At 48.3% G+C, this 72,089-nt stretch overlaps 2 protein-coding genes and 1 pseudogene across 2 annotated transcripts; 2 read left to right on the top strand and 1 right to left on the bottom strand.

Annotated features, from left to right (window-relative positions):
• Positions 1-20,274: 20,274 nt before the first annotated feature.
• LOC129601231 (uncharacterized) lies at positions 20,275-23,879 on the top strand. The gene is made up of 4 exons (XM_055499985.1): positions 20,275-20,479; positions 20,598-20,692; positions 20,753-21,203; positions 21,308-23,879. Exons 2-4 carry the CDS (start codon positions 20,612-20,614, stop codon positions 21,769-21,771), a joined length of 996 nt encoding a protein of 331 aa, XP_055355960.1. The 5' UTR covers positions 20,275-20,479; positions 20,598-20,611; the 3' UTR covers positions 21,772-23,879.
• LOC129601229 (tigger transposable element-derived protein 4-like) lies at positions 22,039-22,926 on the bottom strand (annotated as a pseudogene).
• A 2,350-nt stretch (positions 23,880-26,229) lies between the features above and the next one.
• On the top strand, positions 26,230-67,223 carry LOC129601233 (caldesmon-like). Its single transcript, XM_055499987.1, has 4 exons — positions 26,230-26,559; positions 44,479-45,026; positions 64,569-65,694; positions 66,676-67,223. Exons 3-4 carry the CDS (start codon positions 64,581-64,583, stop codon positions 67,221-67,223), a joined length of 1,662 nt encoding a protein of 553 aa, XP_055355962.1. The 5' UTR covers positions 26,230-26,559; positions 44,479-45,026; positions 64,569-64,580.
• Positions 67,224-72,089: the final 4,866 nt, after the last annotated feature.

Below are 72,089 nucleotides of genomic sequence, written 5' to 3'. Positions count from 1 at the left end.
TTTCTTCCTGCTATTTTATATGTCAATAAAGGCATCCCGTGAGCTCCCTGCGCTTGCTTGTTACATGGTAAGCAGATCGTTTGGTTTTTCGATCCCACGAACCGTCTGAGGAGACGGTAAAGGCTTCAATTCGGAGAACTTTCGGAAAACCTGACAGTCTCTACAGATTGACCGCTGAAGCAGCCTCTGGATTGACTGTAGATCACACAGATCTTGCCGTCTTACAGCTGCTGATCGGGTTGATGGGGTTGATCGCTGAAGCGATCCCTGCCACAGCTGGTGAGCACAGTTTTCGTCTCTACAAAAGAAGAATAGACCGCATTCCCAGACGCACGGAATTCCCAAACCAATTGACGGACGCCAGGCTCGACCGAGAGCCTGCAACGCGAAAGGATTAATCCTATACTACGGGGACCTTCGCCTTGAACGGCGACCCGCAACTTTAACGGCGGATTTCGACACAGAAACAACGGATTTCCGACCTCGGACAGAGGCAGCCGACCGTAACCGACACCGACACCGACACCGGAAAAGTAGCGGTTCTAGGTCGACTTTGGTCGTTTATAGGTCGGAACTCGACTTCTTAACGGATAAAATTAACTTCTCACTACTAAATTTAAAATTCTAACGGTGAGAAAGTAAATTATGGCGGAGAAACCGACCTAAAACTTTACTTTTGGCGGAGAAACCGACCCGTTAGGTCAACGTACCCAGTCTAACAAAGGCTAACCGACAAGAGGTTGGAAATTCAATTTCTTTTCATTTTCTAACAAACTTTCAACCATCAGAAATAGGTTTTCGGATTTCTAGAATATTTCTAACGAATTAGAAATTGAAAATTCGACCAAATAAACTTTTTGGCCGACCAAAAATAATTTGTTTTTCTTCCGGAAAATAGCGCGAAAATTAGCGAATTCCCTTGTGACGTCAGAACGACCGCTTTTCAGTAGTTAGAGGGCAGCCAGTCAGCGTGCAGGGGAAACTTCCCATAGCTTAACATAGGCGTGATTCATCGTTTTTTGTAACTTTTGCAAGCGGCTTGCTCTCTGTGACGTAGGCAGATAAGTGCAAGACCGTCTGTTCAGTGGTCATACTGGTCTGTTCAGTGGTATAGGACGTACTACACCGTACTACTATATCATACTGTACTGTACTATAGTACTGTATAATAATACCTGTGTACTGAGTCATCAACAGACACAACAACATCAATAACAACATCAAGTAGGACGATCCTGACCCACGGAAGTTCCTGAACAAAAATAAGTTCCTAATTTCATGGAACACCAGGGGATTTTTCAATTTAACGGTTATAAACAACAGAATTTTAAGGTTCTACCGGAACCGACCTCACTCGTAAGTGACTCGATAACAATGTCGAATCCGAGAAAAAACGACTACGCCAAGGTTTACAAAACGGATTACTCCCGGCGTGCAACGTCGACCGCGCCGTATTCACTGCGGCATGCCGGTCAGGAAAGAAGTCAGCCGTCCTCAACGTACTCAACTAAGTCGGCTGAGGCAAGGGAGAAGCGCAACGAGCGGATCCTCCTCGCCGACACGAACCCAACTTCGGACGATAGTTTTGAGGACGCCAGGGATAAAACTTTTCTGGAACCCAATGCTGACTTGGCAGCCCCGTCCCACCCAACCGGGGGGATGCGGTACAGCTGCAGGCTGGGATAACAATGTCTCATGCCGGTCAGGAGCGCCCACAAGGCGCACCGACCATCCCAAGCCCAACCGAAGGAAACCAGTCGAGCTCACATGAAGCTCAGGACTACGACAGCCACCGAAGTCGGAAGGAAATCACCCAACAGGACGGATGAACCTCAGAAGTCGACCTCGCCCCACGTGGGCACGGCGACTAAAGAGGTCGGTCAACAGCAACCGACCACAGAGGTCGGTCGGAAACCGACGACCTCCGAAGGCGGACAACAGAAGCCGACCTCCGAAGTCGGTCAACTCCAACCGACCACGGAAGTCGACCAACAAAAGGTTGACCAACCACCAGCCAAGAAAGTCGGACAACAACAGCCGACCAAGACTGAACAGGAAAAACCGACAACAGAAGTCGGTAAAGTCCAACCGACTACAGAAGTCGGAAGGACTTCGCCAACTTCGAAGGTCGGTCAACAGCAGCAGACCACGGAGGTCGGTCAGAAGGAGGTCGGTCAAACCCAACCGATCAGCCTGGAACAGAAACCAACCGTCAACAGGTCGGAAAACGGAGTCCAGCCGACCAAACTGACGGTCAGAACGGATGATACTGAGGCACCGCCACGAAGCGGCCATCACCCAGCTGGATCACCGACCAACCTGCCAGCGCCTAACGAACGGGCTATTTCACCGCCAAGTCGACCTTCGCCAACAGAAGGCAAATCGACTCGAGCTACAGAGGCTCAGGCAACGGTGAAGTCGACCAAGTCGTCAAATAGTCGACCTGTCGACCAAACATCCTTACGTTCGACGTCGGAGACACAGGTAGCGAAACACCGCCACCAACCGACGACGTCTTCGACCCAACAGAATCAGCCCAACAGCGCGGATGGATCCTTCCGAACGCCAACAAAGTCCCACGAGGACAAGTACCAAGCTAGTACACTTGAGTACACGGCACGGAAGTGGATCTCGGCAACACCGCCGGAGAAACTTCGAGTAAACGCTGTCACCAGATGTAAACAAACTTCGAGAACGATGTCACCAACTGATCACACAGATCGTGTTGGCTGACAAGATCGTGAACGCAACGGAAACAACATATGCCCAGTCGGAAGAAACTCACCGCCTCGAACGGAAGAGGTGAGAGAGAGACACGGCAGCCTTCAACAAGGCGATAGCCGACCAACAGCGGGAAATCGACCGACTGAAAGCCATACTCAAACGAGTTGACGGACCATGTCGATACGATATCGACGAAGTAGCTAACCTCAACGGCAAGTTGGAGCGGTCAACATAATCCGTCCGCCAATAGACGGCATTGGTCGCCTCAGAACAGGCAGCCGGACACTTTCACGAAATGTTGAACCAGGCCAACGAAGAAGCCGAAGTATACCGAAACGAAGTGAATCGGTACATAGTCGAACTGCAGCAGCCCGACAACGAGGTCGACCGGCTCCGACTATTGACCGACCGACTCGAAACAGAGTTGGAAATCCTCACAGCCCGGAGTGGACAGCAAAAGCCGACTAACTCTGGTCGACAGCCGACCTCCACGGAGCAAAGGAACCACATCGCCGACTAGGAGGTAGCTAACACACAGTTAGCCGACCAAGTCTACGGACTGAACGAGTACCTCAAAGAAGAGGAGAAACTCCGAGCTCAGTTGGAGTACAGCCTGGCTGGGGCTCATAAAGTAAACGAGGCGCAACGAAGTCGCATCGCTTACATGGAGGCACGCGAAAACGAACTGTTTGACTACGGTTCAACTGCGGCAAACAAGATCACCGGAATGATGGGCCAGATGGACGAAATGGAGACCGAAATTCGGTGTCTCCAGGAGGAAAAGAAGCACCTGGAACAGACCAGGGCCGAACCCCCATCATATAAGACATCAATGGCACAGGAATATTACCCGTCACAGGTAATACACGATATCCTGTGGAGTACGGATCCGGAGAAGAAGGAGACCAACACCTCCTACTTCGTGGGAATGGTTACGAACGATCCGAACACCGGAACGCCACCACAACCGAATCCGATACCGAGTCAGCCCGAACCGGAGCGCAGTATGTCGACCGCGGCACCACATGTGCCAACACCGAACGCGCCGACTACGACGGTAGCTACGGCCGGTGCATACACAAGCACCTCATTTTCGACGCGTACAACAACGCACGCGCCAATTCCCACTGCATCTCACCCGGACAACAGCGAAGGAGTGGATCAGCCAAGGGGATTCCCTTTCAACCGCCAACCAGGACGGTTTATGGAACGAACAGGTTCCCACCCGGACATGGGAGATCCGAGTCGTCTAAACCCACGAGGATTCGACTTCGGACGAACAAAAACTCGGTCGTACAATACGGCCGACCAAGGCGGATACTACGACCAACAAGAGTCGGCCCGCTATCCGGCAGGCTACCCCGAACAACAAGGTCGGGCACCGCTATATCGGCCACCAGAAAGTCGACTGCCTCCGAGAACACAACTTGGCTTTTGCGGCAGAGTCAACGAACAACCGAGCGCATTTTATCCACCCCCACTGAGAACGGCACCGCCGCCACAAGTGCGACCGGACTTGTATGAAGGCCACTCGGAACATTTGCGACAACGGCAGCCGACGCCACATACTCGAACTCCCCCGCCACAACAGAATCACGTCCGAACGCCACCACCAAGGTCGGATAGCTCAGGCGAACCCACCGTCCGCCCTGGAAGCACAACCAGTTGCACCAGTGGCTGCGCCAGTGCCACCCCAAAATCCAGCGGGATTGGACGCCGATCACGTGGCTATGGCACGAGCGATGGCTCGAGGACGTCGGCAACCCATGCCAGACTTCGACGGAGATTATACAAAACTCAATGAGTGGCTCAAGCAAATCCGCCAACTGTACCTGCAGGCCCAGGAATGGTATGAAACTGATCAGACCTTCATGGCCGACCTTGTGGCCAAACTAAAAGGCCAGGCAGAGGAGTTCCATCGCCTGACAAAAGTCGATGAACCCCTTGGCGGATAGCCAGTCAACTTGTGGCTGACCAAGTTTGAAGAACGGTTTACGGACAAAAACAGGGAAATTAACACCATGAAACGGATGGCCAAACGAACGTTCCGTTTCGAACAAGTGACGCCGGAACATTACTACGACGCCATGATGTACATGAAGTCCCAAGTCCGTACAATCACCGACAACGTCGCATTCTACTACTTGAAGGAAAATATCCATGAACCCAAACTAAGGGAAGCCCTGGATATCAAGATGCCGACAACTGGTCGAATTCCGCGACTTCCTCAGGGACTCCGTCAGCGGCAAGAAGATGTACGAGGTGCAGAAGGGATCACGTGACACTGATTATATTCGAGTGCGGGCAACAACGCCGGTGCCGAATCAAACCCCACCACCTCAAGCTCCGCAACAAACTGCGTATCAGCCGCACATGATGCCGGGATGCCAAACCCCACCGGCACAGTACGGACAACCGACTCCGGGGGCGACACCACCCGTGCAACAAGCACCCGTCCAGCAACCAACCTGGGCCGGAACGGTGGCAAACTCGAACATGCCCCCACCCATGCAGCAGCCCCGGCTAACAATTACGGAGGCGCTGGTTATAGCTCGGGAGGCAACCAAAACAACGGAAGTTTTGGTTACAGCCAGAACCCCAACCAGGGATACTCCGTATACGGCCAGGTTCCCACACAGGGATACGGCGGCGGAGGTTATGGTCGCGGAAGAGGACGCGGCTTCGGGAACCGCGGCGGAGGCGGAGGCCCACAAGGCAACCGACCTCCCCAAGCACAACAGAGTGCTCGACAGGCCACAACTTATGTGGACATGTTGGAAGCAGCGTTCTTCCAGTGGACGAAGGACAGAACCTTCTCATGCAAACACTGTATGTTTAACAACCATGATGGAGCGCGCTGCGGATATGCTGGCAACCGACCAGCAGACAAACCAAACCTTCGTTGGTACAATGACTGGACATCCCAGCAAACCACTATACAAGGATAACCCAACTAACCAACCGCATTTTTCACGGAACGACCCGACCTTTACTCCGCTACAGAACCGGATAATAGCAGTCCTGAACGCACTAAGACTCGATCAGGACAGCACGGAGTATAAATTCCTCAGAGCGCTGTCAGCACCACAAAGAAGGCAGAAGCCGCCAGAATCATGGCGGCAGAACTCGGAATATTCGCTAACAATGGCGAAATCGAGATCCGACCCGGAACGCAGGAATTGCCCGGATCGGCCGACCCAGCGCCTCAACTTGGCGCTGGAACGTCAGAGGTCGGAACGCAGGAATTGCCCGACCTACGCGGAGCTAACATTGCATCCGCGCCGCCAGCCGCAGAAAGCAACGCTGAGCGGACCGGCCATAGAACCTGGACCGGATTGCCGGTGAGCAGAACCTCAACCGAGCCGCCTAGACGAGGACCAAGACGCGGAGGACCGGGACGCCGACTCGCGCAACGGGGCAACAGAAACTACCCCAATGTATCATCCGTACGCGCAACGGATAGATACGCTGCAACGTTAGCAGCCATCGACCTCACCGAAGAACCGGGAGGATTTGAAGAATGGGAAACCGTCCCATTGGAAGTACAAGTTCCTGTCGACTCTCGGCCGGAGGAAACAGGCTTCTTCCAACCCCAGCCACGAACCGTAACTGGCTCTCGAACGTTCCAAAACATCGACTGCATGTTGTCAACTGTGAAACCGACGGACGTCTCCATGGAGGAACGGATACTCGAACAAGCACGACGGTTCGAAACTACCGACGCACGGAAGGACGGAGTAGCTAACCGACCTGAAGTACGGAAAGTGGTTACAGCCGGAGTGGAACCAACAGAAGATTTACAACCGACCAACACCGACTTCATCCGTGTACTGGGCGAACCAACAATAGCCGACCACGGACCAGTGTCGCTGATTCCCGTCAGACCGACAGTACGGGAAGTTACCTTTGAAAAAGGTACCCATAAGAAACCAAAGACGGTCAGAGCCTGGACACACGCAATCCAGATCGGACCCACATCCACAATGGCGATGATCGACACCAGAGCGGAAACATCGCTCATCGAGAAACAATTCTGCGAGAGGAACGGCCTGACGATGCAACCTCTTGGACACTACACTAAAATACTTGGTGTGGGCAGACAAGTCGCCTTCGTAGTGTCTCACAGCTGTACGGCGCCTGTAACAATGCAGGGCTTTACTAGCCACCACACTTTCCACGACCAGCCGACCGACGCGGACGCCCCTGTGTTACTTGGATGCGGCTACCTGCATTCCAAGTTTACCTTTATTCTAACACCGATTCCTACTCCGGAACAACCAGAAGGAATGACGGTAGTGCAGTCTATCCCGATACCAGAAGCATCGGACACGGTAGGAAACGAGGTTCGGATTAGTCAACTTGATCACCTGGCGAAATACACACGTAACATCTGCCGCGATTGCCGGGATACGAACCGCACTCTGCTGGAGAAACTAGCACTACACAATGTGATAGAACACTATCAGGGACGGATACGCAACGGTACATTACGACCGGCAAAGCGGATACTAAAGTCTATCCCAACAGCAGAGGCATCCGCCACGGAAGCGGATGCTCTGGACAAAAATCTGAGGGAAGTACAACAGAAGTACTGAACTTGGTTTAGGGGAGTTCAGCACTTTCTCGACCGACGGACGTTAGAGTTAGTGGCTACTCTGCGAGAGAACGGAGCGATAACACCCGACCAAATCCGCAGAGCAGGACAGGAATGCGAACCGGTCATGGCTTTGGAACAAATCATCGAAGAGGAAGCCGACGAGTGGGAGGAAGACAGATTTCCAATCCACCGAAAGTACATGTACATGGAATATAAACTTCCAGTACCAAGGGCTTTGGAGGTATGCTGCCAGGAATTGGCTAGAGCACTCTTCTACTACTTGGAACGCATAAAACAGTACGGATCCGCCGGAACAACGGCATTTTGGGAACGGTACGACGAAAACACGTCCATAACTCGGAACTTCCCGACCCGTTACCTCCAGTCCAGGAACACTACCCCACAGAGGTAAATTTCGCGACGACTCGAAGTCCACCGAGTGAAAACGTACAGCTGGATGAAACGGACAGACCGTACCGATGTGTTATCTGCAACGATATCATCGACTGAGTGATACGGGCGATACAGACCCGCCGTAGCGTAACTTGGCTAGACGGCAGACCGTCGTCACCGGCACCTCCGCAACCAGACCGGAAGGTAGACCGCTTTCGGAAGACTCAACCGACAGTCATCCGATGGCTGAGCAACATAGGCTCACAGCCAACCGACCTCGAGAATTAGGACGGAGCAAATCGACCGACCGAACCGACGGATACGGCCGACCAAACTGAACCGACCACAGTGGTCGGATACGGTAACATGCCGCAGGTCGACATCGACGAGGAAGGATCGGCCATAGAATACGAAGACTATGAGTCGGTCGGCTCGGACGTACAAAGTACGAGCGATTCAGCGGACACATACTCCAATAACCGACTTTCGGAAGAATCCGCGGAAGACGATGACGACGAAGAATTCGACCCGTCTGTTCGACATTGCAGGTCGGATAAACCGCAGAAAAACGACTCGGACGACGAGTCGTCGGAGGACAAAGAACAGAACTTCGACGTAAGGCTAACAACGGCACTGCGGTCGATCGTCCACACGGAACTCATAGTCGACAACGAATCCGAACAAACTAAACCAGTTGACCCCGAGCAACAAGCCGAACAGGATCAGCTAGCGGCCTTATTCGAGTGGGCAGGAGGACAGCTGGAGGAAACCGACCTCCGACCCCCAACATTAGTAGTCCAGCAATTGTCAACCGAACAACCGATCGCGGCCAACTTGACCGACCAACAAAAACTGGGACCGCCGAACCCACGGAAAATTCGAATCGCAAAAGCAACGATTGAAGAGTTAAATCTGGATAACAAAAGTCCGGAAGTTTATCACCTAAAGCTGGATTCATCCATCGACGCTAGGCCATTAGACCGACAAGTGGTCTTTAACGGCGAACGAGTATCACTCCCATCCCATTCAACGTGTTCTATTAAGGTACGGACGGCCAAACAAATGGACCCGAGGAGACGGATACACTTCGTAAAATTGCAAAGAAAAATCCGACCAATCCGGCCGATCGAAGCCGAGATCAACATCCGACCTCAGATAGACACGGCCTGGATAAACATCCAAAATACGACTTCTCAACCGAAGGTACTGAAGAAGGGCATAAAACTTGGCCACATGCAATACAGCGATATCTACGAACCGGATATCAACAATGAACACGTCATTTGGGAACTCCCACTGGGAGTAGCGAAAACATGGCCGGCGGGACCGGAACCGAGGCCATCTCCCAAGTTAGACATTTTTGAGACAACAAGAGTTAGAGCTCAACGGAAAGTTAAACTCCTACCTCGGACGGTAACTGATTTACAAGTCGTCCTAGACGTCGCGGTATCCCCCTTACAGAACCTCATGTATTTGGGCGGATCCGACCCTAAAAAGGATGGAATCGATGGGATGGACGGAGCAACGAGCATGACGGAAAAACATTTACCGTCTTGGTGGCAAATCACACCAACCATCCGATCACCTTACGAAATGGTGCACCGATCACCGATGGGTCGAGTCGAGCCGTTCAACATGATGACGGACGACCAGAGAATGCAAGAAGCACGAGTAAACACAACTCAAGTAGAAGGAGAAGACGCGGAATCCCAGGAGGAGCGACGAAGAATCATCGACTCTATAAACTTCGGAAAAAACTTAACCGACGAGCAACTCGCCATACTGCGGTTGTATGGGATTACCGGACCGTCTTTCCGACCTCGAAAAAGCCATATGGAGCTGTCAAGGACGTAACACACGTTATTGATGTCCAAGGAGCACAGCCGATCAAGATGCACCCCACCAGGACAAGCTGGAAAGGACGGGAATTCATCCAAAACCATGTGCAGGAGATGCTTGAACAAGGAGTCATCGAACCCTCATCGACTGCATGGAGCTTCCCGGTCGTCTTAGCTGCAAAACGAACTGGAGACGGTACAGTGGGAACTCGTTTCTGTATCAACTACATCAAATTGAACTCAGTGACGAAGAAAAACAACTACCCACTACCGAACCCGGACGAACTACTGGACCGGTGCGCCGGAATGGAGTACTACGGCAAAGTAGATTGTCAGTCCGGCTTTTGGCAAATCCCAACGGACGAAACTTCAAAGGATTACACCACCTTCGTAACACCAGAGGGGATGTATCGCTTTAAGCGTATTCCATTTGGAGTCTGCAACGGACGAGCAACTTTCCAGATGCATATGGATAAAATAACGGCATCGGCCAGGAAGAAAGGTGTCTTCGCTTACATTGACGAGGTCATCTTCTTCGGCAAAACTTTCGAAGACTTCGTCGAGGCTTTCCGAGCGAATCTCGAGTGCCTCAATGATGCCGGATTCACGGTCAAACCCTCGAAATATGAGGTCGGAACGGACAGACTGCTGTTCCTGGGACATGTCCTCAGTAAGGACGGAATCCATACCCAAGGTAGCAGCCATAGCCGAACATAGCTATCCGAGGACGGAACGCCAACTGAGGTTGTTCTTGGGACTGGCCAACTACTACCGAAAATTCATCCGAGGATACGCTCAGAAAACTTCGAAAATGTACGAGCTCCTGCGGAAGGATAAAACATTAAGCTCGATTGGACGGAAGCCCACACGGCCGAGTTCAGCGATATCAAAAAGGCGCTAACAGAAGCGCCCGTATTGGCGAAGTTCGACCCGACAAAAGAAACCGTCATCGAATGCGACGCAAGCGGAGCCGGACTCGGCGCAGTGCTCTCACAAGACAGCCACCCTCTACGGCAGCAGAGTCCTGCATGGACCGGAACTGAACTACGGAATTACCGAATGGGAATGTTTAGCCGTGGTATGGGCGGTGCAGAAGTTTAAACACTACATCGGCGGTGCAGAAGTTTAAACACTACCACGGACCATTCACCGTACGAACGCATCACCGAGCTTTGCAGAACCTGCTCCGATGCGAGTCAAACCGACCCGGCATCAATCCTCGACCAAAACGTTGGGTACTGGCTTTACAGGGACGGGACATAACCATCCAGTACAAGCCAGGAGTATTCTGTGACAATGCAGATGCTCTATCGAGATGGCCACTCGAGCGTAGTAACGACAAAGATCCACATGAAGAGTTGGACCAAGTCCCCAACTTCAAGGACTTTAAGGACGAAATCAAAACTTGTACCATTCGGACCATCAGACGTCTGAAGGACAACGCATGGAAGAAGAAACGGAAAGACGAGGAGGAACCACCAGAAATTCCACCTCCACCGGCTCTTCCTGGATGCAACGTCATCTCCGACTGGCATGACTTAATTACCACAGAGGTACGAGTCATAAACATACCAGCACCGGAGACACCGGAACCGATCATTCGGACCGTCAACACGGCGGAGGAGTGGGACAATAACGACCCCAACGGGGAAACATTACCACCGCCGGCGAGACCGAATGAAGAACTTCGGAAGGCACAGCTGCAAGACCCGCGACTCCGCAAATTATCGACGAGCTGGAGAATCCGGAAAAACTCGACCACAAGTCAAACCATCTGGAACACTACCAGATGGCCCAAGGAGTCTTGTACAGACTCAAGACGATTAACCTGAAGTTGGAACGATGCTTCGTCGTACCGCTATTCATGCGAAATAACATTATCCGATCACTCCACGACGGAAAAACCGGAAACCATTTCGGAAGGGAGAAAACGATCGAAGCGGTGAAGCTACGATATCATCGAATACATCGACAAATGCCGACAGTGCATTATGACAAACAAGCCCCGATGTCCACCACCCGGTAATCTCCAAAAGACGGAGGTTGGTGAAGCATGGTATCGCATATACGCGGACTTTAAGGGACCCTTACCTCAAACGGAGACGAAGGGATTAAAGTACATCGCAGTGGTAACATCGCAGTGGCGAAGTTCACCATCGCCCGGGCAACGAAAACTAACACCGCGAGGGACTTCGAAAAATTCTTCGTGGAAGACCTCCTACTGAGATACGGAATGCCGACCTTGATCCACTCGGACAGAGGGACCCACTTTACGGCGAAAACGTTCGCCAAGGTCGCACGGATCTTCGGCATCCAACACACGCTTGGAACTGCCTATCATCCGGAAGGACAAGGACAAGTCGAACGGCAAATGCAGATGATATGGGACGGTATAAGAAAGTTCTGTGACGTAAAGGACGGACACCGTTGGCACAAAGCCTTACTTTACGTCGTCTGCGGGATGAACAGTCCATGCCTCGACGACGTTTTCACCATTCTACTTGCTCTATGGTCGAAAGATGCCTGTGCCACAAGACATAGTGGCAGGGACGAATGCACCGGAAACCTTCACCGACAAGGAAAATTATATCCGGCGGACCAAGGAACGACTCCAGCGATCACACGAGATCGCCCGCATCAACATTGATGATGCCTTCGAGCGGAACGCCGAACATTACAACAAAAAGAAGTCGGCACCGACCTTCAACCCGAGGGATAAAGTGACGGCGGAATTTCCGACCAAGGATCCAGCCAGGATGGAACGCTACGACGGAGTCTGGACGGCCATCAACTATGTTGGCCCAAACAACTTACTCCTTCGTTGCGAAGACGGACGCGAAGACACGATAGCCATCGATCGGGTAAAACATTACCGAGCCGAGACAAGTCGGCCGGTAACTCGGTCATCCGGCCCGGTAGCCGACCCCACAGAATGGAAGGTAGCCGGAAACCCAAAGGAGAAACCGGAAGAAACCGTCGAAAAAGTATCGGATCCGACCAACGCCACGTATAAAACCGAGCCGACGGCGAAGAAGAACGAGGTCGACCTCGGAAGAAGCCACCGACAGACTTCGAAACACCAGCACTGCAGGAACTGCAGAAACAAGATGTCATAGCTAGTGAACCAACCGATGACACGGTTCAACCAACCACGGAGAAACCGAAGAAGTCGGATAAAAAGTCGGAAACATAGGTTCAACCGGCTACCCAACCTACGGATGAAACGAAGAAGTCGGAAAAACCGGCCAAGAAGAAGTCGGTTAAACCAACCGACTCATCGGCGTCAACTACAGAGGTCAAGACAGCCAATCAGGAGTTCGAACCGACCAAGCCGAAAAGGAAATATACGAAAAAGACGGTTAAAACGACCGACCCGGCGGCACCAACCACAGAGGTTACGGTAGCCGACCAGGTAGTCAAACCGACTAACCGGCCAAGAAGCCGAAGCATGGAACGGCACAACAGATGCTGGAGGAGACTGAAGGCACTGAAGACGAAGCTCATAAGGAAATCCTTGAGAGAATCTCAGAAGGACGAGCTGATTCGGAGAAACCGACCAAACCAGTTAAACCAAAGACACCTAAAACAGCAGTCACAACAGAACTGACTCAGTCGTAGGGCCATAGGCGTAATTTAACATAGGGCATAGGTAGCTTAGTAGTAGCTAGGTATAGATGGACCTTTGGTGTCGAAATTGGAACCTCTTCAGTTGACCGGAACATCTTCAGTTAAATGTACGGGAGTTGGTAGAATTCTAACGCGCCGTATTTCCTCTTTTTAACAGCGACAACAATGTCAAACCGACAACGCAACGACACACCTTCCGGCGGATCTAACAGCGGACGTAGCGGATCTAGTCATAGGTCGCACCCTTATCCGACACACCATCGCTCGACCTCGCGATCGGATAATTCGCGGTCGGCCGCACAGACGCCGGCGCAGCAGCCCCAAACGGAAGCATACACCAGAAACTGCCAACGGTGCAGCGAGAACTCGATGTCGCAGGGCAAGAGACTCCCATGCGCGCATTGTATTATTTCCTTTACGAACGAGCGGACTCCGGACACCGGAAGACAATTATACGCCCAAGCCCAAGCTCTTTATTTGAATGTCGTCGCCAACCTTAGCGCATACGCATATGTCGTCGGAAACCTTAGCGCATACAGATACTTGGCCGGCCGAGAGAACCTCTTCGACCAACTGCGGGCGTACGAACAGGATAATTTGGCCGTCATCCAACGCTAACGGTACGATGATAAAGGTTGGAAAGGCACTCGACCTCCGCTACTGACTGACCGACTCTTCCAGTGGCGCCAGCAACAGGACCTGGTGCGTCAAGAGGAAGAAACGAAAAAACTTAAAGAGGTCAACGAGAAAATCGCTAAAATGGAAGTGTACCCGCCACCGACCTGTCGTGAACCGGAAATAACGGTTCGGCTACCAGCACCAGACAAGGTCGCTCGGAACCAGAACAGTTGGTTAAGGAAATACGGGCAGTCTTCGTCGGAGACCCTAACCGACCACTCCAGAACGTGGAGATGAAGATGATGATGATGAACATGCCGGACGGAACCCGACAGCTGGTTACCTTCACCCCGGCTACAGCTGAACAGTTGGCGGCAATCCCACAAAGGGCTACGCCGGTCATTACACAAGCTCAACGGACCGTGTCCCAACAGATTCCACAACCAGGATCATCGACACAACCAATGGCTCCGCTGTCGACGACTCAACACCAACAGCGCCGACCGGCTAGAAATTTGGCTGAACACGACCTCCGACATCGAATCGGCCATGATGCTCGACGTAGAATCGAGCAACAACGGGCCATTATTAGAGGAGCTGGAAAAGAACCGACCAGACCTTCACCCGGCAAACGAACCGGATCGGACAAAATCGGAATCGGACTGGTCGTCGACTCAACTAGTAAGTCAAAACCGAACTTTGTCCCACCAGAACCGCAGCCGGACGCAGACATGGCGGCACTGGCAGCGCAACCCGAAGCTCAACCGGAGCAAATGGATGTGGATGTAGAAGACCAGATGGCAAATCTCCCACAAGTGGAGGTGCCAGCTCGAGAAGACCCTCGCTATGACGTCGCCCGCCAACAGGGAATTGAAATCGTCATGCCACATCCGAACGAACGGACGAACTACATCATGAACACCATGGATTATGAGGAACGACATCGCCCACAAGTTTGGCGTATGGTCGAAAACTTACGACAGTTCCTCGTCCGATCCGGATATCAGACATTGATTGAACGACATCGGTGGTTACCGACTTTCCACATGACCACCCATACCAACCGGAATATGGAACACCCATACGACCGAGCAAATGCCTTGCCGTCGATGACCGACCCACCCTGCTGAACATACCATTACACAGTCCGGACGGACCGCGTTTAAGTCAGCTCGGCCCGCGCGAATACCAACACGACGAGTTGGAAAGCGTTGCTCAGTTCGTCATCACCGACGCACCTCCGGCTTTCGTCATCACAGCGGCTCGGGCAGCTCTGGACTTGCTGCAATATCTCCCACAAGAGGAGATCGAACTCGAACAGAACAGCACGGCAGCGGTACTACGCTACCTCTTTGCGGCACGACTCGGCAATTACCACTGCCATTTCACACTGTACGGACTTTACCGGAACCAGAGGATCCCATCAGCGCTAGCAACTATCGTAGCCCAACTCGGCTCGCCGATGCGAAGTATCATCCTCGCCGTCTGGTTACGGGATCTCCTTTTCGCGCACGAACGACATGCCGGACGATACGCTATCCGGACTCAGAACAAATCGACACGTACGACGACGCGCCCCGATTTGTGAGCTGGTATCGGGAGAAGAAGCATTTACCGGCCGGATTCACCTCGCACCCCTACGAAGAAGGGATGTCGGACGACTTGGCACCGGGTGCACGACCCTTAGCACAAAAGCTGCGAAAACAGATAGCCAAGGCGAAAAAGTCTCAAGCGGAACCCCCGGGACAAGAGACGGAAGACGATAGTGCGTCCCAACGAAGCGGTTCCGTCAGCTGCAAACCGAAGGAGTCTACACTACGACTTCATCAACGACCAAAACCGGACGAAGAGGAAGAAGATTACTTCGGCGGCGAACCGCCGGTCGATATGAACTTGGGACAGGGGCAGGTTTCCACAAAGAAAACCTAGTCATCAGTCGTAATACCCAAGAGGACTTGGAGCCGAGAAACGGCACGGTCGAGAAACGACCCTACTGAGAACCAGCTTAGCTGAGAAACAGCACTGTCGAGAAACGACATGGAATTCGGAATGGACACTTTTCTTATGTTTTTTCACAGATACACCATGAACGTAACAGACGTCGACCACGATTATGCCAAAAGCCGACCACAAAGGTCGGTCGGATTCTCCGGTCGGACCCGGAAACGAGTGGTCAGACCTGGGTATTTCGGTTCTTTCACCGTACCGGTACGTCCTCCGAGGAATCCCCTGGATAGAACTGAGCAACCGACTTCAGTTCCAAAGCAGGGCATGAGCAGACGGCGAGAACCACATGTGCTACGGTTGGAGCCAACAAACGCGCCGACCATCTAACAAAGCTAATCGTGGAACTACATCCAACCGTCTGTTACATGGTAAGCATGAAGATTGCTCCGGCCAACCGACTCTGGAGTATAGACCGAGAGGGTAACGCTAACATGGCGCGGAACACGTCGCTGCGCGTTCAGCACCATGTTTACCGTGCACGCGTGGCCGACTCGAGAACCGAGCAGCCGACCAGTAACCCTCGTCACCAAAGACAGTCGAACATTTTTTCACACGGATAAGCCGACCACAAAGGTCGACTGTGTCCAGGGAAGGCGCAGACCGTACCACGGAAATACATAGCGGAAGCGAACGAACGGATTCCCAGTGCCCAGAGATTTAGCGACAACAAATCGAGTCAACCGCGATTTACTACCTTGGCCGACCACAAAGGTCGAACATGCTTTAGGTAGACGGAAAGCAAACGGTAGACCGAGGCGACAACTGCGATCGCCACCCTTTAGAAGTCGTACCGGATTCTCCGTTGAACCCAGACATACAGACTCTGTACCTGGAGCCCCACCGACGTCTCCCCTGGAGGATATCGGAACTAACCGACTCACCGGTGAACACGACCACGCACGCTCTGACCGTGCTGGCTTTCCCTGAAGGGGCCACCGACGGTTTAGCCGGCTACGGGTGTATCAACGACTCCGCCGACCCGCTTCCCCATGATCTTAAATGAAACATCCTAGGCAGACCGTACTAGCAGTTACGACCTGCACCCCCTTAACGAGTCCGCTGACGGAGATCAACTGCCCGCAACAGCACCGGTCAGCTGTTCTGCGTCATCGGAAAGGAACGAAACCCTCCCGTGGACAAGAGTCGTCTACCCCCATCAGAAGTGGCTAGGCGTCTCTGGTTCGCGATGGAAAAACGATGAATAGAATCTCATATTACCTTAGGATCCTTGCACGTGCATGAAGATGGATCTCTGCCGGCAACTAGTTCCGGCAATGCTTAAACCAAAGAGCTTGTTCTGTGAACTGGGACCACAAAGGCCCCTTTTCACCACAAGCGTGCATGACTGCCTGATGGAGTTACCCGGCCAATAGACGCCATTGCAACGACCCATAACTCGATAAGGACGCCGGAACTCGGACTCGTCCAGAGGTCGACCATGAAGTAGGATGCATGACTGACTACTAGTCGGCCGAATAGCACGACCGAACGGAAGTCGGAAATGTACGATAACAAGCCGGGAGAAGCAACTACTAGTCGGACATCGACGTCCTAACGGAAAAATACATCTTTTGGACGGATGAAAACATGTTTCAACTGACCAGTGGAAGCCGATAGCCGACCACCGACCTTCAACAGGGATAACTAACCAAGGTCGGATACGTATGGTGACCGACAACAGGTCAGCTAAAGTGGTCAGAATGAAAGCAGAAGTCGGAATGAAGAACGCGAACATCGCAGGTTACCTTGGTCGACCATCGAGGAACGAAATGTCCGAGTACCCGTCGTATACCATTACGACCGACCACTCGCCTTATATCATTGCAACCGACCAATGGCTGGATAGCCGACCACAGGTCGGCTCGACACACCGGGATGCCGACCAAGAAGTTATAGGATGGAAATACTACTGCTAGCCACAAAGGCATAAGGTAGTAGTCAACCGACCATTTCCACCGTGGGAACACAAAAATTTCCGACCGGACCTTCGAGCCAGTTCGTCTCGGACGAAACCATAACCAGGCTCGTGGTAGCAGATTGACCGATTTTAACCGATCACTTATGAACGGAACTGCCGCGCTCAGCAACCACAAAAGTTGCATGACTTGAGTATCGGTTTTTCCGACCTTACTCATGGAATTCGGAACTTAGCCGGATTTCCATGCCGCCGGTCGACTTACCGGTAGGCCAACCTTGGTCAACCGACCTCGGTCCAACTCCCCCACTTAGAGAGGATGCCTCGGCATTTGCAACTGCGACAGTGCCTCTCCATTCGCAACGGACGGATGCAAGTTGGAAGTAAGTGTTTCACCGTGCTTACCCGACTCAGGTGAATTTTACCGGTCACGACGGATAACCCGAGAACTGACGCCTCGGATCCAGTTTACCGGACAACGTTGGACAGGAGACCCCGTGGACTTAATGCCCCCGTGGTTTTTTAAGACTTAATTCTTTTTTTTTCGCGCTGCATAAATCTTCATTACATTTCATTTTTACATTAATCTCCGAAGCCAACTGAAGCAAGAAGCCAGCCAACAGACGCATTACCGGTCCAACGAAACGCTCGAGCGACCTACGGATTCTCGGCCGTGAGCTGCTTGCCTCTCATGGGTCTGGAAGGAAAAGATGGGACGGTCAACCGGACACCGGACTCCGACGGGTAGAGGACGCGTACCGGCGACCCCACATGGGTCCAACCGGAGAGTTGTGCGGTACACTGGTGCGGTACCGAGTCAGAGCATCCTTCGCAGGAGCTCGGATTCCCGCCCAGAGGCATATCAGGCATAAGAGCCTGTGCGTGGTGCTACGTCCACAAATGGCGTACTTGCACTCACACTCATGCCGCATCGCCTCTCTCTCTTGTACGTACGTGTGACGCTGCACTGCACTCATCCACTGAAGTGGATATACCGCGTGCGCACACACTGAGCATACTTGCTCTCTCGTCCCTCTCTCACCGTATGACTCAGCGCTTATACGCTCACGTTGGATAGAGTCCAGTCTGCGCAGCTTCACACAGCTGATACGTATGGCCTGCATCACGCACGTGCTTGCCGCCAGCATTCCTTTCACGTCGAGACCAGACGCTCAAGAACACTCTAGCAACACGTTTCTAGATTTGGCCATACTGGCATTGTTCTTTCTTCCTGCTATTACGCAGCATTGTTCAGCCTTTATATGTCAAAAAAGACATCCCGTGAGCTCCCTGCGCTTGCCTGTTACAATGAACAAAAACATAATACAGCGACCACAGCAAAAAACACATTTTCCATTTCCGATTCGGGTACTGTAACTAAAACGCGTAGTGCGCTCACCCCTTCTATATATGGAACGTTTCGTACCAAAGAAAAAAACTGGAACGTGTTTTTCCTTCTTGTAGTCACTGTAGTCATCTGTAGACAACCTGTAGATACCCTGTAGACAACCTGCATACATCCTAAGAAAACCTAAGAAACCAGGTGACTACAGTATGTCTACAGTGGTGTCTACGGGCTGTCTACAGGTGACTACCGGTGTACAAGCATACAGGCAGAGTATCGAGCTGAACCTAAGAAGGGCTGCCTGTATACAGCGGTAGACATCTGTAGACAACCTGTAGACACCGTTGTAGACACGCTGTATACATCCTAAGAAACCAGGTGACTACCGATAGGTCTACAGGGTGTCTACAGCATGTATACAGATGTCTACTGTGACTACAAGGAGCGAAAAAACGATTCACTTTTTTTCTTTGGTACGAACCGTGCCACAGGTGCCCCTTCGAAGTTGGATGGATATTCTTCAAAGATTTAATGTGCAACGATTATCAAAGAATTCTGCGACCTGATCTTTTTGCTCTGATTATGAATTATCTCTGATTCTTTGTATTATGTGGCTAGTAACGCTTTGCTTCCAGGAAGAATGAAGAAAAGTGCTGCAAAGTTTTCGGATTTTTTTATCCATTTTAATAGCACAAAGTTAACATAAATTATTTAATTTAAGAAGAGTGTATTAACTATACTTTGAAAATTGTTTTGCACCTGTCCAGCGGTACCGGCATCTAAGAACGGCTTTGCAATTGATTCTTTTAAAACAAAATGCAAGTAAAACGGTTTTCCGCCATGCTAAATCTAATGGCAGTGTGAGCTTTTGTTTTATCCATTCATAGCGGATTCTGTGTACAAAGATTACGGGGAAGTTGGCTGCACTACAGATCCTTTTCCTTGATAGCAGAATAGGTATAATTCGTCGCCAATTAGAACACTTTTTCGCTTTTTATTAACTACTGTAATCGAGTTGTTTGTACAGGAAAACAGACAAAAGACCAGTACTGTATATACGAGAACTGCGATACGGACGATACGGCCGATACGTATGTACGGTACCCTTTTTGCACTAAGCGCTCGCCATAAGGAACTGTGCTACAGCGCACGTATAAATAAGTAGCATATATTATAACGCCAGCAAGCTACGTGATTATTTAAGAGCAAAGTTTCGAAAGTAGTTCCGCTAATCCACGTCGTTTTGTCGAAAGCGCCAAAGGGTAATTACTGCTTTTGCTAGTTCTTTACCCTTATAGAGTTTGACGCTTTGATAGAAGTTCGTTTAGTCTTCGCACAGTCTCTTTGACCCCGAATGCCTCGAACCAGTTTGACTGGGACGCCGCTTCCAGACTTATTCACAATATGACTTCCAGGTAGTGCTAAACGTGTTGCTAATACTTCTGTACGATCAATCGAGTGAAATCTAGACGGATTTTGGAAAAGCAGTCTTTTTCTTCTTTAAAGTCAGTCGGTGAATAGGCTGCTTTCCAGAATATCATTGGGAAATGTCGATAATGAGAACATCAAGTTATGCACTAGCCATTATTTTGGTTTGCCTTGTTTTTTATTTTGGCACTGTCCTCAGAGTAAGAAATTCATTGAATACCCTTAATGTCAACAATAAACTAAACAAGACAGCATTGCAGGATATATGCCTTCGCAGTACATGGACAAAGAGCTCGGACTGCATAATGAAGTTTGAGAGATACGAAAGTAGTACTTTCGAAAAGCTTTGGTTAGATAATGTTAAAAGTTGGCAAGATGATCCGTGTGCAAAACTTCCGGAGCAAGCGCTACAAGCCGAAATATGGTCTACGTACGCGACCAAAAATCAGGATAAACCACAATCGAACCCCCCTTCTGACGAAGTTTTCAGTCGATACATCTTCAGGAATACATGCAGTGGAAGTGAAATGAAGGTATACATTGAGCCTCTGGCCCTTACAAACCGGCACCCGCATTTTTGCTCCGGGGGAAGGAATGATGCGTTGTTGTTAGACAAAAGTTATATGGTTCTTGACTGGCAGTTAAGAACACTGGCTACCGGAAACGTATACTACTTCGATTTGGGAGCAAGCACTTACGATCAAGGTTTAGGTAATGCTGCAGGCTTTAGTTGTTCAGTTCAACTTTGTTCGGCTCGTGTTATACGTGTATTATTGATACTTTCCAAGCATGGCATCACACCTCGGGTTTATTAGGTGGCAACAGCCAAAAGTGGATTGTCGAAAACTATGCAAAACGTGGAATAAACTTTAGTGGAATTTTTGCATGGGAAGCTTATCCACTAAACGCTGCCGACGTTTTCCGTGTTTTGCCACCAGAGCTCCATTCGAAGTACCGCTGGTACAATTTTCCAGTGAATGCAACGGAAGGTTCCCCCAGTAATCCCTGGACTATGCTTGCGGAGGTGGTCAAGCCGTCGGATTTTACAGTGGTTAAGCTGGATATTGACTCTCCCAGTATTGAAACACCACTTGCTCAGCAACTTATTGACAATCCAAGTCTTTTGCAACTTGTTGATGAATTTTATTTCGAACATCACGTTAACCTAACGCCCCTAGCGCCTTGGTGGGGACCAGTCACAGGCATATATCTAGAGGATACTCAAAAAACATTTTTGGCTCTACGGAAGGCTGGCATTCGTGCTCATTCATGGGTGTGAAAAGGACTGCCAATGATAGCCAACGCTACTTCAATAAATCCAATTAAGTTCAAAGCACAACTGTGCAGTGAACTGTAGCGATTACGAATTACGAAAGACTGTATTGGCAGAACGGAGCGGAACGCTTACTATGGCATCTTTTACGATTTTAAAATCAGAAGCTTAAAATCTGTTCCCGAATCTCAATAAGTGTTGCTACGGCAAGCATAGTTTTTCGAGACACTTTCTGAGAGGCATTAAGGCCAACAGGGCATAGGACAACCGAGATTAGTGTAGCGGCGTTATCAAGTTAGACCACAGAGTTGTTTTACCGGAAAAGTGCACATTGGATGTACCCGCGCATCTGCGAAAGCACTTTTCAATGGTAATCGTACCCACGTTTTTTCCATGCCTGGCACTGCCGTAGCGGATTTTGCACACTTGGTGGTAGATTCTGCAACGTCAGCAGCTGCAACCAAATGGGTAAGAAGGCTGTGCCGATAGTACGCCTTACCTGCCCTGATAATCCCTTAATCCAAAGACTGGATTTCACTGGAAAGATTAGGGGGGAAGAAAATCAGATGAACATTGGACAGTTCCAAGTGCGTATGGCAGGCAGCATTATCCAATAGAAAAGCGATTTTGCGGCTTTCCATCTTCATGCGGCTACTGAGCTGCTGTAACCACTCCGTAAAAAACGCAGATGTCATCCAAGCCGTTTTTTTAGCGCGCCACATTACAGGGAGATTTTCCGGTTAACGTTAGCTCGGTGGAAAGCTATGCGGCGTTGCGCGTTTCCGATGACCAGCAGCTTCAGCTTTCCCCCTGTCAAACTGCCTGCTGGAAGCACCGTCACCCGTTCCTTTGTAATTTACACCCTTGGCACTCTCTCCTTTCTGAACAAGCGATTTGTTTGGCATGTGTCGGTAAAATCAGCCAGTTTCTTCGGCGTTGAAAATATTTGAGACGGTGCCAACAGAAATGACAAATGATATCCGAGTTCTTGCGTTCAGAGATATTTATGAAGACCACTTCTGTTCTCATATTGGTTATTTATTACGCATGTAAATTTTCTTATGTTACGCATACCATAAATTTTTTCACAGGGTTTTCGGAATATCGCATTATTTACATTTGTTAAAGAAGCAGTTTTTAACGGTATATTTACCGCTGCATTGCACCACCTTGTGGCACAGTTGAAACAACTAAGGGGCTGATGCGCTAAGCATCTTCAGAAGCGATTACGATTCCGTTAAGACATTTTCTCCAGAAAATGTCTTAATCGCTCGGGTTTTTAATCGTTTATTAATCGGTTAATCACAACAGGTGCGCAAAAGCGATTAAAAAGTCAAGCGATACGGAAATTTCACGAAGCCAAACGAAAAATTCGGCTATATGGACCCCCAAAAAGCGCCCCGGACCAGTATCCCTAATTAGGCCGTCAGACATCGTAACGCCTAGCGAAAAAACCCCAGAATAATCCCTAACCGATTAAGACTTTTACCGATTAAGAAAATTCCGAAAATTTCTTAATCGCTTTTGCTCAACCGATTGCGATTAAGATTTTGTACAACCGGAAGTGTTTCAGATTGCCCAATAGGCGCTTCGGGAGGTGCGGTCACATGAATCAGGATGGAAAAGCATTAATCGGATCGGTTTTTGAGCTTAGCGCATCAGCCCCTAAGCGAAGCTTTACTAAATTTCTAGTGTCCAATATGAAAGTAAACATTCGAGCAAAGCTAACTTTCCTTCGAGATATAGATTGGGAAGTGTTTCTACTTCTACAGTAATGTAGAAATTAAAATTTTGTTACAGTGTCTCTCTCTAGCACGATGGTGTTTTAAAAACTTCGATATTTTCGATAGTTGTGCCGCAGGCTGTCAGTTTTAAATCGATCGCACTTATTTAGTGCATACTGAAGTATTAATTTTCCTGCTGCTTATAAGAAATTAAGTATTTAATAAATGTCAAGCATCTAAATTCATTAAATGATATATGTTCATATTTCGGTTTTTTCCAGATCGTAATTTTAAATTCTATCTTGCAACTTCAGAAATAATAAACTACACTTAAGTTAATTTTTGGACCACGTCAGACACTGGAAATTGTGGTAGCGCTCGTGAAAACGGTGATTTCTAGCTTGCTGCTCCGCTCGCGCCGCAGCTCGGCGTCGCCTGCGGCTCCGCCTTCGCTTGATAATATAAAAAAAATATGGTAATACTTAAACAAAGTTAATCATATGGCTACAGGCGGCAGTTACTTTAACCAACAGCTGGTTCGGCGTTTTTGCAGATTTTCTGATGGTTGTTGCAGTGTTCCGTAGACTTTGTATAGTAAGGTTTTCCAGAGTTTTCTTGAAAATGAATTTGCTTTTCCGCATCAAACAGATTTTGTAAAAACCTACCGAGTTTGAGCTATCGGACAATATATGGATCTTGAGGATTGATCCAGTGTATCATTCGGGATGGACGCGCAAACACGATGACCACACCTCTTCTTATTCTTTTATTATAAAGGAAGGATTAGCAGACCCCGCGCAATTTGCGCGGAAGAAATTGAATGAACTACTGTGCAAATAACTTACCTTACTTACGTGATTTAAGGACTATAATTTTTATGTTATTTTTGAGCGTATTCCTAAGTACTTTTATGGTTAATTTGTACAATAAATTTGGCGCTCAATTCGGATTGAATGATGTTCGGTTCAAACTATGTTTACAGTTTAAATCTACAGATTACAGTAACAATTCTCATACACTGCACTAAAAGCTAATCTACCCGGTACCATAGCTGTACTACGGCGCGACTCAAGTTTACGTAACATTTTTTCACACGATTTTTCAGCTTCACTCCCGAGTTCTAGAGCGCTAGAGTGACCGAATTATTACGATCCGGTTACCGTAAACGTAGCACAAAGCCCAACCGCCCCTGAAAAAATTAAAGGTGATTTTCAAAAATGTTTTACTTAAATTGAATTTTTTTATTGTTTTTATGGTGTCGTGCAACCGCTGCAAAGTGCACGTACGAAAACCCTTCCGCCCCCTCTCCCTTGTAACAAAAAAGTTGGAAAAAGTCCAACCATCCCCGCCCCTTCGTATTACGTAATGTTTGAATCGCGCCTACCGGAAACAGCATCAATCTCTGTTTTCCGTAAATTGCAAAGAAGTATGCAAATTGCACGTTAGATTAAATACTCAGAGTTGCTTGCACAGCAAGGTTTTTAGGTTAGGCCTCAAAAGATATGCGTTTTGAATGCCTTTGATGTAAAAGTAGAAGAAATCCAATTTTTTGATAATTTTACCACAGATCACAGGCTGTCAATTTTCAACTGACTGCTCTATCACAGTTATTGACAATCAATACCAAAGAACATAACACTATGGTAATCGGTGTACTAACTTTTATGTCTTTTCCTGCTATCGAATTATTCTGAAAGTCCTTAAAAGTTTTTAATCTATATTAAGCGGTGAGCACTAATTTAAGTGGTATCCAGTTCAAATTTTCAGATTAATTATATTCTGCGCATACACTGTACATAGATTATAGGTACCCGCTCCCTGTACAGTAGAAGTTTAAGACCACTTCGGACACTGGGAATTGCCTTATTCATGTTTTCTTATGTATCATCCATAAACTGGATGCCTTGTTTGCTGCTCCGCGAGCTCCGCTCGCGCCGCAGCTCGGCGTCGCCTGTGACTCCGCCTTCGGTTAATAGTCCAGAAATACTCAAGCGTGCTTCAAAATTCTGTAACTGTTACTAAAATTGAATGAAGTCTGTGACAGCTGGCGAACAAAGGCTCACGAGTGTGAAAACAAAGGCTTTATTGCGGAATCATAAATGCAAGAACCAAAACACAAAGCACATGAAGGCTCGATATCACGTATGCTAGTGTGAGCGGTAGATGTACTTCGTACACCTGTGCGGTTGCGGCTGCGTCACGGATTCCTGTCTGTGCTGTCTCTCGCTGGCCATTGTTCTCGGCGTTAGAGCCGTCTCTCTCTCGCAGTCAGTCGCCACGTGGCGAATGCGGATGTGAATGCGGATATGAGCGCAGTCCGCCAGTCTCGAGTTTTCATGCATCGTCAGTCATAAAGTTAGCAAGTAGCTGAGCGGACTTCGCGTGTTATTTCGCTGTTCGCAATACTTTCAGCATTGCTCACTCCACGGGATCTATTCCGTTTAGGTCGCCGTATCTGGATCACTCCCTGATCTAGCTTTAGATGGTAGCAGAGCCGACAGCGGTTCTCTGATTTGATTTGGATTGATTTGATTTGATTCGTCGGGCAAAGTTGGCCTGTTATCTGTGTCAGGCACATTTGGCCTGTTATTTGGACGCGACCAGTAAAGCACAGGTCTGCACGGACAGCAAAGCGCAACACCACAAGCGGTGCAATTCCCCCATCGAACGCGGATTACCAGCTTTGGTTTTCGGTATAGTGTCTTCAGCGAAGACCTCTGCTGTTCCTCAGCTGTGAAAGAGTGCAAGAGTTCAGTCGGCAGTGTTCCTCGGTGGGGAGTCTTCAGCGAAGACCCACACTGGTGTCACTGCTACTCGGCAAGGATTCAGCGAATCCTAAGCCGTGGGGCACAAGCGCCGAAGCGCCGAAAGGGGCGCACGGAGAAAGCAGATCAGACTCCACCAAACTGGTTGCAGAGCACCACTACTGTTGCTACGGCAGTCAGCCGGCACGGTAGCAGACAAAAAGCGTGCGGCACAACCGCTACGGAAAAGCGGCAACGCGGGAGCGGAGTGTGGAGAAGGAATTGGATCATTTGGAGCACTTTCCCGTGGAACGGACGGTGAACAGGTAGAAAAACCGTTATTAATTACGGGATTGGTTAGCTGGTAAAATTGGCAATTTTCATTGGTCCGTACTGAGCTGAGCATAGACGTAGGCGGAGTTTTGCACACGGTGCGCAAGTCTGGCCGTTGACCGCGACGTCAGGCAGATATAAACTTTAAATGGTTTAACGTTTTTGGTCGGTTATCTGAGCCTTGATTGGTCGAAATTTGAAGTGAATATTTTAAGCTAGCGAACCAATCAGAACGAAATAAACAACGTAAATGGGGATTTTCCGTTGAGCTTGATCTGTAACTGAAATCTGAATTGAGATGAGATATTTGAACTGGAAAGTAACCTTTTGAGTTGAGTTGAGTTGAGTTGGAAAGTGACCTTTAAGACCAGAAAATGACCTGTGACTTTAGGAAGTGACCTTACCGAAAAGTTGAAATTGACTTCTTGAGTGACCTTTAAGATCTGAAATTGACCAACGGTGACCTTTAATGAAGTTGAAATTGAGTGATTAATAGTACGGCGATATCAGCAGCTGTAGAATTTCATTGTAAATGTATTCTGAACTGTAAAAGCGGTTTCGAAGTTTTGTCCGAAGAGTGACCTTTAGGGCAAATCTCTCGAACTTTTTACCGAAAAAGTGACCTTTAACAGGGACTTAGAAAATTTCGTCGAACGGAAAGTGACCTTTAAGACAATTGAATAAACCATACAACAGCGTGTGTGTGAGAATAGTTGGCAGGAGCGTCCAAGTTATCCGATCAACATGGACAAAGACAAAGAGCAACCGACGTCTACTGGCAGCCAGGGAAGCACAAGCTCCCGTGGTTCACAGCAAAGCGCACCGAACCCGTACAAAAAAGATTTGCACACGTACTCGCGTCCAGTTGAACATGAGCGGAACACTCGAGCGCCCAAGGCATTCGAGAAGAAGGATTCACGAGGCTCTGATAGCACTTATCAGAAGGCGCTCGAGGCGATCGCCAACCAGGAAAGCTCCAGCGACGACCAGAAGCATACCCCGCGTCTGCGGCGGGAGGTGAACCGGTGTACCAAGCAAAGGTCACCGAAGAGGGAAACCCAAGGAAGAAGGAACGGAGGCAGTTGGAACATCACAGTTCGGGTATTACCACTGCTGAAATAACTCAGCAGGATAAAAATGTGAACCTGGCTCAAAGGGGAGTTGGAAATACAAAGGTCACCAAGGAGGAACTGAATGAGCTTGGATTGGATGACCTTTCAATGAATGACAAGACCGTAGGCGATGACCTTTGGGCAGCTCCAATGGTATCAGATGAATCAAACGAATTGTACTTCACGGACGATGAAACAACGATGAATACGTCTTTCCAAACTGCGATGAGAGAAGCTGACCGTGCTGAAGGGATGACACCATTCAAGGACATACCCGAGCACCTTATTGAGCGGACACAAACTGGAAAGGTCATCAATGTACGATCACCGTCACCGAACAGCCCAACATCCACATTGAAGAGTCGTGTTAAGGATCTGGAAGGCGAACTCGACGCCAAGGAACGTCAGGCAGTCAAGAGAAAACAGGAATATTGCGACAGACTGGTGACACTTGAAACACGCATATACGAATTGGAACAGCAACAAGGTGACTTGGAGAGCGCAGCGGATGAATGGAAAATCAAATACGAGCGACAAAAAGAACTCGCAGAAGATTTTTTGAAAAGAGTAGACGACAGAGAAATTAAAGGTCATCTCGCAGTCAGTGACCTCAACGAGAGCATGTCCGAGGAGTCAGCTGAAAGGTCACGACACTTAGCCGAACTGAAGGACGAATGCGATTCGCTGAAACAAAAGGTCACCGAAGCCGAGGCCAAACGAGACGAATATGCAGTCAACTTCTCCACAGCTACACAAAAGTTGAGTACATTAGTAGCCGATATGTCAAAGCTAAGGAGTGAGCTGAAGTTGTGCGAAGAGAATATCAGTGCCCTGCACAATGAACTTAAAGGTCATCAGAAACGGGCAGAAGAGGCGGAACAGAAAAGAGATGAAGCAATTCGCGTAATGAGAGAAGTGAGAGATCTCGCGGGAAATGAGGGAGAACGACTGAAAGATGGAATTCAAAAGGTCACCCAAGAGAATGACAAACTAATAGAAGATATCGAAAAGGTCACTAAGGAAGGTCTTAAGTGGCAAGCTGAAGGTCATCGATTGGATGTATTGGTCACGGCTTTAGAACGGAAGGACAAGGAATGGCAACAACTTGTCGCTCAAGAAAAACAAGAAAACGAAAAGCTGACCACTGAGCTCTACGGGATGACGACTACAGTTATGGCAAGGGACGATGAGCTCACAGCAGTTAAGAATCAGTTGAAATCAGCTGCTGAAGAGTACCAGAAACTCGAAGGAGACGTGACCCAGTTGGCGGAACACATCAAGAAGATGGAAAGCGACACTGAAAAATTCGTTCAGGAGAAGACCTTCCAACTCCACCAGCACGTGCTAAAGGTCAAAGAGGAAAATCAGAACTTGAAAACTGAAAAAGAGGATTTCCAGCTGAAAATTAGACGCCTTGAAGATGAGAATAAGGCCCTCAATATGTCGAATAAACACAAGGACGAACAGCTCCTGCAATATGGAGTTAGGACAGCAACAGTGGAATCACCTCCGCCCAGTTACAGTAAGGCACATGAAACGGGCAAAAGCTTCCATTTTGAAATGCCGCTATGTACTGGCACCGGCGCTGGTAAAGGAAGTCTCAAAACGGAGCGAAATGGCGATAAAGACGATGAAGACAAAGACCAGTTGTCAGGTGGCTTTCCGCATACGAGTCGAGGTGACCCTTCAAATATTCCCCCACATATTGAAACAAATGTCTTTATCGATGAAGGACGACGAGACGAACAATCTAGCCGGCACGAACGCATAAGGAAATCTCGGTATGCAAAAGCAAAGCGAAATTAAAATGATGACGAGAGCAGTGACGAAGACGAAGAGGACAATCGGAAGTCGGCAAAAGAACTGACAAAGGCACTCAACTCCATGGCTCGAAAAACGACGCTGATGACCTTTGACGGAAGTCGTGACACCGTGAACGGTTGGACATGCTTGGTAAAAGATACCCAAAGAACCTACCAGCTCACTGACGAATAGATTATGATTGAGATAGCCAGTGCGGTGAAAGGACCGGCTAAAACCTGGTTCGAAGATGAAAAGGACATCGAACTAGAGGATGGGGTCGAATATTCGGTGACAGAGTGGATGGACAAATTCAAAGATGAATACGGTGACCGAGACGAAGAAGTCTTAGGCGTACGTCAGGCATACGCAAGGAAATTCGAACTCGGAAAAGAATCGCTTGACCAGTTTTATCAAGCGATGATGAGATACAAGGCAAAACGAATCATTACTGAAAAACAAGCAGTTGGTTTCCTGATCGAAGGATGCAGAGTGGACAATGACCTTTACAAGGCATTGAAAGCACGACAAGGTGGAACGCTAACCGATATCAAAGACTTTTTCCGACACTGGTCAGCGGGGGAAGAAAAGTACAAGGCAGCAAAACGTCAACGTAACCAAGATTATCTGACGATTCGTTCAGGCCAAGTCGAAAATGTGCCGCAACAGAGGATGGCCGCTGCACCAATTCAGCAGCTGGTCGAATACCGCGTGGAGACTCCGGTCAAAGAGGTCACAGAAAAGGTGACCTTTATCGACAGCCAGACGGGACAACCGATAACATACGCGATGGTGGCGGCGATACAAGCGGCGGCTCAAGTGAGACCAGTACCCCAGAATGTGGCCCCACCGAATGTGGGAGTGCCACAACAAGGGATGGCAAACGGTAATTTCGGCGGAAACGGGAATGAAAATGGAAATTGAAATGGACGTCAGGGAAACTTCCAGAATCAAGGTCAAGGTCAAGGCTATTTCCAGCCAAACAGAGGGAACCAGAACTACCAACAGAACCAACAAGGGTCACGAACGGAATATAAGTTTCAGCTGATCGATGGGTGGGTGGCAAACTTCGTGCAGATGTGCCAATATTGTATGTATGGCAACCATCATACACAGGGATGCAAGTTTGCCACCACACCGCCGGACCAGAATCCGAATTTCTTTGCCTTCAGAGAGTGGCAACGGTTGCGCAACCTGGGCGGTTGGCGTTGGCGCAAATGGATATGACCTGATTACACAATGGTATCAGGTGAAAGCGAGCTTCCAGAATCAACAGGGCAACGGAAATGGGAATTATGGAAATAGAAATGGCGGTGGCCAAAACAACGGCGGCTACGGCCGTGGTGGCTACAGCCGCGGCGGCTTCAGAGGAAGGGGCAGAGGCTTTGGCCGCGGGAATTACGGCAATAACCAAGGTGGCGGAAATGGAGGTGGCCAAGGAAACTACCAACAAGGTGGTTGCCAATACAATTATGGCGGCGGACAGAACCCTAACCCGGCAAACGATATTGGACAGCAACAAGGAAATGTGCAAGGCGCGCAACAAGGCGGGGCGCCGGTTCAGGGAAACGGGCAAGATCAGTAGGCACCGGTGAGCCTACTGATCGCCCCGACCCTAAACCATCGGATAAAGGGGGAACGGAAAGGTCACCACTGCAGAATGGTACTGCAGTGAACGTAGCGAAATCAACGGCTATAAGGATGCCGTTACAGCAAAAAGAAACGGCTATATGGATGCCGTCAACGCAAAAAGAAAACGGAACGGCTAAATGGATGCCGCCACAGCAAAACGAAACGGCTATAAGGATGCCGTCAACACAGCAAAGGGAGACGGTTATATGAATACCGTCAGCGCAAAAAGAAAACGGAGCGGTTATAAGGATACCGTCACAGCAGCAAAATCAAAGGTCACCGCAGAATGGTACTGCGAGTGGAAATTGTCGTGACGGTAGCGCGACACTGCAAAAAGTGCTGCCAAATGAAAGGTCACCGTGTTGCAGCGAAGAAGTGTTAGCGCAACGACGCGCACAACGAAATGCGAAGATTCAACAGGCGCTGCTGACACAAAGGTCATCACCGCAGAATGGTACTGCGAGCGAAAATGTCAAAAGACAAGATGCAGCTGCGAACCAGTAGAAGTGGATGAAGAGCACCATTCGAAATTTCGAAAATACATCCAAGAGAATTATGAGACAATAATGGAGCAACGAGCACAGCATAAAGCGGCGCAGAATAACACTGCGAAAGAGAATGAAAGGTCACCTTCCATGGGAAAAGTTCAAGTGAAAGGTCAAGGAGCGAGTGCAAACGCTAAAGGTCACGGCGAAAACGTCGTGTGAAAAGGTCAAGAAACTGACTTGACACTACGAACAGCGCAGCAAAAGAATAGCGAACCGGCACAACAGAACTCCGGTGACTCACTTGTGGATGCAGTAACGCTGCAACAGAAGGAAATGTGGCAGAAAGTGGCTTACAGACCAAAGGGGAATCACGGGATGTGGATACCCGTAACGCCAAAAGCGAAGCAGAAAGCGAGAATGTCACAAGATGATTACTGGGATATGCAAGACCTGCGAACGCAACATGAGAGGAAACGATTAGAAGAGTTGGTTACCGGAAAACCAGCGCAAAGGTCATCGAACCCAGTTCCAGTATTTGACGCGGCTGAATATACGAAGACACTCGCTGACTTGAAGGATCCACGAAATGCACCGCCAGAGAACAAACCGTTAAATTATGGAGAGAAGGTTCCCACACAAAAGTCGCCAAATGGTAGATTTATCATGAAGCGCAATGAAAGGTCACAGGACTTAGCGCAAAATGAACAAAAAGGACGGTCAAAAGAGATGGCGCAAACGCAACAGAGTAGCGCAGTTGAAAGGTCACGGGACTTAACACAAGCACTGCAAAGAGATGCCAATGACAAGTCACCAGCCCGAACAGCCCGTCTTCGCAAATTGATCCGACGAAAACGAATAATGAAGTATCAGCGAAGGTGATCGAATGGATGACCCAAAAGGGATATGATATGGTTACATATGAAAGGTCACCAGATGAGATCATGGAAGCAGATAACAAAGGAAGTCATGGAGAAATTGCAGGATAAACAGAAAGTTAATCGGAAAGAGGAAGTGTTGTATCGGACGATAAGTGAGGTGACTAAAGGTCATGCGACCAGCACTAAAACGAACGAGCAAGTGCATACTGTTGAAAAGGTCACCGTAGATGAAGCGGCTCTAAAAGGAACGAATGGAAAGATTCGAGAATTTTACGACGTCCGAACTGATGTGCCACACAGGATTGACAAATTGAGCGAGATACTGAAAGGTCACAGCACTTTAACGAAAAGGCAAGTGCTTCCTGATATGGATCCGGGACCTGTATCGCTAATCCCTGTGAAATGTAAGATTCACACCTTGAAGATTCAAAACGGGAAATTGCCCAAGAGAATTGAAGCGTATACACATGAAGTGAAAGTGGGAGACATAAAGGTCAACGCAATGTTGGACACCAGCGCTGAGACGTCGCTGATCAGCAAACCATTTTGCGAGAAAAATGGACTTCATATGCTTCCATTGCCACCTGACAGATTGGTAAAGATTAATGGAATCAGTGGAAAGTCAGGGTTCATGCTGACACATTACTGTGTAGCACCAGTGACCTTAAGGAAAAAGACTAGCGAACATTCCTTTTACGTTCGACCGAAGTGCGACGACGTACAGGTGCTACTGGGATTTGACTTTTTAGAGAAGAAGTTCATACTGATGGATAACGAAGGTGAAGAAGAAAAAAAAGATGACCCGAAACCAGTTGCCAAAATTCAAGCCGGAAAGGTCACGAACTTGTAAAACAGACGGGAAATGCTCAAACTGCTAATAAAACGCTAATCCCAGTACCAGAGGCACCGGGAAAAGAAATTAAAAAGATGGTACAAAAAGAATTGTCAGTATTCGAACAAATGAAAGTGATTCAGCAGGAAATTGAAAATACATTAAACCGGTCACTGCCGACACAAAAGGGAAGAGAAAAGGTCATCCCAGTACCAGAGGCACCGGGAATGACACAAGTGCAGCAGAAAAAAATGAAATTGCAGCAAGAAGAAATTATCCCGGTACCAGAGGCACCGAAAACGACAAATGAAAAGGGAAATGAGGAAAAAGTTATCCCAGTACCAGAGGCACTGGGAATAAAGACGGCTAAAGTTTGGAATGATAAAAAGAGTGAAAGGTCACGACAGATGTTAAAACGAATAGTTGAAGAGGAACAGATGTTCGCGAGTGAAATCCGCCACAAAGCAATTGAACATTTGAAAGGTCACCAGGTGGATAAAGAACCGGAGGTTATCGAATTATCCTCTAGTGAAGCAAGTGTAATCCAAGTTGAACGCGAGCAAGGAGCCACAACACAAGGGAATAAAGATGTCGATCCGCAAACGAGGTCACTAACTCTAGAAGAACGATTCGGGAGTTGTCACCACGGTTACTACGAGGATCCGCGCAGAGTGCAACCACAATGGGAATGCACTGAATGTTGCCAAGAGGCCTCCCAAGATGACCTTTCAGAATGGCCGAGATGTAACGCCGCATTGGCAGACCTTAAAGGTCAAGTTAAAAAGAAATCGAAAAGTATCATGCGGACAAACGAAATGTGGAAACCGCACATTGAACGGTATCATTGGAGTAGATATCGGACTTGGTCGTCATGCGTGAAAAACTTCATTACTGGAAGAGGGAAATGGCTGAACCACTGGCAACAACGTGCGGAAAAGGGAATTCAAGATCCTCTTGACCCAGTATTCCATTTAACGAAACGAAAACTTGAAAGAGATAGACGAAATGAATGAAGAAGTACAGTTGTGGGAAGAAGCGAGAATAGAACTGTTTTGGGACTTCCGCGTTAATCATATGTACAAAGGTCAAGGGAGAACAGTTATATTCCCAACAGGACTCGGTACACCGGTATACGAGTCAGTGGAAGTGTTCTGTAAAGCGTTAAAAGAGGATGACTGGGACGTATTTGACAAATATTGGAAGAAATTCGAAGCGGAGATTCCAATATTCGACGTAAAGAAGATGCGGGAATTACAAGTAACCCGGAAAAGAAGGTTACCGGGGTTGATGGAAAAGAAAAGGGTGACCTTTGCACCAGACCCAGATGGAGTGGAATACCCAGAACGAGGTGGTGATACGTGGTGCATGTACGAAACGATTCCGAGTGACGACTGGGTCACCGAAGAGCTGATGGCAAATTGCGTCTTCGTCGGCCCCAAACGACCTAAAGGTTATGAAACGGTCCAAAAGGATAAAGTTAGTGAAGAAATCACAAAGGAAACAGAGAAGGAAGAAACGCTAAAGGAAAAAGCTGAAGGAGGATCGAATGAAACAGAAGAATCGCACACATTAGCTTTTAATATCGCACAGATGTTAACAGACAGAGGAGAGATGTGGAGAAAATTTAAAGAGGAAGTGGAAAGGATATCGAAGTAGCAGCAAATTCCAGTAACAGAGGCAAGAGCTGACGAAAGGTCACCCGATAACAATGAAGAACAGCCACCGATTGAAGGGACTAAAAGGTCACTATTGAGCCTCGAAGAAATTGACGAGTTGGAAAAGTCAAATTGTAACGGAGAAAGGTCAAACTCTGATCAGACAGAAAGGTCATCAACGAGAATACGGGTAGCAAGGAGTTACCCGAGAATCGCCGCACGAAATGGACGGAAGACAAAGGAAACGGGCAAACCTCTGCTCGAAATTCCGAAAGCGAAAAAACTTAGCGATTCGCGAGAAAATGAAAGTGACCTTTCATCTGAGGGCGAAGGAGTTGACAAACGTCCACTTGAAAAGGCTGACAAAGGTCAAGCTACTGCACAAGAATACGAGAGCAGTAACTCGGACTCAGAATGGACGAGTTCAAGTGGTAACTCAACGACTTCGGAAGATTCAGGCGTAAGCGACCTTTCGGAACAAGAGGACTTATTGGACTTGGATGAAGATGACGAAGTTGATGAAGAAAAAGAACAGGAGATAACAGTCAGGAGAATAAAAGTGCAACGAGCAAGATTGTCAATTGACGTGATTAGAGTCTATAGTGACCAACGAATTAGACTGAAACCGTCAAACTGTACACGTGTAAAGGTCAAGATGGGAAAATACGCACCAGCTCAAACGAAGTTGATGTTTACACCAGTTCTACAAGTTGAGAACGATGTGCAACCGCTGGCAGGAGTGACGGAACACAGAGGGAAACATTTCGAAATCGCCATTGCGAATCATAGTAGTAAGAGACTGATAGTGAAGAAGAATCAGCTCCTCGGCTACGTGGAACCTTACGAACACATGGAAAATGAAAGGTCAATGCTGGCACAGTAAAGAACGTGCTTGATGACCCCGAGGTGGATGACACGACAAAGGCCGAATTGACAAAGATAACTAAAAACCTGAAATTAGGACCACGACCTTACCCAAGAACAGAAGAACGACGTGTATAACGCGTTCTGGGAATTCTGGAAAGTCTCACCGACATCAAAGAAACCCTATGGAGATGTGACAGGGATCGCTCACGTAATTGACACAGGGGATGCGAAACCAGTTAAATGTAACCCGGCCAGAACGAGTTGGACAGGTCGTGAGTTCATAACGAAGCACATCGAAGAAATGTTGGCACAAGATGTAATTGAACCGTCGGACGCCGAGTGGAGTTTTCCAGTCGTGCTGGCAGTAAAGAAGAACGGCGACGGAACAATGGGAACAAGATTTTGCGTCAACTACATCATGCTCAACAAGCTAACGAGAAAGAATAACTATCCTTAACCGAACCAAGATGAGTTGCTCGACGCGTGAGCAGGCAACAAATATTATGGAAAAATGGACTTGCAAAGTGGATTCTCGCAGATCGCAATGGACCCAGCGTCAATCAATAAGACGACCTTTGTCACGCAAGACGGAATGTACCGGTTTAAAAAAATGCCATTTGGAGTCTGTAACGGACCAGCAACATTTCAACTGCGCATGGATAAGGTACTTACGAAAGCGAAAAGAAAGGGTTGCGTTTTCGGGTAGTATTTGTCTCAATAGCATTTTTATAGAGAGGATCTTTTTACTCACATTGTGTTATATGGAGTTGTACTTTATGGAATTGATGTGATAAATGGAATAAGAGATTCTGATGATTTTTTTACTAGCAGCAGAGCACACAGACAGCCAGCGACTTCGACTATCGTCTTTTCGTGGATTCGGAGGATGTCGGGCCTCGAACGGAGCTCGGCATCCCACCCAGAGGCATGTGAGCGGTAGATGTACTTCGTACACCTGTGCGGTTGCAGCTGCGTCACGGATTCCTGTCTGTGCTGTCTCTCGCTGGCCATTGTTCTCGGCTTTAGAGCCGTCTCTCTCTCGCAGTCAGTCGCCACGTGGCGAATGCGGATGTGAATGCGGATATGAGCCCAGTCCGCCAGTCTCGAGTTTTCATGCATCGTCAGTCATAAAGTTAGCAAGTAGCTGAGCGGACTTCGCGCGTTATTTCGCTGTTCGCAATACTTTCAGCAATCTATCTTTCCGGATCACTCCTGATCTAGCTTTAGACTAGTGTACAGCACAGCGTATGAATGATTACTGAATCATGAACAAGCGGCATATCGAGCCGTAACATAGAAAATCATAATGCGGCACTGGGCAGATCCAACACGAGCGAATGGCGAACGCTGATTGGCCGAGACGTAAAGCCGTAGCAGTGGCTAGGCGGAGTCGAGGCCAGTGATTCGGCGTCGGCTATGCGAGTGGGCGCAGGCGTAAGTGTGTGCGATATTGTGCACCACTGAGCCATGCACCGGAAGCGGGACTGTCGCTGGATGCCATACTCGTAGGCCGCCATAGCGACTGGCCCAACATGCCTCTGGGCGGGAGTCCGAGCCCCTGCGAAGGACCGCCCTTCTACCGTCCCAGTGCTAGCTCCGCACATGACCCTATTGGGGTCGGTGGCATCGCCTTCGGGTGTCCGGTGTGGGTCTCTCCGGTACCGCGTTCTCCTCCGGACCCGTGGTGGCGGGACAACTCACGGGAGAAATCCGAAGGTCGGTCGGTGTTGTAGTTGGACCGGTATAGGCTTCTGTTGATGGTGGTCCGTAACGGCGAAAAGTAAAAAAATAGTGTTAATCAATTCTCTCCCTCTCTCTCTCGTTAAAGTAAAAACATCACAATTCCTGGTGAGCAGGTTAATAAAAGAGATCTGCTACAGATCTAATAAAATGAGAACATCATTCCGAGTAAAAAAAAGTAATTTCAAAGTCTTTGGTCCGGGAATTTAGTCCGGGTGCTCATTCCGACTAGAGCTAATCCGCGCACGGGGGCTCCAGTCCACTGGATGTCCGGTCATCCGGGTCCGAGGCATCGGTTCTCGGGATACCCGATGGTACCGGTTCGCTTCACGGAGGTCGGGTAAGAAACGGGCGCGAAACTTACTTCCGACCGAATGACTTCAGGTTAGACATAGATATCCATAAGCCGGGTGAGAAACGGGCATGAAACTCACATTCCGACCGGGGATCGTCCGGTTAAAGTTGAATGGAACCTCCGTTGCCGGGATTCGTGCGGTGGGGTTAATGGAGAGGCAACGTCGCGATCCGCGAAAGACATAAGGCATCTTCCCTGGGTTAGGAATAAGGCCTATTGGGCCTTCTAATGAGGGGATCATCCGGTAAAGTACCGGTTTCCAGGGTTTCGTCCGGACAAAAACCATGACTTCGTGTCCTGTCGCCTATTGGGCCGGTTAATGTCGGGCTCTGAAGGGTCTGATCCGGGGTAACCTCGGCATATGAGGGTTAGCCTCGGTCAGAAAATTTAAATCCAATCGCAGCCTCGGTTGCTGAGGTAGAGTCCGATGGAATCTTCGGCCGCTGTGGTAAAGTCTTGGTTAGTGGGTCGGTTGAAGGTTATGTCCGGGCAAAAACCCTGTAATGGTCCGCTGTCGCCTATTGGGCAACGCTGGAAGGGTTGATGACGGATTCTAACGTCAAACCCAAGGTTCAGGGGGTCAAATCCGAGAGTAGCCTCGGTTAAAAAGTTTAAGTCCGTTGGCAGCCTCGGGTGATGATTCTAAGTCCGAAGCAAGACATGGTTGTCGGTCTGATGGATGATCCATCCGGGCAAAACCCTTTAAGTAGTCCTCTAGCACCTATTGGGCGCTGAGGGTAGGGTTGTTGCCGGGATGTTAAGTTTCTGGGCAGGGCCTGAGCCCTGCGGGTTTGATGATTAGCCTCTGGGCCGTGAAAGTCCGGAGGTTCCTATTGGGAACCAGCCGAAACTGGCCCAACATGCTCTGGTGGGAGTCCGTCCCCCTGTGGTCGGTAGTGCCGGGGATATTTACCAGGCGACTAGCAAAAAGCATGCAAAGAGAGGCTTTCCTACGGCTGTATTAGACCTAATTGGGTCTTAACCGTGAGGTAGGCGCTCTAGGGTTGTAAAGACGGAGTCCATTCCGGTCCGTCCTTCGGCCGACCCGTGCTTCTACTTAGGCCGAACACCCGGGATGCCGGTATCGAAGCATCCTGTCTTGGTCATCGGGGAACACATCCGTTCTGGCCGGTTCGTACGGTGGGATTCTCCACGGGAGGTCCGTTCTGGATCCTATCCGGGCAATCCACCAGGTTCAGCTGGCACCCGTACCCTCCTTCCGGGCGTGCAGTCATGTCGGACGCGGAGGAATGCACGTTAACTGGTCTCGCTAACACGCATTCGTCCGCGTACCCTGATGTCCTGGTACATCCTTCCGGAGGGTGGGGTGGAGCCTATTGGGCTCTTTCCATTTCATTTCTCCGGAATTTTTCGTCGAAGTGGCCCGCAAGCCGTACGTTGTGGGTTCTCTACACCGAACCGCTGGCGCGCCGCTTTTACGTCCGATACATTCCAGGAGTGGTTCATCGACACAGCAAAGGCCTATTGGGCCTGTTTGCCGTAGTTATCGGAATCCGTTCATGGCTTCCGTCGGGGCATGCCGTCATGCCGGTCACGAGTATCATTACTCGATCTTCGTTGAGGTCGGGTAAGGATACGAGTGATCCCTAATGTTTTAGCACGTTCCGTGAGATGACCATGGTCCGGTTCCCGGCTGAATGGTCATGTCGGGCACCGATATCGGGGCTCCTATCTCTCGGATTGGGGAAACGGTACCGGTGCGCCCTAATGTCCCGATCCATCCGTTCCGAAGGGGGTTTCTCTGGGCTGGAGGGCTATTGGGCCTCTACTGGTACCACTGTCTGTACTGGTAGAGATCGTGGTTGGCGCGATCTGCGTGATGGTCATCTTCCAAGGTCCGGAGTCCTTTTGCCGGAGAGACGAGCCATTGGAGCGGAGCGGGTTATCCTCCTCCACAATGGTTCGTCGCTTTTCGTAGGAGGGATCCCGGGTGGAGTCTGCATCTCTCGCAAGGACCTATTGGGCCGGTCGCTGGTTTTAAAGTACAGCCAGCTAATGCTCCAAGTCCCGGGTTATCCATGGGTGCATTGGCAAACACGGTGGAGAAGGCGACAGTGACGTCTTCTACACCATGTTAGCGGAATTCTCTTTGGTTTGAAGTCCGGGGATTGAGTCGCGTGGAACGAGTGGTCAGGAGATTCTGCTTCCAGGCCAGCGCGGTCCACATTCGGTCGGTGGGCAGAGCCTATTGGGCTCTAACGGTCCAAGTTACGGAACCGCTATTCCACCGAGGTCCTTCTGCCGGAGGGGCCTGAACAAGGACAACTGTGTTGTGCGCAGTTGTGCTTGTCCGGCCGCTATTCCTGCGACGAATCCCGTGAAAGTGGGTTATCACCTGGGCTCCAGTAGAGGAGTTAAGGCTTCCTTGGCCGCAGAAGTCCAGGCTAGGTTAAGTGGCTGGGAGCCTATTGGGCGCCGAGGTCCAAGTTATGGGACTGGTGTGCCACCGGGGTCCTTCGGCCGGTCGGGCTTAAACAGAGGGACCCAGCAGACTGTGCTGGGTCCCACTGTTTTGTTAATTGTAAATTGTTAATTGTTAATTGTAACCCGAATATTTTATTGACAGGTTAATAAAAGGAGAAAATCAAGCATTTACATGGAATACTGCGCCAGCTGTTATTCAAAATTGTCTCAGTGCTAGTTCGTACCCCCGTTAGCAACCATCAAATAATAGAGTAAAATTTCTAAGTGGTCACATTTGTGCGCTACGATGTGCACGAAATGAGTGTGGGCGTGTGGACTCGCTTGGTGAATACGACTAATTGTGCTGCAGAGCAGCATCTACTGACCGCAGGAGCGCGCCTCTTTGTCGTCAGTGATTGGCTGTGTCAATAATAGCGGCTCCTTTGTGATGCAGAACCGTTTAACAGCCGGCGTATCGTGGAATTCCAGGAATCTTAAATGGTTGCAGCAAACATATAAACCTGTAAATCAGGTTTCATCATCATAATGTGAGTATCACGCACACGTGTAAACCTGACTGCTGTCAAAAAATCATCAAGTTTTACGTATGATTAGAAAAGTCACAAAAATTAATGACTTCTTTCGAATTTCTGCTGATGTGCACAGAAAACAGTTGAAACAAGGATCACTCCATCACATTCATTCAAGAGGACCATCACAAGCTAACACTGCGGCATTGCAAAAAAAATTTTAACAACCTTTCTAGTGTTGCAATTAAAAAACTATTTTCCCTGGAATTTGAGTTAAATTGTGAAATCTTGTTAGATTTTTAAACACGAACCTCTGTTAATTTAATTTTCCTAAAATTTATTTTATTTATCTTGGTTAAAATTTAATTTACCCAGCTAATTTATTTGTCCAGCCGAAGAAGTAAAACAATCATGGATATTCGCATGGGTTTTTTTAAGATGTTAAAGGTATTTCTTCAATGTTAGTTGTATTCAATCTATTCAATTTCAAAGACGAAAGAATTTACGATAGGTGTAGATCAAAGCGGATATTTTTTTACACTGGTGTACTGATTTTAATTAGAGAAATAACAGCAAAATGTTGGTTTATTCAAATGTGCTAATCTAAAAAATACCAAACATTGCATACAAGCTCTGCAAAGAGTAGTCTAAAAAACACAAAATGTAACAGTTTAATAATGGCAAACAAAACAAAAATCAGCAAAACAAAGAGATCCCAGTCTTCTGGTTCAGCATCTAACGGCAAACTTTGTCCCCATGCGGAACCCATGATGCGAAAAGCAATCAGTTCCAAATCTTTCTCATCAATCCGGATGCAAACGTCCTTCCTGGTCACAACAGCGGTTTCACTATCATTAAAAATTTCAATTTCCGTGCCATCCAGAAGGTCGAATTTGGATTTCCACCCGCTTAAATTTATAATCCTTAACCAGCGGAGTAGCCCACGCTTTGAAATCGTCAAAGATACATCCTGCTCATGGAAAGATTTATCTGCAGCCCGCGGGTCCGGCATTGGAGTACACGTTAATTTGCGCTTATCACCATCAAAAACAATGACATCATCCCACGATTGGCACACGAAAACAGATTCCAAATATCTTGACATTTTTTTTGACTTGAATTGTAGTAGTTTTGTGGGCTTATTCCTATATGAATCTCGCTCATAAAGAAGTTACCATAGTTGTGCTAGCTGGCTTATGTTGTGAACTTTTAATGATTAACCACATGGAATACAGGTTTTGAACAAAAAATGCGCACACAGCAAATCTACCAATCCTGAAAACATGGCAAACGAGATAAGCAGCAGTCTAAAAGACAGACTCCCCACATGTTACACAAACTAGGTCACTGGTTAGCGGTCGAAACGCAAAGCGTTGAATTAATATTCCCAGATCACATCGTGCACAACAAGCAGGAAATCCAGCTCCAAACCTCCACGTCCCATTCGCCAGTACACAGAGCTCGGAAGATTCACCATCCAGGAGGTTCGCGAAGATGGCCACAGACAGTTGAATGAAATGAGCGACGAAATGATGAAAATGACAGGGTCCTCCAGGGTTCCCGAGTCCATATCCACGGTTCGCACCCCCACCAAACACGAAGGAAGCCCACACGGAACACCAAAGCACTGCACTAGCTAGGTCACTGGTTAATGGTCGAAACGCAGAGAGTTGAATTACTAACCCCAGTTCACATCGAGCACAGCGCCCAGAAATCCCCCGCAGTCCGCCCCCATGGCCAGCTAAGTTCTCCCCGTGGCCCCAACTCCAGGCCCCGCAGGGCTCCATAAAACAGACAGGGAAACAGTGCGACATCAGATCAACAGTCATGAGTAAGAGCAGTAAAAAGTATCAAGGAATGAGAGATGTGCTGGAAGGCAGGCCCGGCCCGGCACGAAAGCAGTAAATGAAGTGATCCAGTAACGATGGGCTTGTGGCGAACAGTTCCGTGAGATAGTTTGTCCCTGCCAATCTGGTTTGAACCAGAAATGGCAGGGCTAGTAATTTGTTCGAAAATGCTTACCAGAAATAAAATGAATCGTAAGGAAAAACAAGAACTCTAGACAAGTCTGTCTAGAGGAAATGTGGGGTTGCTACAAGGGCTTCAGCGGAGCCGCTTACGCATGTACGAGTTCAGTTGGGTCAGGTGTACGGGTAGTACAGATCCGGGTAGTACGCGTACGGGTAATATTGCCTAGTTCAGGCTATTTAATGCTGCGACGAGTGATGTAATGACGTCATTCTCTGGCTTTCTTTGATTCGGTCTTGAATTAAAGAGAATGTGGCCTGTAGTCGGGATTTATGGTATTTTTGCAGTTCTAATAGAATGTAAAGAATTAGCGACCGTTTATTCAGCTACGCTACACAGGCTCAAATATTGTTCTAAGCAAGATTAATGAGATCTGCGTACCATAGCTCTACTTTCATTTTCCTAAATCATAGTTAGCACTACTAATCTGAAGTACAGTCAGGTACGGCAAGGACTGCCATACAGAAAAATGTCTATATTTTGTTAGCCAGTCAAAAATTGGCACTGAGGTGAATGATGGTGTTGTCTGGAGCATATACGCTGCATATACACTTCATGATGGAAGTTATAAATTTATCTCAACAAATTATTTGTAAAACTTTCACTGTGCACCCAATGAGAAAAAGTATTTAAATATAGCAATTTCATTGTAATTAAACAGCAGATTTATCAGGATTTGTATGGAATGTTCTTTATATTCATAATAAAAAGTTAGAGTAAGCGGTAAAAACACTTAAAAACACAATGAAAGTTCTTCCATTTTAAATGTTTCTGCTAATGTTCCCTCAGATTCTTTCGCTAACCCAGCTATGAGGAGCAGTTTCATCAATGCTTTCCTTGTTTGTGATCCTGATTTATTAAGCAAATGCAATTTAACCAAACATTTCGATGCCTGGCAGAATATGTTGGTTAGTGGCCCTGATGTGAGTTTATTTTAACCGGAATTGCGTACGGGATTCGCATTGTTGAGAACGCGGATGTTATAGATCCTGTTGATTGTGTGAATCATAGAAGTGCAAATGAACCAGCAGCAAAGTGTTACCTCGATAAATTGTTCGCAGAAGAAATTTCACTCGGCAGATCACACAGCAGACCGAAAAACCAAAACGTATTCACGCTATCGGCGCAGTTTCGAAGTCCGGGTGAGATGCCTTTAGACCCGTAACTGATTGTTGACGACCAGCAGGCAATTCGCTAAATCAGCATATGAGCGCAGGCGTACATGCGTACACCCTCGCTTTGGCAGTCTGTTGTGTTTCATTGCGCGCCCGCCTTACGCGTGGCGAAAGCATGGTGTTCTGCGCGCACCCGCACCATGTGGCGGTTACGTGCGCCTTTCATGCGCTTGCTGCAGTCAGTAATGCGAAGTTGCCCATTCGGGAATTCTATCGAATTCAGTCAGTATTTTATAAATTCCTAGCAATCTCGCCCGTTTCTCGCTTTCTGTAGCGTAGGCGCTGTATAGCATTGCCAGGTCTTTTGGCAGGCAGAATCACGTCAATTCTGATCCTGCGGTGTGAACCTTACCAGGTTCCCACCTCATATGGTAGCAAGAGTCGTGTGTTCTCCAGGATAATCTGGGATTTCCCGTCCATTTGACGGAGTGGAAGAAGCATTGTGCGAGGAAGGGCTCGCTGGCGAAGCAGTCGAAGAAGGTGCGAAGGACGCTTGGATCGAACAGCAGATCAGTGCCAGTGTGTCTTTACTGCGTAGAGCACGCTGTACTTTCCTGACGCAGCTGAGGCTACTGCAGTAGCTTCTGCTGGAGGGCCACAAGCGGCGAAAGCACAAGCGCGAGTGCCACAAGCGGCGAAGCCCGAAAGGTGGGCACGAGTCTTGGTGCGCGGGTGTGGAGAATCAGGTGCGCGCTCTACTGCGTAGAGCGCGCACCCAAATACGGCCTCCTCCAAAAAAGGTGGTCGAGTGCCACCCAGCTGCAGCCAACGTCAAGGCACAGCTGAAGACCCGCGGCCACACAGCTTTTGGTCGACACGCCGTCGTGTCCCGTCGAAGCGAGACGGAAGGGGTTAGCGACTGGCCCAGGAGAAGTCAGTATAATCGTTGGAGGAATTGTAGGAACCGCGGAAAGGACGGAGGATCGATTTTCTGGATCGGTCAGGTAGGAAATACGTTATTAAAGACGCCATGGGCGGAAGCGTAAAATTCGCAATTTCTATTGGTAGGTTCTGAACTGAGCGTAAAAGGAGGCGGAACTTTTGCACACGGTGCGCTAGCTGGAAAATTTGATTTTTGACGTGACGTCACGCCTTCCTATAAACAGAAAAACAAAGTTTCTGATTGGTCGATTATTAGCGCTGTGATTGGCACAGCAGCGAAGCTAAAGTTAGCCAGTAAATCAGCCAATAGGAAGCTAAGAATTTGAAAGAAGGCGGAGCATTTGCGCACGGCGCACAAGATCGTGACGTAGCCAGCTAAGAAAAATTTTGAAGTCGACTGACGAGAAGTTGACCTTTACTAAAAATTTCGACGAGATTGATGACCTTTACCAAAAATTGAAAGCTGATGAAACAACGTTTATTTTGAGGAAATCTGAGTTGATTTCTTAGCAAAATCCAAAAATATACTCAGGTTTAACGTTTTTGACCGAAATCGAATAATAAGTTAAATTCTACTAAAGGGAAGTGCCCTTTAAAAGGGACGTAGTCAAATTTTTTCAAGGAAAAAGTGACCTTTAGAAAAGACTTAACTCTTTTTGAGGCAGAGTGACCTTTAGTAAAATCAAGCTGATACGAGAAGTGACCTTTAGGACAGCGTTTGTTTCTGTTTACGCGTAAAGGGGCTTATATAGCTTAAACTAACACACGCGTCAGAAACATTATTAGCATCGTCCAAGTTATCCGATCATCAACGGATTCCAAAGACATGGATAAAGACACAGACGGTAATGAACCGGTCTCATCGGGCAGTCAGAGAAAACGGTCTCGGGGGCTGGAATACCCTTACGAAGTGAAACTGAAGCCGTACACACGGCCGGTGACTCATGAACGAGCAACTCGAGCTCAACTGGCCTTTGAGAGGAAGGACACCAGAGGCTCAGACGCCACATATCAAACGGCTCTGAGGGAAACCCAGAACGAGAGCTCGAGTGACGGAAACGAAGGAAGCTCCAGGCGACATGCCGGAGATAACACGGTAAACTCGTCAAAGGTCACCGATGTGAGAAGGGCCGCAGATGGACAGAATGAAGATGACCTGAAGGCCGAGACCAGAGGAATGACACGGTCGGCCGAGAAAGTCAAAGAGGAAAACGCAGATCAAGCCGAGAAGGGAAATGACGAAGCCAGTCAAAAGGTCATCGAAGGAGGTGGCGTCGTCAACAGCAATGAGCCGTTTAACGAAGAAAAGGTCAAACAAGATGACCTTTGGGACAACCCATTGTTCTCAAAAGAACAGCTGGAAGAAAATGGTACCAGCCCCGCGTCAAGTGAAAAGTTTTACACTGACGATGAGGATGAGACGACAATGCAGATGTCTTTTCACACGGCAATGAAGGAAGCTAATGTAATGAAAGAGATGATGAAAACGACCTTCCACGAAAAGTCGGAAGAGACCTTTGAAGGAACGGCGTCAGGAAGGGCCGACGACCGAGATCAGAGGTCACCATCACCAAAAACTTCCGTTTTAAATGGATTGAAGCAGCGTGTGAAGGACCTCGAGCTGCTATTTGATGAAATAGAGGGGCAAGCATTCGCTGCAGTCCGAGAACAACGGAACAAAACCATTGAAGTTGAAGCAAGACTTTACGTGATGGAACAAGAAAAGGTCACGCTCGAAGAGGAAGCGCAACAATGGAAGGTCAGATATGAAGCTCAGAAACAGTCTGTGGAGGAGCTCAAGAAAAGGGACGAAGAAAGAGAAACGGAAGGAGTTCTCACCGCAGAAGAATACGGTCTTTCCGAAGAATCGGAAGAAAGGTCACAAGAGATAGCAGAATTGAAAAACGAGTGTGACCTTTTGAGACAAAAAGTTCAGGAAGCTGAAACTCAACGTGACGAATGTCTGGCCAATGCGACCAAGATCACAGGAAAGGTCACCAGTCTGACAACAGACATTACAAAACTGAAGGATGACCTTAAGAAGTACGAAGACGAGAATCAAAAGTTACGAATGGAACTGAAAGAAAGAAGAAAGAAACAGGGTGAAGCAGAGACACAGAGAGACCAAGTATCATTAAAGTTTCACGAGATTGTGGAAGACGCAAAAAAGGAAATCAAACGATTGAACGATGAAATCAAAGGTCATAAAGCAGATACACACAAATGGTTGACCGAAGCACAACGAATTGACGAACGGGTCACGGTGCTTGAGGTCGGAAACAGAGAAGGGCAAGTCCTGATCAATAAACAGAAACAAGACATGGCGAAATTAGTAAGTGACCTGCTGGAAATGACAACGTTGGTAATGACGAGAGATGATGAAATTACCACGCTGAAAGGTCAACTGGAGAAGCTCAAAGAAGATAAAGAGGTGTATGAAAAACAAGAGAATGATCGAACCCTCCAGTTTCACGGACAGATGTCAAAGGTCAAGGCAGAGAATGACAGCCTGAAAAAGGAGCGAGATGACCTTTCAGAAAAGAATAAGAGATTTGAGGACCAAAACAACGCACTCAACAACTCGCTGAGACATAAAGATGAACAGCTGAGCCGTTACAAAAAGGATGAAACGGCTAGGGTGGATTCACCACCACCCGGATATGGCACAATCCATACTCAGCAGTTCAGTAGCAGATTCCAAATACCTGAGCGAACAGGAACTGGAAATGGACAAGGCACAGAACCCGTCAAAACGGAGAGCGAAAAAAGGTCAACCGAGCAAGTGAAGGGGCACTCGGGTCCACTCTTTAGTGGACCGTCCAAAACGGACGAAATGACCTTTGACGGTAATTCGAAGCAACACCGAAAAGAGACTCAAGAGGATGACGATGTACGAGCACGCATCCACGAGCATGAAAGGGTTTCTCGAGAAGAGGAACGGCGCGAGAGGGAACATCGCGCCGAATATCAGGCCGAAGCACAGCGATTACGCCGAGAAGAACAAGAATTTAGGGGAATTATGAGAACAATGTCTCGAAAGTCCGAGAAGCCTTACTCGGCTGGATCCGTCAAGTCAAAGAGACTCAAAAACGTATGACCTTTCCGATGCAGCAATGATGCTAGAAGTAGCCAACGCAGTTTGATGCGGAAAGAGAAATTGATGATGAAGAAGAGGCGGAAGAACTAACCGTCGATGAATGGATGACAAAGTTCAAGGAACAATTTGGCGATCGTGACGAAGGGGTCAACGCCTTAAGAGAAGCCATGACAAGAAAATTCGAAGCTGGCAAGGAAACGCTTGACCAGTTCTATCAGGCGATCATGCGCTTCAAGTCGAAACGGATCATAACAGAGAAGCAGGCCATCGGATTTTTGATTCAAGGATGTAAGAACGATGGTGACCTTTATAAGGCACTTCGAGCACAGAAATTCCATAACCCAATGGACATCAAGGAATTCTTCCGCACATGGTCGACTGGCAAAGAAAAGTATAAGGTCACGAGAGGCAACCGGACTCAAGACGACTGCGTCATCGTTCGGTCCGGTCAGATCGAAGAAGTCGCGAATGGGCGACAAAACCAGTCGTGTTCGGCACAGATGCTAAGATATAATACGGAATTCCCGCCCTTAGGCACTCAAGAGGTGACCTTTGGCAACGAACGGAATAAAGGCCAGATATCGTACGCGACGATCGCGGCGATACAGACGGCGGTTCAAGAAGTGACCAAGCCCGCGATTGCAGCGATCCAGGCGTCAGCCCAGCAGACGGCCCGGCCAGCGCAAAACCCGCAAAGGAACAGTCAAGGGAATGCCCTGAATGGAGGGCTCGGTGGTCAAGGAATGGCTCAGGCGAATCCGGGCTTTACCGGCCAGGTATTCAACGGCGGCGGAGGAAACCAAGGAAATTTCCGACCAAACCGTGGACAAGGAAATCAAGGACCACGATGCGGGTCGCGGGTAGAGCGCCTGTTCACCATGATTGACGGATGGGCTGCAAATAATGCTCTGACATGCCAGAATTGCATGTACGGCAATCACCACACGCAAGCGTGCTCATTCGCGGGAACACCGTGGAATCAAATCCCCAATCGGGTTGTATACGAAGAATGGCTGATGCTGCGCAACAATCACGGCGGATGGCGCAATGCGATGGCAAATGGATACGTGCCACAATCACGCCAAGGCGGACGGTATGCTGGTCAAGGTGGCCAAGGGAACTTCGCTGGTCAAGGTGGCCAGTGGAACAATGGGGGTCAAGGTGGCCAGGGTAATTTCGGCGGCCAAGGAAACTTCGGCGGTGGTCAAGGTGGCCAAGGAAACTTCGCCGGAGGCCAAGGTAACTTCGCTGGTCAAGGTGGCCAAGGCGGAGGAAACGGTGGATACGGCCCGGCTCGCGGAGGCTTCCGAGGAAGAGGCCGTGGCCGTGGCGGCAATCGCGGCAATTATGGCGGCGGCCAATGGAACAATGGCGGTGGTCAAGGTGGCCAATGGAATGGTGCTGGTCAAGGTGGCCAATGGAATGGTGGTGGTCAAGGAGGCCAGTGGAATAACGGTGGTCAAGGTGGCCAGAATTTTGCCGGTCAAGGTGGCCAGGGCAACTTCGCCGGTCAAGGTGGCCAGGGCGATTACGGCGGGCAGGAAGGCGGCTTCGTCGGTGGAAACCAGAACGGTTTCGGTCAGCCAGGCTGAGGATTAAACTTCGCCCCGGCGAATGGTGCCGGTCAGGCGCAAGGTGCGCCGGTGCAGGGGATGGTCCAAGGAAACGTACAAGGCCAGTAGACGCCGGTGAGCCTACTGATCGTCCGGAACCGAAACCACCGGATATAGAGGAGCAATGTGCTCCGCTGGAGGCAAGGACCGCAGCGAGAAACGGATGCTGCGAAAGTAACGCAAAGACCCGGAAAAGAAATCCGAGGATTCGAGAAAGTAACTCGAAATCGAGCGAAGGGGCTCGCAAAGGTCAAGAGAAGGGTTTAAAAAGATTGCCGCAAGGACGGAAGAGTTTGACTGAAAGGTCACCGCAGAAAGCAACTGCGGAAAGTCAAGAAAGTAACTTGACTCAACCCGGGCTGACCCAAAGGTCACCGCAGAAAGTAACTGCGGGCAACAGGGCTGATGGAAGGGCATCAACATCTGCATCCGGACCAGCAGAAAGTAACTGCAACCAAAGGTCACGAAAGTAACGTGACGCTGCAACAAGTGCAGCCGGGGCTGACCGAAAGGTCACCGCAGAAAGTAACTGCGGGCAACAGGGCTGATGGAAGGGCCTCAACTCTGCATCCGGGACAGCAGAAAGTAACTGCAAATCAAAGATGTCACAATAGTAACGTGACGCTGCAAGGACAGCAGACCCAAAGGTCACCGCAGAAAGTAACTGCAAGGAAAGGTCACGAAAGTAACGTTACGCTGCGAGGACAGCAGACCGAAAGGTCACCGCAACAAGCGGAGAGTTTAACGACGAGGAGAAAGAAACTCTTCGCGAATGCAGTAGCAAGGCTGAAAGCAGGATCTTCGGAAGAAGAAGATGATGAGACACATCACGCAAGATTCCGAAAGTTTGTCGAAAAGGCGTTTGAAGTTGACGGAATGACCGTAACGGTGCAACGAACGCACGGAGACGGTCCAGATACACCGAAATTTCTTGAGCAGATGTCGAAAGTATCTCAAGCAAGAGTTGCTGAGAAAGGTCACGGAAGGGCCGTGGCTGCGCAAGGAGCGCAAGAGGCTGGAGGGTCACCTCAAGAGGGAGATGAAGAAGTGAAAGGTCACGAGGGACAGCCAGTGCAACAGACTCAAAAGTCACTGAAAGAGAAAGGTCACGGTGAAGTCGCCGATGAACCAAAAGGTCAAGAAAGTAACTTGACTCGGCGAATGGCGCAGCGAACAGTGAAACAGAGCGAAGGGGCACAGCAAGTCTCAGGTGACTCTCTCGATGAGGCAAACACTCTACAGCAAAAGATGCAGTGGCAAAAAGTCGCTTACAGGCCGAATGGACAGCACGGTATATGGAAACCATTTCCTCCGCCACAAAGGTCACCGCAAGATGTGAGAATTTCCAGAGAAGCTTACTGGGAAGAAAGAGAGAAACAAGATTGGTGAATGAGAAAGCATCTCGAGGAACAAGTAAAAGCTTCACAACCGAAAGTACAAGAGTACTGGAAAGAGAAAGTCCAATGTGACGAAAATAACCGTCAGTTTCGAGAGCGGGTTGAGAAGGGTGAATTACCGCCTCAATATGGTGAGAAAGTACCTTTACAAAGGTCACCGAATGGCGGATTTTTCATGTCTAAATCGAAAAGGTCACCGGACTTAGCGCAAACTCCGCAGAAGGAGAAGTCATATGACATGACTGAAGCAATCCGGAATGACATCGAAAGGTCACCGCCCAGAACTGACGGAATGTCATCTCAGATTGATCCAACTCGCACCAATAATGAAGTTGCGAAGAAGATTACAGAATGGATGAAAGAAAACGACCATAAGATGGTTGTGTATGAAAGGTCACCAGAAGAATTGAAAAAGGGAGAAGATGACGAGATGACCCTTGCAGATGAAATTACGCAAGAGATAATGGCAAAATTGCAAGAAAAGCCGTCCAAAGACGTGCGCAATGAAAGGTCACAATACGAAGTTATTGCGCAAGTGATAAAAGGTCACGAGAACGCACAAGAGAAGGGGTTAATGTGCGAAGTAGCAAAGGTCACAAGTAAAGAGACCGCTGCGAAGGAGCAGACAAACGTCTTACCGAAGTCAAAGGGGATCGAAAAGTTTTCAGGCGTGCGACCCGACGTACCGAAACGGATAGATCGTTGGAGCACGAAAGGTACTTACCGAAACGGATCGAAGCTTACACACACGAAGTCAAAATTGTAAACAAAAAGGTCATGGCAATGCTTGACACTGGCGCAGAGACGTCTTTGATTTGTCTACAGTTCTGTGAGAGGAATGGCCTCAAGACTGTAAGACTACACCAAAAAAGAAGGTGATGATCATAGGGATCAGTGGAACGTCAGGTTTCGAAGTAACGCACTACTGCGTAGCACCAGTGACTTCAAGAAGGAAAACGATCCAACACTCGTTTTACGTGAGACCTGCATCAGACGAGGTCCAAGTCCTACTGGGATTCGACTTCCTCGCAAAGAAATTTATCTTGATAGACGGGGATGACGAGGAAGAACGAAAAACTGAAGCTGAAGATGATGAGCCGAAATCCTCTGCAAAAGTCAATGCAGGAAAGGTCACCGAACTTCAACCAAGAAATGATTCGGGGCAAACGGCTATCACAGTACCAGAGGCACAGGGATCGAATGATAAGAAGCAAAATGAGAATGGCGAAGAGCTAATCCCAGTACCAGAGGCACAGGGATTAAAGAAGAAGCAAAAGGTCACCGAAGTCATAAGGAAAACAAAGGTCACCAACGATAGAACAGATCAAGATAATGCAAGCAAAAGCGCTGATTGCAAAGAAATAGTCGCTAGTGCCTGGATTGGAGTGGTCAAGGCTAATCCCAGTACCAGAGGCACTGGGCACGAGAATGGTTGGGCCCAGGAAAGACCCTGGACTGATGAATAGCGACGAAAGAGCATTATTCTCGGACATACGAGACCAGGCCAGAAAGCAACTGGATACGAAGAAAGCAGAACATGGTTCTCAGCATACTTTCGAACCACGCACTGCTGATGAAAAGCGTAACAAAGCAAGAGAGCGGGTTAAAGGTCGAGACACGCGCCTGCGCAAAAAGGTAGCAGAGAATAGTCGTCGTCTTACTTCCGAACCACGCTCTGCAGATGAAGAAATCAAAGTTATTGAGGTATCCTCAGGAGATAGCGTAATCGAAATTGAAAGGGAAGATGAATGGACAGATACCGACTCCGGAGAAGCGAATAATCGTGCTATCGTCCGCCCCAAACCGAGAGAACGGATGCCGGAAGGAGACAACCGCGTCGTCTACCGTAGACCAAGAGAATGGACGGAGGAAGAGAGAGCAACCTCTTGCAATCACGATTGGCACGACAGCGATGACCTTTCAATAGCGCGACCTCAAGAAAGATGTGCAAAATGCATGCAAGAAATGACGCAAGATCACCTTTCGGAATGGCCGAAATGCAATGCGGCAATCGCACGTCATAAAAGACAAGAAGATAAAGAGGTCAAATCAATCGTGAGGACACTTCCCATGCCAGAGTTGCCAAAAGCAACTTACCTCTGGCAATGTTATCGAAAATGGTTATCGGTAGTCAAGAACTACATCACCTCCAGAGGAAAGTGGCTCCATCATTGGCAGCAAGAAGCTGACAACTTTATTCCCGATAAAGCGGATAAAAGCGACCCATGGTACAACAACCCGATCACAAAGCTCGACAGAGAAAGGCGACGAGCTAGAGAAGAAAATGAAATATGGGAGCAAGCAAGGGTCGACTTATTCTGGGAATTCAGAGTCAATTACCTATGGAAAGGTCAAGGAAGAACAGTCATTTTCCCAAATGGACTCGGCACACCGGGGTGCGAGCTATTTGACTTTTACCAGGCCTGCCTAAAGAAAGGAAATTTAAGGCCATGGAATAAACAATGGAGAAAAACCCATGAAGAAGTACCGATATTCACGGGAGAAATACCAGAGCTAAAGGTCACGAGAAAAAGACGCGAACTTGGATTATTCGGTTATCCAGGAAAGAAGAAGGCGACCTTTGCACCAGATCCGGATGGTGTAGAGTATCCCGAACGAGGCGGGGATACTTGGTGCATGTACGAGACAATACCGAGTGACGACTGGAGCACAGAAGAGTTGATGGCTAACTGCGTCTTTATCGGTGATAAGAGACCTAAAGGTCACGGCACAAGTGCTGAAAAAGAAAAGAAAAAGAACAAGAAGTCAGCACAAGCGCTGCACAAGAGAACGGCACAAGCGCCGAAGAAATAAAAGAAAAAGAACAAGAAGTCAGCACAAGCGCTGCACAAGAAAACGGCACAGGCGCCGAAGAAGAAGAACCTACGCACACAGCGTATGAGCTGGCTCAGATGATTAAGGAACTAAACCAAGCGATTCGGGACAAGGAAAACGGAATCCCGGTAACAGAGGCAAAAAAGGCTCAAATGTCTCCGAAAGAGAAAAAGGCAGCAGCGTTAGTGGGATCTTTGCGAAGGTCACTCGGCAATGGTGAGGAACGGCCACCAACCGAGAAGAACGAAAGGTCACTAAGCTCGATGCTGGAAGAAAAAGAGCCAGAAAGGTCAGTTCCGAAAGTCGACGAAAGGTCACCCGAAACTGGTGAGGAAGGGCCACCAGTTGAAAAAGCAGAAAGGTCACCGAATACCGCTCAAGCAGTTGATAGCTCGGAAGACGAGGAAAGGGATAGGTCACGAGCGAGGATTCGCGCAACAAGAACAAATCCAAGGATACTGCACGAAACGGACGAAAGTCCAAGGAAACGGACAAACCTCTGCCCGAAAAACGAAAAAACTAAGCGCTTCCAAGGATAAAGATGATGACCTTTCGACGGGAAGCGAAGATGAAGGCGTCGATGAGCGACCTGTCGAAAAAAGGAGCAAAGGTCAAGCGCTTGAAGCAATTAATAGCAGCGAATCCGATTCGGAATTCTCGAGTACGAGCGATAACTCGACCACTTCTGAAGATTCGGGAGTGAGTGACCTTTCTGATCAAGAAGATCTGCTGGACCTTGACGAAGACGATGAAAAGAATGAAGAACAAGAGAAAGAGATCATTGTTCGAAGAATTAAAGTGCAGAGAGCAAGAATCCCAGAAGGGGCGATCAAGATTTACAGCGATCAGCGAGTCAAGTTAAGACCAAACTTGGCAACGCGCGTAAAGGTCAAGATGGGAGTTCATGTACCGCGGAATCAGAAGCTGATGTATGCAGCGACCCCCCAAAAGGATAATGAAGTCCGACCGAGAACGGGAGTAACGGACCATAACGGCACACGGTTTGAAATCGTTATAGAGAACCGAAGCAAAAGCCGAAAGACCGTAAGGAAGGGCCAATTTCTCGGTTACGTAGAACATTACGAACACCTAGAGAATGTAAAGGTCAACTCGGCTGCCGTCGTGAAAAACATACTCGAAGATCCTGAAGTGGATGAAAAGACAAAAGAAGAACTGAATGACATCATTGAAAGATTAAAGTAAGGACCAGACCTAACTGAAGAACAGAAAAATGACGTGCGAAATGCATTTTGGGAGTTTTGGAAAGTTCTTCCCACGTCAAAGCAACCGTACGGCGATGTCGAAGGGGTAACGCACACCATTGCCAAAGCCGACGCAAAACCAGTCAAATGCAATCCGGCAAGAACGAGCTGGAAAGGTCGCGAATTCATCACGAAGCACATCAAACAGATGTTACAGCAAGATGTCATTGAACCATCCGATGCGGAATGGAGTTTCCCGGTCGTATTGGCAGCAAAGAAGAATGGCGACGGAACTATGGCAACAAGATTTTGTGTCAACTACATTTTGTTGAACAAGCTGACGAAAGAGAATAACTATCCACTGCCGAACCCGGATGAACTGCTTGACGCATGCGCGGGAAACAAATATTACGGCAAAATGGACTTGCAAAGTGGCTTCTGGCAGATCCCAATGGACCCAGCCTCGAAAGATGAGACGACTTTCGTCACGCAGGACGGAATGTTCCGATTCAAAAGAATGCCTTTTGGAGTCTGCAATGGACCTGCGACCTTTCAAATTTGCATGGATAAAGTCCTGTCGAACGCAAAGCGAATGGGTTGCGTTTTCGGCTACATTGATGACGTGATCTTCGCAGGGAAGACCTGGGAGATCTTCATGCAGAACCTGAGGAATGTCCTTCAACGTTTGATTGACGCAGGCTTCACAATTAAGCCGACGAAATGCGAATTCGGCATGCGCGAAATGGGATTCCTGGGCACATCCTCAGTGAGAATGGTATCAGGATGGATCCCGAAAAGGTCATGGCAGTTGACGGCCAAAAGAAACCGACAACTGAACGGCAGTTGAGGTCATTCCTAGGATTAGCGAACTATAACAGAAAGTTCATCCTTGGATACGCGCAAAAGACGGCGCATTTGTACGAATTGCTGAGACACGAAAAGAATATCAAAAGAAATTGGTCAGCGATCCATGACCAAGAATTCAATGACCTAAAATAAGCACTATGCAAGGATCCAGTACTAAAGAAGTTCGATCCAACAAGGCCGACAGTGGATCGAGTGCGACGCATCGAAGGAAGGGCTAGGTGCGATCCTGTCCCAAGAAGGACATCCCATCGCATACGCAAGCCGCGTTTTGCATGGAGCTGAAAAGAATTACGGAGTAACGGAATGGGAATGTCTGGCGGTAATGTTCGCCGTCAGAAAGTTCAAGTCATGTATCGACTACTCCGAATTCACAGTGAGAACGGATCATAAAGCACTGACGAATCTTCTAAGGTCGGAGTCGAACAAGTCATGCATGAATCCCCGATTAACAAGACGGGCATTGGCACTTCAAGGTCACCGATTCAAGATCGAATACAAGCCGGGCAAATACTGCGACAACGCAGACGCCCTTTCAAGAGCGCCAATCGAAGGTCCCACTTGTAACGAAGAAGAGTATGACGAAATCCCAAACTTCGAAGATTACAAGAACGAACTCAACAGAGAAGAACCGCCAATTGAAGTTTGGCAACTCTTCGTACAATTAGCCGAAGAAAGGGAAGAAAGGCTAAGAGCCGACATGAGAAAGGTTATGTCGGAAGAGCCAGAAATTAAAGATCCACGTTCAAGCATAAATTAAGCAGAGCGTAGTCGCCGCCTTACTTTCGAACCCCGCTCTGCTACCAAGATAAAGGTCAACAGAGTGAGAAAAGAAGCTTCAGAACGAAAAGATGGAAAGGTCACGAAAAATGGTCAGAAAATGGTAGACCAGAATGACCTTCGGGAAGCAGAAATTCTCTCTGAATATACCCCAGAAGAATGTCCTACCAGATTGCTGAGATTCCCAAAGAAAATTGAGAAAGGTTGCAAGCCTCTCCCGAGATGCAAGGTCATCAAAGATTGGAACGAACTCAGCACTGCGGTAGTCCGCATCGTGAATCTCCAGGGAGACGAAGAAGAAGAAGATGATACGAACTTGCAGTTGCGGAACAAGCAGCTAAAAGACCCGCACCTGGCAATGATCATCGATGAATTGGAGCACCTGCAAGACGCAGATAAAAGGTCAAAGTTTGAGACGCATTACCAGTTATGGAATGGCATACTGTATCGCGTCAAGGACCAGAAAGGAAGACTCGAAAGGACATATGTGGTACCGCTGCAAATGAGAAGGGCTATCATTCATGCACTGCATGATGAAAAAGCAGCAGGTCACCTTGGCTTCGAAAAGACGCTGACCGCGATCCGGCTCAGATATTACTGGGACCGTATGAGTACGGATGTCAAGAATTACATCCTCGCGTGCCAAGGATGTCAGTTCATAAAGACGCCAAGAAAATGTCCACCTGGAAAGCTCCAAGAGATCAAAGTTGGTCATCCATTCTTCAGAGTCTATGCGGACTTGAAAGGACCTCTACTTCCAACAAAGAAAAGGGGATACAAGTATATCGCGGTCTTCATCGACCAGCTGACAAAGTACGTCATAGCAGAGCCAATGAAAACAGCTACCGCAAAGGAATTTGCTAAAGTCTTCGTAAAGCATGTAATCTTGGTGCACGGAGCGCCACATATCCTCCACACGGATCGCGGAAGGCATTTCACCGCAGAAGTTCTGAAAAAGGTCACCAACGTGTTTAAAATCAAACACACGTTTGGAACAAAGTACCATCCTGAAGGTCAAGGACAGGTTGAAAGACAGATGCAGACGATCAGCGATGGACTATCGCAATACCTTAAAGCGGGAAATGAAAGGAAATTCAACAAGTATCTTCCTTACGTCATATCGGCAATGAACCGTGCAGTACACGCGACGACGGGGTACTCAGCATACTACATGCTTCACGGAAGAGAGATGACCATGCCAGAAAATGTAGTGACGAAGACGAACATTCCCGAAGATTACGGTGCCCTAGGCGAATGGGTTGAAACCATGAAAAGGAACTTGACCTTTTCGGAGGAAGTGGCGAAGTGCAACATCAAAGATACTTATAAAAAGCACGCAGAAATCTACAACAAGAAGAAGTCAGAACCCGAATTCAAGGTCGGAGATCGAGTCTTAATTAGACTTCCGAAAGATACGAAGCAAGGAAAGAAGGAAAATCAAACCGACTTCAAGAACAAATATGATAAAGTGTGGAAGATTCTCAGTTTTCCGAGACCGAACGAAGTCGAGGTCATCGAGCAAGATGCGGTGAAGGAAAAGGACCTACGAGTCGTTTCGGTGGATCGTCTGAAACCGTGGCACCCACCGTTATCGGTTCAGAGAGGTCAAGCTGAAAGGGCAGCTTCGGAATTACCTGAGAAAGGTCATGAAATCGCAGAGCGTGACACACAAGCTACTTTCGAACCACGCTCCGTACCGGATTTGGCGGAAGAGCCGAAAGAGGCAGAAGAGCCAAAAGATGCAGAAGAGCCAAAAGAGTCAGAAGAGCCAAAAGAGGCAGAAGAGCCAGTTAAGAAAAAGAGAGGAAGAAAGAAGAAAGAGAATAAAGATTTCGAAACACCAGTGACAATGAAGCTGAATCAAGAAGCAGGAAATCTTGAAGCAGAGGAAATGGATGAGCCTGCTCGGAAAATAGCAGAGCGTGATTTTCAAGATATTTTCGAACCACGCTCCGCTACCAATGTCAACGGTGACCTTTCGAGAGCGGAGCAGATAAAAGCCGTCAAGGAGAAAGCCGACCAACTTGGCCAACGAATCGCAAACGAAATTGAGAAGCGAAAGGCCAAGAAGACGAAGAAAACTCTTAAGCCGACTCCAGAACAGATTCTGAGAGGGGAAGTCCAAGACGAAGACGAAGCCGACAAAGCTTTACTTGATCGGATAACTAAAGGACGAAAACAAATAAACCCGAAAATCAGGCTTATAGGAGTTTATGATATTAAGACTGGAAGTTGGGACGGCGTAAAGCTCATCAGAAATAAACCTGCTAATCGGAGTCATTTTCGTTGTCGTAGTAGGTTTGTGTAACGATAAGTCGAAGAATGGAAGGCCAAGATCCTAACCGATCATATTGGAATCCGGGAACGCCGTCATCCACGAGCGGAACGATTCAAGACCCGGACTTATACGACGATTCAATGAATACGGAAGGAACGTATGGTTATGAAGGGGGATACGACCCGTCTACTACGTATCAACAAACCGATGTGGGAATGAGCTCAAATACGTGGGGGACTTACGGCGCGCAAGTCGGGCCCCAAGGGCAAATGATGCCGAACCAGATGATGCCGAACCAGATGATGCCTAACCAGATGATGCCGAATCAAGGGATGATGGGACAGAATTTCCCATTCCAGCAATTCCCACAACAGATGTATGGCCAAAACATGCCGATGATGAATCCAGGTCAGTTCGGATATGGCGGAATGGCCCCATTTCCGAACCAGATGCAATGATTCCCAAATCAGATGCAGGGATTCAACCCGCAGCAAGGCCAAGGGCAATTTCAGACCCCGAAACTGACAAGGGGGCAACGTTTCCCGGGAAACAGGCAGAACACACCGCGAAGGGGCGGTCAGCCGTTTACCCCGAGAGCATCATCGGGCGGTCAGGGAACGAGAATGGAGATCCCATCACTCACACCAGTGCGAATTCACTCACCAAGATCGACTGGAAGTATTCCGTGGGCAGTGCTCAACGCACCTAGATTCTACGACCCGATCACGGAAACGGATCCGCAGTACAACATTATTATGGATCCAAAGGTCACCCTCACAGAGGAAGAAAAGAAGGCCGTAGCAGAATTCAACGAAAAATGTCGCGAATTCGTCCAACTTCATAACGACGTCAACGAGAATCAAGCGCAATACAGGACGGCCCGAAGAAGTCACAAGATAACTAGGGGGACCCACCTTCATATGAAGCTGGACAAACATGAAGCTGAAGGGTTGAGAAAAGAAAGGGGTGTCGAGATCAGGACACTGAGGAACAGTAATCCAGTGTTGCGCAACAGGGATGGCCAAGCGCAATCAAGACGATACTGATCTTCCTCAACCTGATTCCTCCTGAACCGAAAGAACAAGAACAGGAAAGAGGAGTCAAAACTCCGGCCGAAGAAAGCCCCACTACGGAAGAGCACACGGCCAAGAAAACGAGGAATGACCCGTTTCAGCCTCCGAGTGATCCATTGGTAACTCGAGAAAGACTGTTGAGAGAAAGAGATAAACTCGACAGAGAAATCATGGAATTGAGGTCTCGCACGACATCAGTGGTACAGTCAGGATTGTCATGTGCTAGCCCGGCAAGAGATAGTCGACCAAAACAGAAAGAAGTTAAAGGTCAACACCCGGCGGAGGAAGGTCACACCGGTCAGAAAGAGATACCGGAAGATCATCCTGGAGGGAGCACGCGAAGGGGCGTAGCTCGCGAAACAAAATGCAGATCGCATACCAGAGTTTTCCGTTGCAAGGATAAAACAGAAGGAATAGTTAGCGCATTCCTGGTTCACAGAGACACAGATGAACCTATTCCGTCAATGGGAGAAGGAGCCGATCAAGCAACGTACCAAGTGATGTGTAAAGGAAGCCAGCGATGCGGCAGATCAAGCTATCGGCGAACTCTTCAAATCGGAGCAGAATAATCCGACCATGATAGGAAGAGTCCTTAGGGATCTGCTGAGAGATACAGCGTTTAAAGAAAAGAGGAACATTATGGTTACGGTGGACGCAAAGGGCAAGATAGAGAAGCAACTCTATAATTCACAAGGAGAAAAGATCGATATGCTTTCACACGGAGCATACCCGGCGTCAGGTGCGAAGGGGAACGAGACGGAAGAATCAGGAGAAGGGCAAGAAGACTCAGGAGACGAGAACCCTCCGTACAGAGAAACAGTGTGCAGATGCCTAAAGGTCAACTACCACATGGCGGACGGAGATGAGGGATACGTCTACGGCTACATCATTGACCCAAAGACGATGTTGCCAATTCCGAGCGCAGGAACGAATGCGACTCCACAGGAAATCGAATGGTAAACCCAGAAATTGTACAGCGATCTCCAGAAGATGCTGAATCTCCTTCCGGAAGAGCAGAGGAATGATGTCAACGCGAACATCAGAACGGTGATGAGCATGCTCAGACACAGAGCCGAAGAAGATAATGCCCACATCGTAATCTTCTGGAAAGATGATCAAGGGAAGTGGAAATCACTCTTCGATTCTAAAGGTCAAGGACTTTACTTTCCGGAAAATCATCAAATTCACCCGACGGAGGAAGGTCACGTCGCGTTTATAGCGGTCAGCAGCCGGTCCAAGCAGAAGCCATGGAAACACAGGAAGAAATCGATCGAAGATCGCCATGTAGACGAATCGACTACAAATTCATGAACCAAGAAGGCAGAGAAGGGATCCTCAGAATCGAAGCGGTCGATCCTCAGACGGGACAAATGGTGTCAAATGCAGGCTTCACCCCAGAAGAGGAAGAAGAAGAAACCCCAAAACTCATGCAGGAGGTCGAGGAAGTACTGCAGGTCCTGCCGCAAGAGGAAGAACGCGAAGAATTCGAAGCGATAGCCGAAGTGTTGGTCAACGTCATGATGCCAAGAGCACGCCAGGACCGGGCATATATGCGCCTGACACATATCGACCCTTTCCATGGAGAAGTGTATAAGCAACTCTACACCGCAACCGGTGAAACGCTGACCAAACTGTCAGGAGCGAAAAAGGTCAAGAAACCGGCTGAGAAGGGTCAGCCTGAAAAAGTTGAGACAGAAGAGAGAACAAAAAATCAAAAGGTCAAGAGACTAAGGAAAGACCGGACGAACGGGAGGTCAAGAAGGAAGAACATCCGACTCCCGTAAGAAGCGCTGAACGGGTTAAAGCCATAGTCGCAGGAGAAGTCCCGGCACATTCGTGCCAGGATCCCAAATGCGAAAGATGTCGAAGAGACGAAGATAAGAAGACGAAAACGAAACCAGCAAAAAGTACGGCACGAGAAGGTAGCGTCGGTAAAACTTTCGTCAAACAGCCGAAACTACTGGGAGTTATGGAAAAGAAAAGAGAGAAACCCGAGTCGGATTCTGAGCCAGAACAATTGTCTATCAGCGTTAAACCTGGTTCATCACAAGTTGAGACTGAAGACGAGAAAGAGAAAGGTCAATCACATAACGTGATGGAAGAAGCAATGTCGATGCAGCCGATTTACGCATCCACCATGAAAAAACGTAAAGAGAAGACGGAAAGAGAGAAGAAGAGAAGGGATACTTCAGATGAATCGGCGAAATCAGAAGTTAGCATTGCATCGTCAAGGTCATCGATAAAACAGAAGGACACGAAAAAGAAAGGTCAAAAAGATACAAGGAAACCTGACCCTAGCTTGGCAGATTATATGGATGCGCAAAAGAAACAGAAAGCACCACCAAAGAACAGTCTCATCGGGAGAGTCGATGCAGCTGACACCGTGAATTGGAAACCTGCCGAAGGGGACAGCGAAATGGATTACACGGACGATGAATATGACGATCGCTTCTTCGTCTGCGAAATGAACGACGAAACAACGATAGAGGAAGTAGATGAAATCCTCATCGGAGCGACAGCGGACTGGGGAAAAGCGACCAGATCAGTCACGTCGAAGTTCAGAAAGGACGTGAAAGAATATTGCGCAGAGAAAAATAAAAGATTGCCACAGAGCAAATATAATGCCGTTCTGGAATATGCAAGGAGCACGGGGAAAGTCCTCCAGAAACATCCTAAATATGGCTCCAAGGCGAAGCTGTAGATCACAGGGAACAATAACAAACCAAAGTTGGCTACAGCGAACGCGGATATCCGAGAACGAATTGAACGCGCCATCATCGGGATGTGCAGTCCGATGGGTACGGCGAAACACCGCATGGCGCAGTTCATTAACGGAGTCTGGAGCAAAGAGAAGGGAAATGCTTCAGTCATCGAAAGGTCACTCGGAAAATCATTAACCCAGATGGTTGCGGAAGGAAGCTCCACACAACAAATCCTCACAAAGGTGTGACCATCAGATACAGCTCCCTGAATGCGGTACCCGAAGAACTGAGAACTTACCAGAAAGAGGAAACGAGCGAAGATACCACTAAGATATTGGATCCGAGACTCGATGTGGAGAGGCCCATCTTGAGTCAGATCAAATTAAATAGTGGTCAAGCAGCAACCTCATCACAGAAAGAGAAAGAAGAACAAGAAGAGGAACCGATGGTTGTCGAAGAAGAGGTGGTCGAAGAAAAAGAAGCAGAAACGGTCGAGAAGGGCAAACCGAAACTGCACGCGCCGAAATCAGCCGAAGAAGCGATTGCGTTGGTTGGACCGCCGAAACCGATGTCGGTACCAGAAGCACTTGCGGCAGTAAGAAGTCAAAGGGCAAGCGGTGGACCCGGTTCATTAGCGGAAATTCAAAAGATCCACCAATCCACAACACCATTGACACCGTTGAAAGTTGCGCACGAAAAAAGGACGCAAGGCGAAGACGAGGCGAAAGGTCACATTGTGGAAGAAACGGTCAAAGGTCATCAGACTTCAGCGCAAAGTTCAGCCGGGGGGGGGGAAGGTCACCCGAGCCCAAGCCAAGAGAAGACGGTTAAGTCACAGCTAGTGCAGCCATCACTGAAGGAAGAAAAAGAACAGCCTTTCGAATTGTTGGAAGAGGAAATCATCGGCGGCAAACCAGCTTACATGAGTGTCGATGACCTCGACGAAAGCAATGTTCCGTGGATGACGATTTACGCCGCGATTGGTGCAGCTCCGGCGAGACAAATGGATAAGACGAACATCGCTAAGGCAGTTAGCGACGCGGGAGTCAGCAGGACACAAGTTAACAAGATCATAAAGAGGGCATATAAGGAAGGGAGAATCGGTGTAAAATACACTGATACGAATGTTCCGATCCACTACATTCCCCCAGCGGAGGACCAACGAAAGCAAAGACCGAAGCCGGGTCCTCAAGCATGGAAAGACGCCCTTATCAAAGATGCCTTGCAGAATATCGGTGGCACTAACGGGTTCACTCAAGAAGACGTGTCCAACTACATGGCAGTTCAATATGACTCTGGTCAAGAAAACATGAACGGCGATCGATTCAAGGTCCAGAACGCACTGGATAGTCTTGTTAAAGACGGAAAAATCAGAACGTGGAAGAGAAACGGAATCGATCGTTCTGACTGGATCGCAAAAGCTTAAAAGAGAAAGTGTAGTGTGGGAGGAAGGTCCACCACACAAGATGAAGAATCAGAATCAGAAATGAGAATGAATACGCAGAGCGTGACTTACTTTCGAACCACACTCTGCAAGAAGAGTAGAATTAGCGAAGGGGCTAAAGTACTTAGCGAACGGGCTAAGATGGGAAAGGTCACCCATACAGTTGAAAATGGTTCAGTCAAATAAGGATGACAAAGGTCATCATGGAAAACAGCGAGAAAGCCTCAGCTCAGCACCACAATAGTCTAGTTAACTTAGGCGTAAAATAGGCGTTCAAGAAAGGGTATCTTTGAAAGGTCGTAGGAATTATGATGTTCAGATTACAGGTTGAATGACGAAAATGGCCGAACGGGGTCAACCAACTAGGAAGGGTCAGGATCAGAAGAAGGACGTACCAACGGGAGACCCGATAACGAACTACAACGAGAATTGTCCGCATTGTAAGCGGAACAACGCCGTAGGCAACGAGCGATATCCATGCTGGACATGCATATCAAAGATGCCGACCTTCGCACAGCTCGTGATACAAGAATCAAAAAGGGGGAATCTTGCTGTGTTTCGCGGGGCAATCAGAGGAAATAACTGGAACAGAGTGCCCGTGGAGGATAGAATGATCCTCGAGGATAAGTACCGCTCTTGGGTGAACAAAAGAGCCGGATGGGACGCCACGTTGGAACCTCCCAAATGCGCGGAAACAGACGCATACCGAAAGGGCTTCAAAGAAGAGACTGCGAGAATGGTACAGGCTCAACGCGAAGAAGAGAAGAAACGAGCAGAAGCAAAGGCTGCAGCAGGAAGGGCAAAAGCCTCATTCATTCCTGTGGCAGTTCTTAAGAGACAGGATGGTGAGGAAGCAGCCGTACTCAGACAGTCCCTGATACAGCAGATCGATATCATCCTAGCGGATCCAGTCGCCATTTCCAAAAACGAATATGCAGTCTACCTACGGGAAAAGGTCAGCCTAACGAAGGGAAATCCGCCATCACAGGTGATCAAGATTGCGGTCGAAGAACGGATTGAGAGAATGCGCCAATTCCGAGCGCAGGAGAACGAAGTAACTCAAGCGTTCAGAAACTTCAAGAGAGATGAATTTAAACGATCGAAATCACCTGAAAGGAGCAGATATGAGTCGGACTTAGGAAGGGCAGCCGACAGAGATCAAAGGTCACGAGGACATGAAAGGTCATTAGATCGTTCTCGTGAAAGGTCACGGGATTTTGATCGCTATGATCGAGATCGAGGACACGTCAAAGACACGCGTTCTGCTGAACAGAAGAGAAAGGATGACGAACGCATTCGTCGTGAACGAGACGAAAGGGAAAAGTGTCGCAAAGAAGCAAAAGAGAAACGCATTGCAGAAGAGTATAAAAAGATCAACGATGAGATCAGTAACCAGCAGAGCAAGGGGCACGCTGGGTCGAAAAGTCGTGACACGCAACCTCGTGGTCAGTATAAGGAAGGTCAAAGTGGAAGCTCCGGCAGTTCAAAGAGGAGCCCGTTTGAAGAAGCTTGGGTTCAAGATAACCTACATATGGAGGATTATGAATTTGGAGATAATACGTACAACAGCAAAAGGTCATCAAGCTCGGAAAGTCACCGCGCTCGAACTCCGAAGAGCCCTCGCAGGTTACAATCCACAGTTTTTGTCGTAGCTTCAAAATTCAAGTCGGCTGAAAAGCGTCCGGAAGAACCGATGGAATGTGGCTCATCGCCAAAGGTCATCGAAGTTCCCGTAGGGGAAGAAATGCCGGAGTCAAGGCGGAACATCATATTTGACCTAGATCGGGACTTGTCAAACTTATCAGTGGCGAGTAACGCACCGCCAAACGATGGGGAGAAAGGTCAAGGAGGAAGCGAAGTGCAAAGCCGCATTCAACGGCAACCGTCATTGAAAACTATCGAATTGGTGTATGACATGACAGATATCCAGCAGCAAGTCGACGAAATTACCCGTACACTGGGAGTCGAAAGAAACTCTGAGGATTCGAAAAAGATATACACCCTACTCTTCAATGTGAGACAAGTCCTATTGGATTCAAGTCAAGCGGAAGAATATGAATACGGCCAGTGGGAAGACCTGATTATAACGCAGGCTTCGGCGAATCTCCACTACTTCCCGATGCGAGAATGTGGACTCGTCAGTTTGATTGACCTTAGTCTGCTAGAAACTCCGCTTGATACACCTGATCCGACTGGAATGACTCAGTTCTGTTATCGAGATATCAAGGAAAGGAGACTGCATTTGGCTCAGTTTGTCCTGCGTCATACGAACCCGGCGCTGAGACTTCTCGCAGGAAGGGCTGCGATGGGGCTTGAAGTCGATGAACACTCGTCATTCGAACACCGAATTACGGTCCAAAAGATTTTGGCGGCACGACTTGGCCATTATCAGACGCACCACTAATTAAGAAGGGATCTGCAAGCAGGACTCATACCTGCTCCGCTCATCGCCCAGGCGACGAAGCTGGGACAACCCGTCGCGAACATCAATTGTTCCGAAACGGCAAAGCGCCAGCTGCGGGATTATCAAATCGCAATGAATAACGAACAACTGAAACGTCAGTTCGAACTGGACTTTCACCGCTGCGCAGAGCGAATCCGTCAGACGATGGGGACAGGGTTCAACCAACCTGCGGATTTCGTATACGATTTCATCAAGGAGATCAGTGTCGATAAGAAGAGCTTTCGACCAGAACTGGCTATGAGGATGCCAAGTGATGGACCGGGTCGACGTGGCCGTAGAAATCAACGGTTGAACGAGGAATACCAAGAAGCGTTTCAACGTAACGTCGATAATCCGCTGAGTCGCAGACTGGAGAAGCAAATGGAAGACGCTCGAGAAAGGATCGAGCGTGTGCGACGCCGTCGAGACCGCAGCGGACGTAACAGTGCCCAGAAAGGTCACGAGAGTGAAGAGGAAAGTCAAGAAGGGGAACTTGAAGAACCCCGAGACTGGACGTCAGACCGCAATTAGCGAAGTAACTGGCGTCGACGGAATCGCGATAACGACTCAAATGAGCAGTGATGACCTTTCGGGTCATCAACCGCACATGTTGTTACGGCCATCAGTCGGCAACATGAAGAAGGGTGTTAACGGTAATGTATCAGGGCGGAAGGTCGTCACGTATTAAAAATGTCATGCCATTCGTGTTTTTGTTGTTTTCAGTGTTTAAGTTTCAGGCTACAAATAGCCGGGCTACGGTGACAAAAGATGTCGGCCCGAAGAGATGAGTTGCGGAGTTAACCGGCTCTCTTACAATTCAGCGTCATTCAAAGGGTGATGTGACGACCTCGAAGTTGGGTTGGCTCACCTATCATGGGGCCACAAGCGGCGAGAAAGAGAAAGATTTGCAAATTTCCAAATAGCCGGGCTACGGTGACAAAATATGTCGGCCCGAAGAGGAGAGTTACGGCGTTAATCGGCTCCCTTACCCAGATTCAGTGTCACCTTAAAAGGTGCAGTTACGACGTCGCAGTTGCGTCGGCTCACCTAACGAATGTCGGGCTACAAGGGGCGAACAAGAAAGGAAATACCAAATAGCTGGGCTACGGTGACAAAATATGTCGGCCCAAGGAGATGAGCTACGGGGTCAATCGGCTCTCTAGCCTGAAAAGGCGAAAAATGGATGTGCGACCGGCGCGACAAAGCCGGAATGATGACGAAAAAGAATGACAAAGGGAGGCAAGCAGAAATGTTTGAAAGCCACGAAAAATCGGCTGAGTTCCTCCATGACCTTTAATGCTGAATCAATGTGAAGTCGGATGGCCTTTGGGATAACTATTGCCCAACGAGTCGCACATCCAGATGGATGACCTTTGAGACCGTCACAGCTCAGAGTCATTTAAAAAAGAAAGAAAAGAAGGAAAAGTCAATTACCAGGGAGGAAGCTTTCAAGCCTGTCATCAAAACGTCCCTCCATGACCTTTACGGAATCTCAGTAATGTTGATGGAAGTATTCAAAAGAAGTACGGACGATACGCACTCAATCCAAAGATGAAGAATCAGTATTCCTAAGTCGTACAGTGATACGTACCTATTCCTAAAAGCGGATCTCATTGTGATGAAAAGTCGCATCCAATTGCGCGAAATTGCTCACAGAGCGGAATGGACCAAGCGGATTACGGTTGACAGGACCCAGTGACCTTTATGAGTCGGAGGATCCTAGTCGTTTTGATTACGAATTCTGTTGATATTTTGTATTGTTTTACTTTTGTTTCGAGATCTCTTTATTCACATATGTAATTGGAATTTGTGATGTTAAAAGGAGATAAAATCTCGATGTTTTATTATGCTACAGACGAGCCGTCAAGGATCCCAAGAACTGGACGTGATATTGCTTTCGACGGAGCTCAGCATCCTCTCCTAGATGTGAGCGCAGGCGTACATGCGTACACCCTCGCTTTGGCAGTCTGGTGTTTCATTGCGCGCCTGCCTTACGCGTGGCGAAAGCATGTGTTCTGCGCGCACCCGCACCATGTGGCGGTTACGTGCGCCTTTCATGCGCTTGCTGCAGTCAGCAATGCGAAGTTGCCCATTCGGGAATTCTATCGAATTCAGTCAGTGTTTTATAAATTCCTAGCAATCTCGCCGTTTCTCGCTTTCTGTAGCGTAGCCGCTGTATAGCATTGCCAGGTCTTTTGGCAGGCAGAATCACGTCAATTCTGATCCTGCGGTGTGAACCTTACCAGGTTCCCACCTCTTAAGCACATCAACCCGGAACCTTTTAAATTTGACACAATTGATTCAGTTCTTGCGCTTAGCAAAAGGGGATCATATTTTGCAGTTGTGGATATCCAGTCGGCTTATCGTTGGGTGCCAGTATATCCACCGCACCGGCAGTTGCAGGGGTTTCGTTGGCAATTTAAGGACAGCGAGGAGCAGTTTTGTGTGGATAACTTTTTATGCTTCGGGCTTGCAAATGCTCCTTACATTTTTCAAACGATATCGGCAGCAATTACACGGGCAATGCGCAGAAGGGGTTTTAAAATCGTATGCTACCTTGACGATTTTATCCTTATCGCAAAAAGCGAAGAGGAATGCAGAATAGCCCAGCAAGCGCTCATCGCGCTTCTTGTGCAGCTAGGTTTTGCAGTAAAATGGGATAAACTAATCAGCCCATCGCAGAGAGTGAAGTTTTTTGGGATCATCATTGATTCTGTAGCAAAGTGTTTAGCAGTCCCGCAAGAAAAAATGCACGAATTAAGCAGTTTAGCGTTGCAGTTTAGCCAACTGTTAAAGGTCACCAAACGTGAGTTGCAGTCTATTGCAGGTTTAATGTCGTTTGTATCTCGTGCCGTCTACGGTACGCGGACATTTTCAAGGCTATTTTTCGACCGAATACAGGAATTGGACGCTCCCTCACATCGAACGCGCGTGACGGCAGTCTTAGCAGATACTTTAAAATGGTGGCATTGTTTTGCAGGGAGAGTGAACGGCTTGGTACGATGGCCTAATCTGAAAGCAGATGCAGTAAAATTTACACGGACGCGTCGCTTCAAGGTTTCGGCGCGGTATGTGAGAACCGGTATATGGCGGGCAGTTGGATGCAGCAGGGAAAACAGGTTAACACCCGCATGGCAGACAACTGGGCAACAACGCCTTATGTGTCAGATTCCTTAAGGGACAACATTAACTTCTTAGAGTTAATAGCAGCTTGCATGGCAGTCTTAATTTGGTCCGAGGAATTAAAAGATAAGCAGATCATTGTTGTTTCTGATAATGCAGCAACAGTATCGTTCCTGAATCGAGGGACAACGCGCAACGCGGAAGCGCTGCAGTGGTTGAAAATAGTCTTCTACCAATCTCTCAGGCATAGTTTCCGCTTGACAGAAGAACACCAACCGGGGCTGGATAACACGGCTGCAGATGCACTGAGCCGTGTTGCCATTTCTGAAAATGAAGTTAGCAGATTTTTTTCTGTATTTTGCAGGTCACGGTATGCAAGCCTTCCGCTTACCCACGCAGAGCAGTATCCAACTCGAACGACTGGAGAAACAGCTTGCAGTTTTGCGAGCGCAGCTATCGCAGATACCTCGAAGAAGACTAGAGTGTCTCAGTGGAAACGGTACCTCGTGTTTTGCAGTGAATTCAATTTCCCACCGCTTCCGGTGGATACGCATACTGTTTGTTTGTACATGGCATACCTAGCAGAGACCCTCGAATTTGCCACAGTGCAGAATTACGTGTCGAGTTTGAGTTTACTGCACAATATAAATGGCATGGAAGCACCCGTCCTTTCGCATTTTTCAATCAGGCAGGCACTGGCAGGCTTGCAGCGCAGCAGACTTGAACGACCTTTCCAGCGTTTGCCAATCACGGCTGAACACCTCCATGCATTGTACGCCGCTTTAGCAGCCATCGAGCCGCACGCCAGGCTGTGTTTCTGGACAGCTTGCGTTGTGGCATTTTATTCACTTCTTCGGCAGGCAAATTTGTTTGTAAAGCAGAAGCAGACGGGACAGCACCTGACTTGGCAGCGTGTGGAGTTTTCCGGCAGACGCAGTGTAATTCTTACAGTTCCCGTTATGAAAACGGCTAAATCTAAAGCACAATGTAAGACTTTCAGGGACTTTCAGTTTTGAACTGAGGACAGGGCAGTTTTTCTGTCAATTTAAATGCTACGTCTATAGGTACCAAACTTAAGACAGTCCAATTTTTTAACTGAGAAGGAGCCCGTATTTGCTTGTCTTTTCTCCCTTTTTGGTAATGCTTTGACACATTTCTCCTGTTTTTAACGTTGTTGTACCACTTCTAGCGTTCATTTGGCGTCAGACTTGTTAGAATATATAACATTTTGACACGATTTTGTAAGGCTCCAATGAATTTTTACTTAGATTTGGGACTTTTGCTTTTAAAATGATCTTAGTGTATTTTGTTATAATTGATTCAGTTATTTGATGAGAAAGTGAGGGAAATAAATGTGTATACATTAACGTGTGGTTTGTATCCTTGAAACTTAAGGGGACCGCTAGCCGCTGCATTTTAAGTTTGACCGCTTTCATAAACTTGCCAAGTTTTATATGCCCTTGTAGTAGTTGTACTTTAAAAACCATGACCGGGTAAGCAGTCATCGAGTAAACACACTGCGGTAGCCGGCTGGCCATGGCCATATACACCTGCGGCAGGCAGGCGGGCAGACGGTATGTCCAAGCCAGTGGACATAGGACAGCGAGTTTCTGTCTCTCCTGAGTGGTCTGCCCGACCTCTTTGTGTGCTAAAAGCGCGCGCATGGCCAGCCGGATCAGCTACGATGAGCAGCCTGTCTGCCGACCATTCTTTGGTTGCAGTTTTGAATAACACAAAATTCATGACTTTGAAAATCTAAGACTTGAGAACTAAGCATGGTATGGACACAAAACCAACATCATAAGTCAGCTCTTTCCAGAAAGCTTGTATACCAAAACAGCGGTGGCATTCACTATAACACAACCCATAAAAATGGAAAAAAACTGTTTTGGAAAAGTGTTTTTTGCATTTTATTCAAGCTACGTTTAAATTTGCTTCAGGATGTTCGGTATAAGCTTTCCAGTCAGAAACACATTCACTGATGCGCATTTGATTTAAAACGAAGAAACTTTCTCACTCAGTATTTCAGTTTGAAATGTTTTGTTTGTATGATGAATAGCTGGGTCTAGACACAGGACAGAGAGGATCGCGCTACACCTTTGTGTAGCTAAATTCTCTCTGCGTTCACCCAGAAGAGTGAACACACATATCCGGTCACCGTTCCCAAGCTATTCCCGTTTTCCCGAACCCATCCAACGGCGGCTAGGGTCCTTAAATAGTGGTATATAGGAAAGTGTACCTTGCTACTGTCCTAACCGCACTCAGCGAGATCGC

This window comes from Paramacrobiotus metropolitanus, unplaced genomic scaffold, assembly GCF_019649055.1.
Source record: "Paramacrobiotus metropolitanus isolate TYO unplaced genomic scaffold, Prichtersi_v1.0 Parri_scaffold0000221, whole genome shotgun sequence".
NCBI classification, from domain to species: Eukaryota; Metazoa; Tardigrada; class Eutardigrada; order Parachela; family Macrobiotidae; genus Paramacrobiotus; species Paramacrobiotus metropolitanus.
This window is presented reverse-complemented; position numbering and strand designations above follow the sequence as displayed.

Coding starts and splice junctions, on each gene's coding strand:
- LOC129601231 (XM_055499985.1), top strand. CDS start 20,612: ATGTCGATAATGAGAACATCAAGTTATGCACTAGCCATTATTTTGGTT. Junction 20,693..20,752: donor ATTTTGGCACTGTCCTCAGA/GTAAGAAATTCA, acceptor ACAGCATTGCAG/GATATATGCCTTCGCAGTAC. Junction 21,204..21,307: donor CACTTACGATCAAGGTTTAG/GTAATGCTGCAG, acceptor CGGGTTTATTAG/GTGGCAACAGCCAAAAGTGG.
- LOC129601233 (XM_055499987.1), top strand. CDS start 64,581: ATGACGAAAATGGCCGAACGGGGTCAACCAACTAGGAAGGGTCAGGAT. Junction 65,695..66,675: donor TCGTGACACGCAACCTCGTG/GTCAGTATAAGG, acceptor ATCTGCAAGCAG/GACTCATACCTGCTCCGCTC.